Below are 70,399 nucleotides of genomic sequence, written 5' to 3' on the forward strand. Positions count from 1 at the left end.
AGTCGCATTGGAGAGGAGGACTGCAAGCACTCCTGCTCACGTATGTTAATCATAATGATCCTGTATTAGCTGCATTAACAATAGAACATCTTATGGGCACATGTTGATCCGGTAACACAGGCTCAACACTGCCCCCGTGCGGCTCTCGAGGCAATTAGAGAAGAGGCAAAAAAGGCTTTTTTCCAGGTTCCTGATGTACAAAAGCCACAAAAAGCTTTTACTACCATCACTCAGGAGTCTCGAGAACCTTATATGCAGTTTATTGATAGACTAAAACAGGCTTTGGAACGTCAAGTAGATAATGCGGAAGCTCGGGATATATTGCTAACAAAACTAGCTGTTGAAAATGCTAATGCTGATTGTAAAAGGTTATTGAAGTCTCTTCCCAACCCAAACCCCACTCTGGTGGAAATGGTGGAAGCATGTAACCGAATCGGTACGGTTGACCATAAGTTTGAAGCTATGGCTGCTGCTTTTGCAACAATGCGTGGTGTGGGGAATTGCTATGGTTGTGGTAAGCCTGGCCATTTAAAGAGAAATTGTCTTGCGCGGGCTGCGAGGAATAAACAACAACCTCCTGGTCCTGGAGTTTGTCCGACATGTCGGAAAGGGCGTCATTATGCTAATCAGTGTCGATCTAAGTATGATTTCCAGGGACAACCGATACAGGGAAACGGACCGCAGAGCGCGGGGCAGCGACGCGCGCAGACACAAATGCCACAGCTGACATTTCAACAACCTCGGAGAGAAGTACCGACACCTCAAGTCTCTGTCCAGCAACCTCAGGCAGCGCAGGATTGGACCTGGCAACCTCACACACAGTAATGTTGCTCGATTCCTCGGTTCATTTATTATCAACAAATGTCAAAGGACCATTACCCCCTGATACACAGGCTCTATTAATTGGTAGATCTTCCACAACATTGTCTGGTCTATTTGTTTTACCAGGTGTTATTGACTCTGACAGTGTGGACGAAATTAAAATTATGGCATGGACTCCATTTCCACCTTGTACGATACCTCAAGGTAGTAGAATAGCGCAATTGATTTTGATCCCGGCAGGGGTAAGCTCTCTTACCTCTGATCACCCTCCGCAGAGGAAAGGAAGTTTTGGATCTACAGGGTTACCTCACATTTTGTGGGTACAATCCATTTCTCCACAGCGACCTATGTATCAGTGTACCCTTATTTACAATGACCAACAAATAGCACTAAATGGGATCATTGACACTGGAGCTGATGTCACAGTAATTTCTCAAGCCAAATGGCCTCCGCAATGGCCACTGACTAATGTCTCTCAGGCACTGGCTGGGATAGGGGGGACCGGTAATAGTCGTCAGAGTTTGGAACTAATTCAAATTCAAGGACCAGAGGGACATGTGGCTTCTGTTAAACCTTTTGTGCTACCTGTCCCTATGGTTTTGTGGGGACGTGATGTATTGTCACAATGGGGAATGTCTATCCGTACACATTTTTAGATGGGGCCATTGAAGTGCGTGACACCCTAAAAATAACTTGGAAGTCTGATGTTCCTATTTGGGTGGATCAATGGCCCCTTCCTTTGGAAAAACTTCGCGCACTTCAAAACTTAGTCTCAGAACAACTGTCCAAAGGACACATTGTGCCCTCTACCAGCCCATGGAATTCACCAGTTTTTGTTATTAAAAAACAAACTGGCAAGTGGCGCTTGCTCCATGATCTCAGAAAAATTAATGATGCTATGGAAGATATGGGAGCCCTCCAACCCGGGCTCCCGTCTCCAACTATGATCCCTCGACACTGGCATCTAACTGTCATAGATCTTAAAGATTGTTTTTTCAGTATCCCATTGCATCTAGATGATACACCAAAATTTGCCTTTTCCATTCCAAGCATCAACATGCAAGCTCCGTTGCAGAGATATCAGTGGGTTGTACTGCCACAAGGTATGAAAAATAGCCCTACAATGTGTCAATGGTATGTTGCGAAAATACTCAGTCCTGTCCGAAATGCTATGCCTACTGTGTTATTGTATCATTATATGGATGACCTTTTAGTGGCAGCACAACATCACGAAGTCATGGAGAAAGCTGTAGCCCTTGTCACAGATGCCGTGAATTCGGCAGGTCTCTGTATAGCACCAGAAAAGGTCCAAAAGTTTCCCCCTTGGAAATATCTGGGCTGGCGAATAAGAGCACAAACTATTATTCCTCAACCATTGCAGATCAATACCAATGTAAGAAACCTGCATGATGCACAAAAATTACTGGGAACAATAAACTGGGTTCGACCATTATTGGGAATTTCTAATACAGACTTGGGTCCTTTGTTTGACCTACTAAAAGGGGACACTAATCTTTGTTCTCCACGTAATCTTAACCCTGAAGCAGATACATCTTTACAAAAGGTTGCCTCGGCTATCGCTTCTCGACAGGCCCACCGATGGGCCCCTGAATTACCTTTTTACTTGATTATTTTAAACCCTGTACGACAGCCTTATGCCCTGATATTTCAATGGGACCTTCAGAACTCGGACCCCCTGTTAATCATTGAATGGATCTTTTTACCTAACCAGTCTACAAAAACTATTTTGACACAACATGAAATGTTTGCCTCTCTGATTGTTAAAGCTAGATCACGCCTGCTAACCTTATCAGGGAAGGATTTTGTCTGTATTTGTCTACCAATAACAACAGTATACTTAAAATGGCTTTATCAGCAATCAGACACCTTTGTTATGGCACTTGCCGACTATACAGGCCAAATAACTTCTCATCCACCTTCACACAAACTGTTTAACATTGATTTTCGTCTGATGTTAAAACCCAGAAGAAGCGAACAACCCTTACAGGCGCTTACTGTCTTTACAGATAGATCAGGCAAATCACATAAATCTGTTCTTCTGTGGTGGGATGATCAACGGAGACAATGGGACTCGGACATAGAGACAGTCTCCGGTTCACCTCAAATAGTAGAACTGAATGCAGTTGTTCGTGTTTTCCGGAAATGGAACGTACCACTCAACCTTGTTACTGATTCTGCTTATGTTGCAGGTATTGTTACACGAGCTGAAGCTTCTGTGCTGCGGAATGTTTCACATTCACAACTTTTTACCCTGTTACAGGAACTTATTTTCCTTTTGGACTCTCGATCTGCACCTTATTTTGTTATGCATATTAGGTCTCATACCTCACTACCTGGTTTTCTTGCAGAAGGCAATCGACGAGCTGATCTACTGACATTACCAGTTCAAGTACTGCCAGACCGTATTGCACAAGCTAAACTAAGTCACTCTTTTTTCCATCAAAATGCTGGAGCTCTTAAGCGACAGTTTGACCTTACTTCTCAACAGGCATCAAGTATTATTGCTGTCTGTCCTGATTGCCAAAAACACTCTTTCCTATCAATTGCTACAGGAGTTAATCCTAGAGGATTACAAAGCCTACAATTATGGCAAACAGATGTCACACATTATTCTGAATTTGGTAACCTTAAATATATCCACTCTTCCATTGATACATTTTCAGGTGCCTTGTTTGCCTCTTGTCACACAGGAGAAAAGGCACGAGATGTTCGTAGACATTTAATGCGTGCTTTTGCTACTTTGGGTATTCCCTTAAAGATAAAGACAGATAATGGTCCAGCTTATGTTTCAACCACTATCAAAACCTTTTTTGCCCTATGGGGTGTAACTCATATTACTGGCATTCCTCATTCCCCCACCGGTCAATCTCTCATTGAACGGTCTCATCAGTCTCTAAAGCGTTTATTACAACAACAAAAAGGGGGAATGGGAATGGCTATTCCGGAGGAACGGTTACAGAAAGCATTGTATGTTTTTAATTTTTTTAATTGTTCTTTAATAGATAACAATCCACCGATAGTTCGACATTTTACTGCAAATGCCTCCTTCGAGGCACGGGTTAAAGCCCCAGTATTGGTCCGAGATCCAGAAACAGGTAAAATTATGGGACCATATCCTCTTGTTACATGGGGAAAAGGTTATGCTTGTGTCTCTACAGAAAAAGGACCTAGATGGATCCCAGCGAAGAATGTAAGACCTTTCCGTGAACCTTTATTGCAGACAACTGATACCGACACCGACCCTACAGAATGAAATAAAAACTGTGTGAAGATTACTGTTTAGATATAGTTATGTAACTACATGAATGATTTCTGCCCTGAGCCTGGTGGCGCATACAGCTGCGGTTTGTGTCCGGGCTCAGAGATGTAAATAGGGGCTTCTCTGTTATGGTAAAGTGTCTCTCTTTGCATAAAAAAGAGAGGGAATGAAGGGAATGACCCCAGAGGTGTGTTCAAAGAAGGCATGCGATGTTTGATGTTTCGAACTTTTTGATTGAACCAGTTCTTGTTTGGTGTGCCCTTCCATCTATGTATAATGTTAATTTAAAAGAAAGATGATATTGTTTACACTTTGTCGATAATTGTCTTTCTGTAGATGTTAATGTAGTAGGAGGCTATGATAGGAACGTGTATCGCAGCGGTTCTTATCTTACCCAGAGTAACAGTAGGAAAAGCATTAAAGAGTTAAATCACCTTGTTTGGTAGGCAGTTAAGAATGTGAGTCAAAATTGCTACTGCCTTTGTTGTTGGTTCAGGGACATGGCTGTGAGGATTTTGATGGTATGTGCTGCGTGGATTTTAGGCGCCCCACTGCAGCAACATGTTATCAAAATCTGAGAAAATTTCAGCCTTTTTAGCATTCATTCACTCAATTGGCAGTATTGTTTGTTTGCTATTGCCTTGGTTGCTGTCATGTTTGCAAGGGCCCTGCAGAACATGGCAAACCTGGTACTAGCTGTTCAAAAAGCAAAAAGGGGAAATTGTAAAATTGTACGGAACAAGGACAGTGGGTTATTTTGACATTGATATCATGTCTTAGTTGGTTTTTTATTTGTTCTATTACTTGTGCCTTGGTTTTGCTCGGTTTCAGGGGTTCTTTTTGTGCAACAGGAAGGGGGAGATGCAGGAGCAGGCTGGAAACTAGGACCATGCGTGGCAATCAGTTAGCTGAGGGGAATGTGCTCGGGCTTGTCTAGACAACAATCAACATGATGAGCTTGTCTAGACAGCAATTAACATGATGAGGCCTGTTTGCAGAGCACAGGGGAGCGGGAAACGGATGGCGCCAAAGTTGGCGCCAAAGTTGGCGCCAAGGAAAGGCAACATCTTGCTGTTAATTAGCCGCCAATCAGGGATTGCCTAGTATGCAAGGCTTAGCCTCAGGAACCAATTGGTTTAAGACGCGCAGCCTTTGAAAGTGTATATAAAGTTGTGCTCCTGTACAATAAACCGACATTTGCTTGCATCAAGCTGCGTCCCGTCTCCTCATTCGGCACCAGGGAACAATTCCTGCAGCTTGTTCCTGAGCTTGGCTTTGGAATTAGTGCCAGAAGTCCAAACATCGGAACTGAGAAATCCCCCTTTTATTATAGAGATGTGAGACAGGATTCAAAGTTAATTGTCCACCCACGCACATGTACAAGGACACCGGGTCAGACAGGCTGGGTTCCCACGTGCAACGGATTCAGACATTACTAGACAAACAGGATTGTCACAAATAGAAGACTAAACGCACTGGAGTTTCCAGAAATTAATTGGAAATGCCTCGTGAAGGGACATGGATAATTCATTGCTTCTGAGATAAATCTCACTGCATCAGCTTCTTCAGTGCGTCCTTCAGCTCCTGGTTCCTCATGCTGTAGATGAGGGGGTTCAGTGCTGGAGGCACCACCGCGTACAGAACTGCCACCACCAGGTCCAGGGATGGGGAGGAGATAGAGGGGGGCTTCAGGTAGGCAAACGTGGCAGTGCTGAGAAAGACGGAGACCACGGCCAGGTGAGGGAGGCACGTGGAAAAGGCTTTGTGCCGTCCCTGCTCAGAGGGGATCCTCAGCACAGCCCTGAAGATCTGCACGTAGGACAGCACGATGGAAACGAAACACCCAAAGTACAAAAAGGCACTAGCCCAAATAAGCCCCACTTCCCTGAGGTAGGTGTGTGAGCAGGAGAGCTTGAGGATCTGTGGGATTTCACAGAAGACCTGTCCCAGGGCATTGCCGTGGCAGAGCGGCAGTGACAGTGTATTGGCCGTGTGCAGCACAGCATAGAGAAACCCACTGGCCCAGGCAGCTGCTGCCATGTGGACACAAGCTCTGCTGCCCAGCAGGGTCCCGTAGTGCAGGGGCTGGCAGATGGCCACGGAGCGGTCATAGGCCATGACGGTGAGGAGAGAACACTCTGCTGAAAGGAAAAAGAGAATCAGGAAGAGCTGTGCTGCACATCCTGCGTAGGAGATGTCCCTGGTGTCCCAGAGGGAGTTGGCCATTGCTTTGGGGACAGTGGTTGAGATGGAGCCCAGGTCGAGGAGGGAGAGGTTGAGGAGGAAGACGTACATGGGGGTGTGCAGGTGGTGGTTGCACACTACGGTGGTGATGATGAGGCCGTTGGCCATGAGGGCAGCCAGGTAGATGCCCAGGGAGAGCCAGAAGTGCAAGAGCTGCAGCTCCCGCGTGTCTGCCAATGCCAGGAGGAGGAACTGGGTGATGGAGCTGCTGTTGGACATCTGCTGCCTCCAACCATAGGGTCCTCTTCATGAAGCAAACATAGTGACAAGTCAGGAAAGACTTCTGTGAGCCAAGTGAAAACCCTTTCTCCTAGTTGTGCCCCTGGTACCCCATGTCCCCCCCCTCTGCCGTTCCCTGCAGAGCCGTGGCTGGAGCTGTGCTGAGTGCTGGCCGAGTGTGCTGTGAGGAGCAGGGGCTGTGCCCGCTGGCTGCCCAGCAGTGAGCCCTGCTCTGCAGCAGGGGCTTCATGGGAACCCTGGGGGCAGGGGCCAGTCCAGTGCAGACAAGACAATGGCTCATACGTTCCCAAAGGCTCAGCACCCCACTTCTAGGCAGGGACATCCAGGATTTACCTTATACCCTGGAAGCAGCATAGAGGTTGGGTGGACACCCCAGAGGGATGTTTAAGGGTTCCGACCATGTGAACTTCTTGAAGGAGAGTCAGCTCCATCCCCAGCCTCACAGACTGCACTGCCCACAGCTTCACAGATTAGAGGAAACCTGGGACACCTCCTTGCTGTGCTCACATCGGCACAGGAGGACTCACAGGGTCTGTGCCTGAGCCTGAAGCTGAAACTCCCATTCCAACAGAGCCTGTCAGTTTTCCCAAAATCATCTGAGCAAAGCCGGGAGAGAGACAGATGGGCACACTGGAATGCCTTTCCCTTCTCAAGCCCTGCACAGCACCTCCCAGACCAGAGCAGTGCAGGACAGCCACGCTCGACGCCTGCAGCTGTCCCTGCCAGCAGCTCTTTCTCTGGCCCCAGGGCTCTTCCCTGCCAGCGCTCACAGAGCCCAGCTCAGCCCCTGTGTGCCCAGCTCTGCCCTGCAGCCGCTCTCTGTCTGCACAGCTGGAAGAACAGCTCCCCCAAAGCCGGAGGGAAAAGGAGAGCTGATGCTGGTTTCCCCTGCAGCGTGCTGGGGAGGGAAGGCACTTGCTCAGCTTCCTCATCAACCTCCCTGTGATGCTTTCAGCATCTCAGCCCCTGCTCTGACCTACACAGCTGAGTTTCCATTGCCACCAAGCGGAGCCACAGAAAAGGGGCAGCAGAGATTCAGGCAAGCACAGAGCCAAGCCGGAAACCCCGGCCATGAACGTGCTCAAGGAAAGTCTTCATGGAAATGACCTGGAGCTGTGAGCAACCCTGTCACATGCAGCACTTACTCAGAAGAACAGGGACCTTGCCCTGCTGAAGGTTCACTCCTTGCACCCCACTGTCTCCCCGCAGCCGCACGGGAGCCCCCCGGCAGGCTGAGAGCTGCCCCTGGCAGGTGGCAGAGCCCCTGCCCCAGCACACAGCCCCCTGGGCTGCAGGGACCCTGCTGGCAAGGACAGCCCTGGGCACCCCTGCCTGCACAGCCACCTTCACAGCCCTGCAGCCGGCCCTGGCACAAGGCAGCCCACATGCCCTGGCCCTCCCACGCTGCAGCAGGGAAGCCCTGCTCTGCAGCACACTGGCCTCCTCCACAGCACAAGGCTCCCACACGGTCCCACAGGCTGGGGGGGCCCAGCTGCTGCAGACCCGGCTAGGAACTGCAGAGGCATTGCCCTGCAGCCACACACTTACCGGCTCCAGGGCTCTGCAGATTTCTCCAGCAGGGAGCTCTCAGCAGCCTCCCACCAAGGGCTGCTTTTGAGCTCTCCCTGCCTCCCTCCTCTGCCCCTCTGGGCTCCCTCCAGCTGTCTCTGGGGCTGCAGGGGAACCTGCTGGGCAGCAGGATGAGGCAATCCCTCATGGGCCCTGCCTCACCTGGGGGGACACACTTATTTCCAGCAGTGGCAATTCCCTTCCTAGAAAAAAAAGCTTTCAGCATGAGAGTCACCTTTTGTTAACCCTTCAGAAGCCAGCACAGAAGGAAGTTCACAGGAAAGCAGCTCAGATCTCCAGTGTGGGGTTTTGCTGTGTGATGTCTTCAGTTACTCTCACGCAATGTAGGCATGTAACTCGGGGTTTGTGGTCTCAGGGCTCAAGACTCAGCTCTCCCTTGCCCAGGCCATGTCTCTGCTCTGAAGCAAAGCCTTTGCACCCACGGGCTCGGGGACACTTGGTACCAGGGTGCCTTATGGCCAGGCAGAGCTGGGCTGGTGCCACAGCTGGGGGGCTTCAGCCCAGATGTGCAGCAGTGCCCTCAGCCAGGGGCCCACGCAGAGGCAGCTGCAGCCCGTCCTGTTGCAGACAGAGCTGTGACACTGAGGGAACCCAGTGCCAAGGCAGCTGGCAGAGCTCAGCACAGCTGCTCGGCAAGGACAGCAGCCTCCAACAGGTCCAACATTGACAATGGAGTTCATGCTTGTGAGGCAATTCCAGGGCACCCGAAGGAGCGTTCCCTCCTTCGGCACAGGCCACAGCCTGCCAGTGTGTGACCTGGGGCCTGCACTCTGCTGCTCTCCTGCCTCACTCCCCTGGGAGATGAGACTCCACCATTGCTTTGCTCCTAGAACCAAGGTGGACACGAATGATGCAGGGTTTCAGATCCAGGGGAGCATCACAGCTGCTGGCCCATCTGGCAGCTGTGCTAGAATGCCGATGTAAAGAACCTGCAGACACCTAAAGGAGCATTGTCACTGTGCTGCCCTGTGGCTGTCAGCGGGTGGTTACTTGACCACTGGCTTGCAGGATCCCACCAAGCCTCTGTCTCGCTGCTCCCCTCCTTCTTCACTCACCTTGATGTCTGTAGGGTTGTTCTCTCACATCATTCTCACTCCTCTCCCGTTGTGTTTTGTCCTTTCTGCCATAGGGTATCACGGAGGTGCCACTGCGATTGCTTATTGGCTCAGGTTTGGGCAGGGGCTGGTCCATTTTGGAGTCAAATGAAAGTGGCTGTTATGGCCATGGAGTCAGCTCTTGATCTCTTCTCACCTTTGCCAGCCCTACAAACACCTCCAAACCACTCCCAAACCCTTGCCATGTAAACCCACAGGATCTCTAAATTCCCCAATCAGATGTCAGGTTACTGATCCTAAGGTTTCCTCACGCTGCTTAAATAAGACTTTTCCCCTTCCTCTCCCTGATTTAGGTGATTTCAGAGCAGTTACCCTGAACCACACCTGTGTCACCTGGGCCAAGCTCAGACATGTAACAACAAAAATAATAATGGGTACCAAGTGCCCAAGGTCACACACCAGCAAAATGTTTTGTTGCAGAGCATGCTGGGGCGGTGGGCAGAGGTCACTGTGAAGGTGAAATGAGATGTCCCTAAGGAGAGCAATCCATGCTGTCCTTGGGACCAGAGACACGCAGGGCTGGACTGTGCAGTGCTGCAGGAGAAGGCATTGCTGCCAGTGATGCCTCTGCCGCCCGAGAGGACACGTGGTTCTGGTGAAGCTTATATCCAGAAAGGACAAGGTGCTTTTGATTGTGTCCTTGACAATGGACATCCCGTGATGCAGGGACACTTTGAAAATCATTGGTCTGTTTCTCTATTGCCTCACCACAGCGATGACTTTCAACAGTGCTGGCTAACTGGGGAGGCCCAAGAAGGCTGAATGTTAGTCACGTGCTGCCCACCTACAAGAAGGGCAGGAGGGAGGATGGGGATAACTACAGGCCTGTCAACCTGATCTTAGTGCCAGGGAAGGTTGAGGAGCAGATCGGCCCGAGCGCCATCACACAGGAGGTGCAGGAAAACCAGGAGGTCAGGACCAGCCAGCATGGGTTTATGAAAGGCAGGTCCTGCCTGATGAATCTGATCTGCTGCTGGGACAAGGTGACCTGCCCAGTGGATGAGGGAAAGGCTGTGGATGCTGTCTACCTGGACCTTAGGAAAGCCTTTTGGCTCCACCTCCCACTGCATTCTCCTGGAGAACCTGGCTGCTCATGGCTTCGGTGGGTGTTCTCCACGCTGGGTTAAAGCTGGCTGGACACCCAAGCCCCAAGAGGGGTAGTAAATGGAGTGACATCCAAATGACGACGGCCCATAAGGAGTGATCTTTCCCCAGGGCTCAGTGTTGGGGCCAGTCCTGTTTCAGAACTTCATCAATGATCTGGATTGAGTGCACCCTCAGTGAGTTTGCATACAGCACCAAATTGGGTGGCAGTGTTGATCTCCATGAGGGCAGGAAGGCTCTGCAGAGGGATCTGCACAGGTTGGAGTGTTCAGCTGAGTCCAGTTGTATGAAGTTCAACGAGGAGAAGTGCCAGTTCTGTACGTGGGTCCCAACAGCACCACACAAGGCTACAGGCTTGGGCCAGAGTGGCAGGAAGGCTGCCTGGTGGGGAAGTACCCTGAGGGTGCAGGTTGACAGATGGTTGAGCATGAGCCATCCGTGTGCCCGGGTGGCCAAGAAGGCCAATAGCATCGTGTCTGGTATCAGAAACAGTGTGGCCAGCAGGACCAGGGCAGTGATGGACCCCCTGTACTCGGCACTGCTGAAGCCACACCTTGAACACTGTGTTTCCATTTGGGGCCCCTCACTTCAACAGTAATGTTGAGGTGTTTTAGTATGTCCAGGGAAGGGCAACAAAGGTGGTGAAGGGTTTGGAGCCCTGGACTGTTGAAGAGCACCTGAGGGTACTTGGGTTGTACAGTGTGGAGAAGAGGAACCACAGGGCGGATCTTTCTGCCTGAAAGGATGTTGTAGACTTGAAAGGTTAGGTTGTAGACCTGGAAGGTGGGGTAGGTCTCTTCTCCCTGAAATTCAGTGACATGACAAGAGGAAACGGCCTGAAGGTACACCAGGAGAGGTTTCGATTGGATAAGAGGAAAAACATCTTCACTGCAAGGATGGTCAGGCATTGGAACAGGCTGCCCAGGGAGCTGGTAGAATCAGCAGCCCTGGAGGAATTTCAAAAGTACATAGATGCAGTGCTTCGGGACATGATTTAGTGATGGGATTGGCCGTCCTGTGGTAACGGTTGGAGTTGATTATCTTTAAGGTCTTTTCCAACCTAAATGATTCTCTGTTCCTATGCTTCTATGATATTGCAAGCCGAGCTAGACCAGTTGCTGAGCAAGTTGCTCTAGCTGACCCTGCCTCAGTTGGAGGGTTGGATTCGATGATCTCCAGTGGTCAGTCCAACCTGGAAAAAGAAGCCATGTATATGGAAGCTCATATATAAATTGTGTCAACACAACTACGGAAGTTCATGTGAATAATGTTTCTCCACTCAAATGGCTTGTGGGAAATGAATTTGATAAATCTGAACGAAACAAGGCTGCTTTTCTGTGGTCAGGTCATAGAGCAGAAGGAGGGTGATGGAGGGGTATGTTATTAAAAGAGTAACTGGGTCTCAGGAACTCCATGACAGGAGGACGTGCCTGGCTGTGAAGGGGCCTGTGAGGTCAGTTCTGTCTCTGGAGGTGATAGGCCAGCAACAGGAACATGGCTGGGAAAGTCCTTCTGCCAAGCTACAGCACAGGACCTCTCCAGGAAAAGGGCTGGGGTACCGGCTGTCATGTCCATTTTGCCTGTGCACATGACAGAACACCAGCAGGCACAGGGCTTGGTCACGTCTCGGGGAGAAGCTGAAAGGCCAGCAGCAGCCATGTGGTTTAGAAGGCCATGTGGAGGTGATTTCACTTTTTTGAGGGGAAAGACCACTAAAATAGCTATTGAGTTAGGTTCCCTGCTTGGAAGGCGGTTCCTGAGGTGGTAAAGCTTTGCTGGGCAGTGGGAAAAATCTCAAGAGAGGAGAAAATGTGACAAAGGAAAGCTCTGATGGTGGAGAGTGGCTATCGGGAGGAGGAACTGTCACTGCAAGGGTCCTGCTGCGGTGCAAGAGCTCAGCCAGAGGGAGCCTGGATCAGCCCATGGTTTGTGTTTCAAGGAACAGCCGGTGAGAGTGGAGGTACCTCAGCGAAGGTATGGCAATGTTGGGGTGAGAGCAAGGCAGGGCAGCGAGATGGTGCCTACAGCCTGCAGGGAAACAGGGGCAGGGCTCCAACCATGCAGGACAGCCTGTGGTGAAGAGGGCAGAGGGCGCTGGCAAGGCTGGAAGGCACCAGTAGAACCCAGGTCTGTGTCCCCTTGGCTGTGGCAGCTGTCTCTGCCTCGGAGGGCCATGACAAGACATGATGTCCTCACGGCACGGGGGCATCGTTGCCTCCTTGCAGCCCCATGGGGAAGCTGGAAGTTGCTGTGCCATTGCTGTCCTTCACTGGGCATTGGATGCCCACCTTCCATGGTGCCCAGGCAGAGCCCTGAGCCCTGTGTGAGGGACAGCACCCACCTCCCCACAGGCTGCAGGTCACGCCTTGGCCTTCCTGCTTCATCAAGCAAGCCAAGGCTTTGCTCAGCAGCAGAGCTGCCTGCACAGCGCCTTTGCCTTCCTGCACTCACAGCCTCCAAGGATGGGCTCTAACAAGGCCATGGGGAGGCTTTCTCAGCCATGGCCCTCAGTGGGGCCCATTAACGCTTCCAGATGCTGTGGGCTTTGCTCCTGACTTGGTGTTCTTGAGAGGTTTCTTCAGTCTCCTCTGAACACCTGAAGTCCACAACACCACAGACACCCTGGGCTCATGACGAGGGAGAACGCCCTGACGAGCCCTGTCTCTTCCATCAGGGACATCTGGTCTTCAAGGCTTGAACACCTCATAAGTTTCAGAAGTATAGTTAAAGAGGAAGGCAGGTAATGACCACTATGGAGAAGTGATAGAAGACTTTTCCAATGGCAACTGATGCAGCATGCCTCCTGAGGAGTTGTGCAGAGGTGGGAAAAGCAGTCCCTGGAGCTCAACACGGTCTGGACAGCCTCACTTCTCACCTCCCCAGCCCCACTGTTTATCTCCTCAGCCCCATGGCACTTCCATCACTTGACATCAGACTTCTCCAACCAGCTCTGCAGGTGAATATAGGAAGTGCTTGGCAGTAATTATCGGCTGCTTTCCTTTAGAGAAGAGGGTGTAAACAGGAATAAGAGAGGGATTGCTTATCAGGGTGTGTGTTGGGGGAGTGGGTTAAAAATTAATATGTAAAAATAAATTTCTCAGCTATCATATTGTTAGTTCAAGCAAATCCCCATGAGGTCTATTGCCACAACTGAAGAGTTGCCCGTAGGGAATATTAGAGACACTACTGACAGACAGTCCAACTTTTCCACTCTGAACCTTAAAGCAGAAGCTACATAGGTAGAACGGATTGGAGTGATCACAGAGGAAGAGGAGAAAGGCATTTGGAGATAAACTTCTTAACCCAGAGCTGTAAATCAGGAAACCAGGACGTCAGCATATTCCAAATTTCTTCAATTTCATAGCAGGTGTGAACTTCCTGGGACTCATGACAAATATTAGGATGCTTCCAAATTTTTTTTATATCTGTAGAAATTCTCCAACTATGACCTACGTATATGCAACAACTGGTATTCTCTGAGGGTTGCCCTCTGGTGCCAGAGTTCACCCAGAGGGAGCCTGGATTGTCCCATGGCTTTGAGTTGCAAGGAACAAGCAGGGATGAGGGGAGAAACTTCAGAAAAGGCAGAGAAATGCGGGTGTGAGGGCTGGGTAGGAAAGCAAGGAAGAGTCCAACCCCCAGAGTGGAAAGAGGTGCCACATGGACAGTGTAGGGCAACTTGCAGTGGAGATGGCCCAGGGCTGCAGCAGGGCTGAATGGCCCCACAGGGGGCTGAGGCCTCTGTCCCCCTGGCACTGGCAGCTGCCCATGTCACCAAGGCCTGTGACAGGAAACGTGATTTGGAGGGTCTTATGTTCTGCCCTCCAAGAGCCTGGGGGTCAGGGCCGGGTCTTTCTGCTTCAGAAATAATCCAAATGTGTTTTGCAGCATTACAGCCACCGACACAGTACCTTTGCCCACCTGCAGGTCTGGCCTCTAATTAGCTGCTCTAACGAGTCCATGGGGACGCTTTGTCAGCAATGGCCCTCAGCGAGACCCATCAATGTTTGAAGGTATTTTCAGTGCTGCTTCTGACTTAGATTCCTTGAGTGGTTGGTTCAGTCTGCTCTCAGCAGCTCAGGTTCATGGCAGGAGCCCGCAAGGCCCTAATGAGGTATTTGCCGTTTTGTCATTTCCTTCAAGTCTTCAAGACCTGTGCAGCTAATTGAATCTGTTCCATTTGTGCAGATAAGAGAGAGGATTTCAATGTGCACTTCAAAATAATTATTTTTTATTTCATAGGTTGTATTTTGCTACTTTTTAGGTTAGAGACGTGGTTCTAGCAGCAATCTCCAAGTGATAATGATACAGAGGATCTCCTCAGGAGGTCTGGACTGGTAGGAAACACAGTCCCTTGAGGTCTGACACAGGATGGACAACCTTGCTGTGAATGTCCCCAAGACCACCCTTTTTCTCATTGTCCCCTGGGACTCACAGCCCTTCTCCTTACATCAGACTTCTCCCCTCAATTCTGCAGGTGGGTGCTGCAGCTCCTTTGCACCATCCCCCACCTGTTTGCCTTAGAGGACTGGCTGCACACAGGTGCAGAAGAATTATTCAGATCTGCAAGCACTGTGAAGAGTGATCAAGTGTCATAAATAAGCCAACAGCCTCCACAAGCGGATGCCATGTCCAAGCTGTCTCTGATGAGGTGCCTTTCTGCAAGGGACACTCTCATGAGAAACATTTTAGGTGCTAGATACGGAAATATAGATCTAAACACAAGGGAAGGGTTGGGTAAGGAGACAGTTTGGCTGCGGGGAGACATGCAAGCTTTTCCTTCCTGAAGCTAAAAACAGCAGCACAGGTGAGAGGTACCTAAAAGACCAAAGACTAAAGGGAGGAGGAAACTGGTAAATAACTGAAAGAGCCTTTGCTGAGACAGTCTGCTGAAAATACGACTTCAGAAGTCGTCACTGTCCCCTGCTCAGGTGCAAATTTTTTAAAGATGGGAAACTTAAGGACAGGCGGTATAATTGTAGTAATAATGGTGAAGTTCTGGTATAAAATTAATATTTCTTTGAAGTATCGCTTTTGAAAGCTCCATGAATTGGCAGAGGTCACTTGTGAGAAAGGACAAGTAAGTGTTGCAACTGTCTTGGAAGGAGTCCATAAGTGCAGCTCTGTGAGTGGTGTGCCACCAGTTAGAGTCCCCTTGGGTGACATTTCTGGCACCAGAGCGGGTAACTGTCCAGGTGGATTTTCCAAGGGTAACTCCTGCCTCGCCAACCTGACAGCCTGCAGTTGTGCGTGAGGAGCTCCACAGTGGATGTCATTTCCCTCAGCTTCAGCAAAACTGTTGTCATGGTTTTCATCAGCGTTCTTCTGCCCACGTGAGGCCATGACACTCTGGGTGCAAAGAGAAAGAGATGGGTAAAACACCAGCGGGATGGTCAGGCTGAGAGAGCAGTGGGGAAGGGCTCACACCCCACCTGGAGGCCACTGGGACATACTGGGGCAGTGTGGGCTGAAGAGGGTCCCAATCGGAAAGTCAGCCAGGTAACGACAATCACACCAATGTGGCTACATGTCGTCCTACTTTATGTAGCAACTTTGTCATATTTATACTTCTAATGCACTGTTCACGCGGCAGCTGCCTGACAGTCATTGGCTGTCGGTTACGTATTCATGTTACCTGTGCATTGGTTGTCATGCTGCAAGCGCCTAAGAAGGATGTGCTAACCTAGCGGTTTTCATATCTTGCTTGGCACCCGGCCTTGTTCTTGTACAATGCTCATTATTCTTTATTCTGCCTATTCAAGGACAGTACACGATCTTCAAAGGAACTTTGTAATCTGCAGGCCAGGGTTGTCCAACTCCTGCCAGGGGACAGTATGCCCTTGTTCTGCCAAGAATTCCCCTACACATCCCCCTTTTTCTTTTTGGACAACCCAGGCTCTATCAACGATTGATTCCAAATCTTTCTTCACACAGGAGAAAATACAACAAAACATAACAAGCACAGCAAAGATAACAACAAAAATTTAATCCCTTCCATCAATAAGGTTTTCTACCAGCCAGTGTTTTCCCATCCTTTAAGCCACTCGTCATAAGGATTTTCAGTAACACTGAGTTTCTTCATATTATCTTGCAGTTGGGAAAGCTTTTTGTGAATGGACTCAGAATGATCAGCAAGATTCCTACAGCACATTCCCTCAAAATCCTCTCAGCCGTGTCCTTGTGCTAATAACAGAAAATCAATGGCAGCTCGATTTTGTATTAAAGCATGTCGTATACTGTCGACATCAGTGGTGAGTCATCTAATACTCTGGAGGTAATGTTAATTTGTTCTCTGTCCAACAAGCCAACTGTCTCAACTGAGTGAGAGCCTTGGCAGAAGCCACTTGTGGTGTAAAGAGTGATGCTAAAATGACAGATGGACGTTCCCACAACTCAACATCATCTGTACATTCAGGTCCCAACTGGTATACACGACGTCTGATGCGTTTAAACTTGTTACTTATGTTCAGCATTTGATGGATACTAGGGGCAAATAATGTTAGTTTGCCAAAGCAGCATGGTCCTCCCGGTGCCCTTGCAGGTACGGCGGGCCAGGCACCATCTCCACAAACGCGGAATACTCCCCGAGGCAACACCTTTGCTTTTTCATTTGTCTCACCAGACCATGAAAAAGGCCAAGTCCAATCGTTACAGTAGCCGGTGATGTTAGAATGCCAGGGGGACCCAGGGGCAATCCAAGTACTATCATCTCTTGGTTTGTGGATCCTAAAATTACCTGAGTCAATGTCTTTCTTGCAAAACCCCCAAAATAAACAGTAGTTTCCCGGCATAGATCCTAAGATGTCAAGCTCCTGAGGTTCCATGCCGGTAACATTCAGGCCCTGAGCAATTTGGAACGCTTGAGCCCCCGAGGGGTTCCTTGGAATACCAAGTGATTGGCACCAATCGGCTTGCACAGACCCACTGTTGATGGTGCAAAAGTCATTTGCTGCTTGGTCGAGGTAGTCGGAGTATATTTTACCTGTTGTCCAGTGCCCAAACTCCTTCACATGGTTTAAAGGGACCCCAATCAAACAGGTACGAAATGGGTCAGATGGGGTAGCTAACGATAAGCAAAATGAATCTTGCCCTGTCTTGTTGGCCCAGGTAACCCACATGTGCATTTGTGGTTGGACAGGAACCCATGCTGTTCCTTGTGAGGGCATGCTGATGACTCCTATCAGCCCTACAAGCAGATCAAACAATTCCATTATCTCGCAATCTTGTTCCCAACTGACAAAAGAAGCACCACAAGCCAAGAGCTTGTGTTTTCTTTGTAGCTAAAACAACAGTTAGGTTTTTTCTCAAGGCCCACCAAGAGATAGCTTCTATTCTGCTGTCAATACTTTCTGGCATCCATATTGCTGGAAAATGTTGATTTGGCTTGAGGTTCAAACATTCCCTACAAGTATTTTCAAAAGTAATGTTAGCAAAGCTCTTTTGACAATCTAAGTACAAAGCATAATCATTTCGCAAGCGGCTACAACCTAGAACAAAGTTCCGTCTACAGTTACCACAACTTAACATTATTGCTGCTCGTTCCCTATAGTTTCCACAAACAGCATTCTTCCTATTACAAATTTTTTTCAACACAGCATTACAAGCTCGTGACCCAAATGATTGTCTTCTCGCTGCTGTCAACAGCACGTCTTCTCTGGTGGATGGGACTGGCCCAAGTTCTGCACAGAGTTTGTTAAAGACTGGCTGGAGATAAAGCTGTCACCTATATTTTCTCCGTTCCTCTGGAGCTGACATGCAGGGCGGACAAATCTGCTAGGGACCCATAGAGGTCCTTTATCTGTGGAAACACAAAAATATCCTCTACCGATGAACAACCCTGGACTGGGTCCTTCCCAGTTGCCTGTAGTCATGCTCTTAGAATGAACCTGTACCCCAGGCATGGCCTGTGTTTGACTTCCCTGAATAGCCTGATGGTGTATAACAACGGGGGCCCTTCTCTTCCTTCTGTCAGGGACAAATAATTCAATGTAAACAACACCTTGTTTCATCGCTTGGTTACATCAGTCTTTCCTGGCGTCTTCCATGTCACTTAGCTGTTGTCCATGCGGCATCACACTCCATTTGATTGGTCCCAGGGTGGTGCCCACACGCTGCTCCCCCCTTGTGCAGGCATCCTGCTTTCTCTCACCTTTCTGTCCAAGTCTCTTACCTCTCTGCGAATGCAGTTTCTTTGTCTCCCTTGGCCTTGCACATGTCCTTCACAACACCTGCAGCTTGTTAGAGCTGCGGCCTGTTATTACAACCAAGTTATTTGGTCTGGATTGCTCATAATTTGCCAGTGTTCTTCCAGCCACTCCACATTTTTGAGTCGGTTTTGACTTGCATCACCACAATTGGTGACCCCAAGGTGCTGATGTGACCCAGTAAGGGGTATCCTAAGGAGACCCTGAGACTGTGCCGACATGACCCCGGTAAGGGGTGTCAGGAGCAGATCCTGAGATTGTGACCAGCGGGTTGCTGGGGAGATGGGGCCTGGTGAAGCGGAATAGCACAGCGGGGCGGCTGCAAGATCCCGGGAGACCGTGACACCAGAAAGGTGAGCCACCAGGGACAGCATGGGGACTAATTTAAGGAAGATACCATGGTGCTGTCAGTGTGGAAGTTAGTGTTACAGTGCAGGACAAGGCCTCAAGGACAAGAGTCCAAGTACTGATAGCCTGATGAATAGAGACTTGCTAGAACTTGTAGGGCACAAGCCCTGGGAACAAAGGAACAAGCTAACTGCAGACCCCTGAGCCATTACAGTTGAGGAGGCAACCAGACGGACAGAGAAACAAGTACCCAGATAAGGGAACGGATAGCGCCGATATGTAACTTTGTTAATCAAGAAAGCCGCGTAGAAAGAAACCCCCCAGTTTTGGAATAGAAATTGTTGCTATGTCAAGGTAAACTAATAAGTTCCTATTGTTCTACCAGTGTGCCTTAAATATCAGCAAATCAGTGTTTTTTACGCTTAAGATTTAACCAATCAGTGTGTAATATGTAGAAGGTAGAAACGTATATAATTGTAAAAAAACACTAATAAACCGACAACTTGCTTGCATCAAGCCGCGTCCCGTCTCTTCATTCGCCACAAATTGGTGACCCCGACGTGATCCGGTGAAGGATCTGACGTGGAGGGGCTCTCGAATCGCCTAACTGAGTGACATGCAGCGAGTCCCACCGAACTTTGAATGATCCGCCGAAAGGAAGCGGGAGCTGGCCGGCCATAAATCCCTCCGGAGTTGAGAGGTGAGCTGTGGGAAATCCGTAATGGGGAATCAGGTTTCATCCCCAGAAAGAAGCGTATATGAGCTTATGAAAGGTCTCCTTAACAAACATAAGAAAAGTATTTCTGGGCATGACCTTAAAGCAATGCTTAAGTGGGTGCAAGTAAATATGCCTGCAGTGACTGCAACTACAGTTCTCACGCAGGAACTTTGGGACGATACAGGGGTGAAATTGTGGGATTCTGCGACAAAAGGCAATACTGAGTCCCACCGTCTGCTCTCTTCAGGGAGAGTTATTTTTGAGACTCTGAAAGCACAGAAAGAAAAGGCAGAGGAAGGAGAGGAGGAGGAGTCGCAAGCTCCTATAGCCCTTTCCTTACCAGCCTCTAAATCACAGTGCTCTAAACCCCTGGGTGTTAATGCAGTGGAGTATCCGCCAGAAGAAGACCCCTTTGACCCGGGACCGGTAGACCCTGAACAAGAACCTGATTTATACCCTCCTGATCTGCGTGATGTGTGGGCAAAAATAAAGAAACAAGCCTTAAAGGAGGGGGACTTAGAAATGGCTAAAACTATAGTTGCTCCGGTCTTGTATTCTCAGGGTCGGGCAGGGGGAGCACGATGGGAGGCTCTTTCTTTTTCGGTTGTTAAAGAACTGTGCCGCACGGTTACGGAACATGGTATTTCTTCTCCCTATTTTATAAGTCTGTTATCTTCTGTGTTTGATACTTATGTCATGACTCCTCATGATTTGAAATCTTTAGCACGATTGCTACTAACCCCGACTCAGTACACGTTATGGGAGTCGCACTGGAGAGGGGACTGCAAGCACTCCTGCTCACGTATGTCAATCATAATGATGCTGCATTAGCTGCACTGACAATAGAGCATCGTACGGGCACCGGGGCACGTGCTGATCCTGTAGCGCGGGCTCAACACTGCCCCCGTGCGGCTCTCGAGGCAATTAGAGAACAGGCGAAAAAGGCTTTTTTCCAGGTTCCTGACGTACAAAAGCCACAAAAAGGTTTTACTACCATCACTCAGGAGTCTCGAGAACCTTATATGCAGTTTATTGATAGACTAAAACAGGCTTTGGAACGTCAAGTAGATAATGCGGAAGCTCGGGATATTATTGCTAACAAAACTAGCTGTTGAAAATGCTGATGTTGATTGTAAAAGGCTACTCTAGTCTCTTCCCAACCCGAATCCCACTCTGGTGGAAATGGTGGAAGCATGTAACCGAATCGGTACGGTTGACCACAAGTTTGAAGCTATGGCTGCTGCTTTTGCAGCGATGCGTGGTGTGGGGAATTGCTATACTTGTGGTAAGCCTGGTCATTTAAAGAGAAATTGTCTTGCTCGGGCTGCAGGGAATAGACAACAACCTCCTGGTCCTGGAGTTTGTCCGAAATGTCGGAAAGGGCGTCATTATGCTAATCAATGTCGATCTAAGCATGACTTCCAGGGACAACCGATACAGGGAAACCGACCGCGGAGCGCGGGGCAGCGACGCGCGCAGACACAAGTGCCACAGCTGACATTTCAACAACCTCGGAGAGAAGCACGACACCTCAAGTCCCTGTCCAGCAACCTCAGGCAGCGCCGGATTGGACCTGGCAACCTCACACACAGTAACACTGCTCGATTCCTCGGTTCAGTTATTATCAACAAATGTCAAAGGATCATTACCCCCCGATACACAAGCTCTGTTAATTGGTAGATCTTCCACAACATTGTCTGGTCTCTTTGTTTTACCAGGTGTTTGTTGCCTTCACAGGCACGCGGTGACCTGGCTCAGGAACGGCACGGCGGCCGACCCCTGGCCGCACGGTCCATCAGCTCACAGACACCAATGTGCTGGATGGCAAATGGCGTTTATTGCTGAGCGGCGCGACACTATATAGCCTAGGTTTACAGTGTCACTTCCGTCTGCTGACGTCATAAGCTACAAGCTGTTGGCTACCTGGAGGGGGGCCCTATGTTTCCGTACAGCGCGACATCTTCTGGCTGCCAGGCCCTACCTAGCAACGTTTCCCCTCTCCCTATGCCTAACTAAACAGGCTAAAATAGTAATAGTAAAAATATTTCTAAAAAAGAGTACAAAGATAAGGCACACTGGGCAAGTGGCACTTGGGGGGTGACTGGGGGTAATGGAGTGTAGCTTGGCATACCTGGGGATACCCTGGGGGAAAATACTGACCAAGTACATTTTTAGAGCAGTTGTTGGTGTTCTACAAACATGATGTTGACCTTTTCTAGCCGGCTCTTGACAAAGGACGCGAGCCTGTTTAATGTACAGGGTCCGAAGATCAGTGTCAGCAGGATCATTGCAATCGGTCCTACCAAGGTGGGTATCAGGGTGGTTAGCCGTGGTGATTGGTTAAACCATGATTCAAACCACCCTTGCTGGGCTTCCCTGTCTCTTTTTCTTTGAGCCAATCTCTCTCTCAATTTGGCCATCAAGTCTCTAACCACTCGGGTGTGGTCAGCATAGAAGCAACATTCCTCTTTCAGGGCAGCACAAAGGCCTCCTTGTTGCATAAACAGGAGGTCTAATCCCCGTCGATTCTGCAAAACAACCTCTGAAAGCGAGGAGAGGGATCGCTCCCAAAAGGTCATGGATTTCTTGATTTTTTGTAGGACTTCATCGATGGCGGCTTGCAGTTGAGACAGGCCTCGTTGCTGGGTCACCAGGAAGGTCACTCCCGTGGCCGTGCCGGCTGCTCCCAAACCAAGCAGCGTCACTATAGTTACAGCTGTCAGTACTTCTCTTTTTTGAAGTCTGCTATCAGCTTCTCCCCAATAACGGTACATTTCTTCTTCTGGATGGTATAGGATCCTAGGAACAATCAGAATTTGTACACAAAAGTCAGCAAAATCGTCAAAAGTTTTGAGGGACACACAGGGGGTTACTCCTGATTGATGGCAGATCCACATTCCGGGTGCAGACGGGATCGCCAATTACGGGTCTTGTCAACAGCAACGGTTTTTGCGCAGACAGCACTATCCCAGCTTGCTAGGGCGGCATTACCGATACATACGCCCAGGCCCCTGACTTGGTTCAAGGTAACTCCTTTCCATGGTGTGTCCCACCTACACTGGGTTGGACTGCTGTCTGATGAGTAGTCAAAGGAAGCACTGAGGACAATGCCCTCGTAGAAGGGAGGGTACACGACATAACATAGCTAACAAGAATTCATGAGATCTGGGTTTGACTGATTCAGCGACCGGAAGGTGGCATCTAACACGCTAAAAAATGGCTTGTCGGGTAAATGGTGAGAGTTCACGTTTGGTTGGCTTGAGGGAACTATTTGCTTGGTTGGTAAGGGATCGGTTGGGACGGGGGTGGCAGTCTGCAAGCTTTCTTTTCTTTGATGGTTATCGCTTTTGGTCACGACGTTGGGGCCAATCGCTGTACTGCTTTTTACTTCCTGTTTTTTAATAAAAAACAGTCCCCCCCCTATCTGTGCCGGGTAGCCAGTATCTGTTTCCCCAAGTTTTGCCGATGGTCCATCCCAGGTCGTTTTCATTGGTGACGTTTAAGAAGATGTATTGGCAGTCACCTATTTTATTGAACCCCTTGCCGTGGCACACTGGCCCTCCCATCCCGTCTACTGTCCAAGGGGTACAGCCTGTTGGCCCCCAACTGGTCTGAAGAAACGGGTCTGGTTTCGCTACCTTCCAGCCAGACGCGATGGTTTCACAGCCCCAGCGAGAACAGTAATACTGATAAGGGACGTTACAGTAAGATTTGCCGGGGTTAGAGCTGGGACACATATAATACATTACAGTGTTCAAACAGGGGGGTGAGAGGATTAGGTCACAGAGATATACTTGGAAGCCGGGGGGCCCCGGGGTAACAATCTTTTGTAGTATCTTCTGGTCCTCCCATCTCGCCAGTACCCATTCCCACGGCTGATGTTCATATAAGCCGCTAGACGGCGTTATGAACCCCAAGATTGAAATCACACAAAAACATCGCAGCCCCCCCCCCCCCATGGGGGCTGTTTCGCCGTTGTCTGGACTCCGCCGGTGCAGAGCTCTCAGATGCAGACAGGCCACCTGCCGACTCGTCATCTTCTCTTGTCACCAGGGTATATGGGTTACGGGGGTGTCCGATGATCCGGTCCTGCAGACAAAAACTCACCGTTTTCATTAGTTTTATTCCGAAGGTCTGGCTTGATAGACTTAAGTGGACACCATTTGATTCTGTTATCTTTTGTGACCGCAGCATACCCTCGCCCTGTCAGAACTAATTTCCACCCCTGTTCTCAATCTCCTAGCTCATTTCTGATCATGACCGACGGGCCTTCTTCTAGCGCTCGAGTGGCCCAGTGCTTCTGGGCAGGGCTATTCACCTCGTCTCCCCTGGGGAACTGGTTTAGTGCTAATAGGGCTGTTGCTAATAAGCGTGCCTGGTCCCCTGAGGGAATGGCGTTGGTAAAACCTTCTGGGTTTGCTAATACCTCTAATTTAGATTTCAGAGTTTGATTTGCTGTATCATATTGGTACTCTAGTGGGGTTGACTCCACTAGACCACAATGGTGCTTTTTGACAGTGGGGACATGCAGCTACTGCATGTTTCGCGTCAGTGGCCGAAATCCCACATCTCTTTGCTAGTGCTTTAGCTCCAATGTGGAGGGACTCATGTAATTGGCGGGCATCTCTTAGTGTCCACAACCCTTTTGCAGCGGCATCTGCTTTGTTGTTGCCAATTTGGAAGGACCCTTTGATTGGGTTATGGCTGTTGACGTGGATAACCGATATAGTGCCCTTTCGGGAAAAAAGTGCTTCTTCTAGCATCAGAGCTATTGTGGATGTTGACACGCCGGGCCCCGACATGGCTAAGCAAAGCTTGGCCACGAACATTGAATCAGTTACTATGTTGAGATGTTCTGTCGGGAACAGTCGGCACGGCAACACAACTGTCGCTTCCAGCTGTTGGACGGAGATCGCATGATCGGTCATTTTGACACAGTGCCATTCTCCTCCCGACTGCCATACTGCTGCCACAGTTGAGGTCGCTGAGGATGCGTCTGTGAAGACCGTTGGTCCCTGTTGGGGCCGGTCCATGATTTTCCGTGGGAGGTCGACGTCGACAATAGCTAGCACTTGAGTCCAGGGGGGCTTTGTGGCATACCGGACTTCCCCCCCAAATCCGGCGAGGGCTATAGCTAGATATTCTGACATTGCCACTGATTGTGTTGGGAGCTGTTTGCGAAAGGGCAGGTATATTCTGGCTGGCTCAATGCCCAGATGATGCCTTAGGGCGAGTTTTCTGCCTTTCATGCTGAGGTTGCCGAGGCACTCGACTCCCGGAGAGAAAGCCCGTGACGTTTTCCCCAGGACTACCCATTGTATTGGCTGAGCTTTTTCAGGAGGGCCTTGGGCCAGCGCTCCTACTCCCCCCCTTTCCGTGAAATGCACATACACATCAAGTGGTATTACGGGTTCCACCTGGCGAGCGTGTTTGATGACACCTGTTGTTCGATAAAGTTGAGAGAGCTTATTGCTTCTGTCGTCAGAGTTTTTTGTTCCCATGGGTGTTTCCCTTTCAAAAGATCGTACAAGGGGGCCACGATTTCGGGAGGGATCAGGACAACATTGCGGAGCCATTGCAAAGACCCCACTAACTGCTGCATGTCATGGAGTGTTTTAACGGTTCCACGGATTTTTACTTGAGGGGGTGTTATATAAGCACTTGTGATCCCCATTCCCCAAAAACTTACACAGGGTCCTCTTTTAATTTTTGCACTCGCGATTTCAAACCCGTTTGTCTTGAGGGTTTCTGAAATTATTGTCACCAGGTGGTCCACCTCATGTCCTGACGGTGCAGCAATCAGAATATCATCCATATATTGAATGATAGTTGCAGTCGGGTCACTGCACCGAACCGGTGCCAGTGCCCGATCCACTGTGATTTGACAGATAGTGGGTGAATTTGTCATTCCTTGGGGCAGCACTTTCCACTGGAAGCGCAAGTTGGGGCATTGGCTGTTTGGGAACACTACAGAAAAAGCAAACCGCTCCTTGTCCGCCTCATGCAGAGGTATTGAGAAAAAACAGTCTTTAATATCAAGGACAGCACAAGGTTGTCCTTCCGGTATCATGGAGTTTATGGGCAACAATGTTTGAACAGGACCCATTGGCTGGATTTTTTTGTTTACCTCGCACAGGTCGTGGAGGAGACGAAACCCCTCGCCTGCTCGTTTGGGTATTACAAAGACTGGGGTGTTCCGTGGGCTAGTGGAAGGTTCTATATGGCCTCGTTGTAGTTCGCGGTCAACTAACTCGAGAAGGGCATCCATTCGAGGCTTTGGCAGGGGCCACTGCTCGACCCACACTGGGTCAGATGATTTCCATGTCAGTCTGATCGGCGGGAGTGGGTGTGCGGCAGTGGCCCTTCCTGTAAATTTGTCACTCTGGCTTTTAATAAGGCTAGGGCGTCCCTTCCCAACAGGGGTGGGACTCCTGACATGACGTATGGGAAGAGGGTAATGGTCTTTTTTGGTCCCTTTTCTGTGTGAAGCGTGATTGCTACCAAGTGAGCACTCTTCCGAGCTCAGGTTAATCCCCCGATTCCGCCCACCATGGGGGCGTCTTCCAATTTCCAACGTGGGGGCCAGCTCATTTCAGGAATGACTGTAACATCTGCTCCAGTATCAATCAAAAAGGGGATGCTGATGGTGGTACCATTTAGGGAATTATGGAGAGAACAAACCCCCATACCACTGGCGGGTTGTCACACCTTACTGCCAGGGCCACCCAGGGGTCTCGCCCCCAAAGGGTGGTCCCTGCTGTCCCTGGGATGGAGGCCAGGTTTGTGGGGTCGTTGGCTGGGCCATAAGGTTGGTTGCTTCCCTCGGGGACAACGGGTTCGGGAGTGACCCCCCCTGTCTGGGGTTGGTGTAATGGGGCCGCCTGACATCTCTAGTAGGAGAGGGCTGTGTGCGGCCTGGGGGCCCCCTCCCTTTCCCGTTTCCCTGCTTTTTAAGTCTGCATTCCTTCGCGAAGTGCCCTCTCTTTCCACAGGCCCAACACGGTCCTGTAGATCGGTTTTGCGGGGGGAGCGCCGTTGGCAGGTCTCCCGACTGGGGGCAATTGGTCATCGCATGGCCTGGTTGGCCACATTTGGGGCATGTCATCACGCTAGCCAGTGCACGAACGGCCACTTGGATTGGGGCCAGGTGTTTCTCGCTCACGACATGTTTAATCATGTCCGCGAGACTTGACCCAGGTGGCAGCGATCGCAGGATTGCCTTGGTTTTTAGATTAGACTGTTGCCGCAAACAGTCTGCGACAACTGGGCCTTTTGCCTCTGAGGGCAGGGCCGAGGAATCGACTGCTGCTTGGAGGCGATCTACAAACTGTGTAAAACTCTCACTTTCTTTTTGTTTTATTGTGGACCGTGGCGATGGCTTGGCAATAACTCTAGAGGCTGTGCGAATGGCTTCTCTAGCTGCATGAGTGGTTGCCATAACTTCATGGGCCCGCAGGCCCTGGGCTTGCGCTTGGGGGGTAATCATTGTTGGGTCTGTACCCATCAGCCGCTGTAGGCTGGAGCCGTGTAGCGGATGATCCGCTCCGGTTACTCGGGCTAACTGCCTCGCACAGTTCTCCTCCCATTCCTGTTTAAACACAATCATCCCTGCCCCATCAAAAATCAACCTACAAGTCTGTTTTATATCGAACGGGAGCAAATCATCCCCCCCAAAAACCCCATCTATGAGGGTGGAGACCATGGCAGAATCGAGTCCTTTGTCCGCGATTGCTTTAGCAATCGCTTGTATATCCTTAGGGCTTAAGGGCGAATGGACCCTCTGGCCCCCGTCCGTCACTCGGACCGGGAATGCTAGTGTGTCTGGTGGGGCCCAATCGGCACATGCAATTTGTATTTTTCTCCAATCTGTGAGAGGAATTTCTGTCCCCTTACGTCTTCCTTTCCCCGTGAGTGGTGATAATTTGGTCTTTGTATTTGCAAGCCAAGTCTCCCACGCAGAGTCTGAGTCGGAGTCAGAGCCCGACTGACCGCGCACTGCCGGGCGCTGGTGGTATGTGGTCGGGCTTCGGCCTCTCCCTTGTCTTGCGTAATCGGGCGGGTCTTTCCCTTTTTGCCCGCCCCGCCCCCCGCTTGGGGCGGCGCCTGCCTTATAAGGGCAGTTCTGGGGAGAGTCATTCTGATTGGCTCTCTGCCCCTCGCTCCTGATCTTTCCCTTTTTTGGTCATGCCAATCACTCTTCTCCTTCCCATTCCCCTCCCCCTCCCCTCTGTGTGCGCCTGTTAGCGCTGGCGCTCCCCCCTGCTCCCGCCGGGGGCGGTCTCGCCCCGCCCTTCTTCTTGCTGCTCGGCGCCACCTTGGGGCGCACAGGGCGGTGGTTCAGCCCGTGTATTTTCGGCCTCGGCTTTCGCCTCAGCGCCCCTGGCCTCTGCAGCCAGCTTGCCCCAAAAGGAGTCCGCCGAGGGTCCTGTGGGTGTGTTGGAGATGGAAGAGTCTTTCGGACGCTGAGTGGGCGCGTCACCTTTCTATCGGCTTTGAGGGTCGGCGGAACCCTCCTCAACCGGGGGGCGCGAGGTTTGCGTAGCCGCCCCATTTCCCACCCGCGGGGTGGTTAACAGACAATCCCTTGCAGCTTTCCAGGTCTCCTGCTCGTGTCTAGCTTTTTTGAGAGCCTGGACGACTTTCCCCCACGCTTTCAGATTTTTCCCACTACCAGTAGACATCGTTTCGTCACATAAAGCGCAGGAACATTTGTCCCACGCATCTGGGTGGAGTATATCCACCGGCTGGTCAATGACCCCAAGCTCCAAAAGTCTTGCAACTGTGAGAGTAAATACCCCACTGCTCATGCAGCTGTAATACGACCTTCGCAAGAGCTTCCATCCTCTTGGTTGGTCCGGGAGCGTCCTCCTTGCCGGGCTGGTCCTGCCGCTCTGGCTGCCGTTTACCCGAATCCAGGTGGATGTTCCCGGGTTTCGGCAACACTTGTTGCCTTCACAGGCTCACGGTGACCTGGTTCAGGAACGGCACGGCGGCTGACTCCTGGCCGCACGGTCCATCAGCTCGCAGACACCAATGTGGTGGATGGCAAATGGCGTTTATTGCTGAACGACGCGACACTATATAGCCTAGGTTTACAGTGTCACTTCCGTCTGCTGACATCATAAGCTACAAGCTGTTGGCTACCTGGAGGGGGGCCCTATGTTTCCGTACAGCGCAAGATCTATCTAGCAACTATCTAGCCCTATCTAGCAACATTAGATCAAAGTGGGAGAATTTCTACTGATATATGTGTAAAAAAAAAAAAAAAATTGAACACATCCCAATATTTCTCATGAGTTACAGAAATTCACACCTTATATGGAATTGAAGACATTTGGAATATGCTGATGTCCTGGTTTCCTGATTTACAACTATGGGTTAAGAAGTTCATCCCCAGATGCCTTTCTCCTCTTTCTCTGTGATCACTCCAATCCATTCTACCTATGTAGCTTCTGCTTTAAGGTTCAGAGTGGAAAAATTGGACTGTCTGTCAGTAGTGTCTCTAATATTCCCTACGGGCAACTCTTCAGTTGTGGCGATAGACCTCATGGGGATTTCCTTGAACTAACAATTATACAGCTGATAAAAGTATTTTTTATTTATTAATTTCTAACCCACTCCCCCCCACACACACACGATAATTAATCCCTCTTTTATTCCTGTTTACACCCTGTTCTCTAAAGGAAAGCAGCTGATAATTACTGCCAAGATTTTGCTATATTCACCTGCAGAGCTGGTTGAAGAAGTCTGATGTCAAGTGATGTAAGTCTCAAGGAGCTGAAGACAAAAGTAGTGGGGCTGGAGAGCTGAGGAGCAAGGCTGTCCACGCAGTGATTAGCTCCAGGGACTGCTTTTCCCACCTCTGCACAACTCCTCAGGAGGCATGCTGCATCAGTTGCCATTGGAAAAGTCTTCTATCACTTCTCCATAGTGGTCATTACCTGCCTTCCTCTTTAACTACACTTCTGAAACTTATGAGGTGTTCAAGCCTTGAAGACCAGATGTCCCTGATGGAAGAGACAGGGCTCGTCAGGGCGTTCTCCCTCGTCATGAGCCCAGGGTGTCTTCGCTGCTGTGGACTTCAGGGGTTCAGAGGAGCCTGAAGAAACCTCTCAAGAACACCAAGTCAGGAGCAAAGCCCACAGCATCTGGAAGCGTTAATGGGCCCCACTGAGGGCCATGGCTGAGAAAGCCTCCCCATGGCCTTGTTAGAGCCCATCCTTGGAGGCTGTGAGTGCAGGAAGGCAAAGGCGCTGTGCAGGCAGCTCTGCTGCTGAGCAAAGCCTTGGCTTGCTTGATGAAGCAGAAAGGCCAAGGCGTGACCTGCAGCCTGTGGGGAGGTGGGTGCTGTCCCTCACACAGGGCTCAGGGCTCTTCCTGGGCGCCATGGAAGGTGGGCATCCAATGCCCAGTGAAGGACAGCAATGGCACAGCAACTTCCAGCTTCCCCATGGGGCTGCAAGGAGGCAACGATGCCCCCGTGCCGGAGGACATCATGTCTTGTCATGGCCCTCCGAGGCAGAGACAGCTGCCACAGCCAAGGGGACACCGACCTGGGTTCTACTGGTGTCTTCCAGTCTTGCCAGTGCCCTCTGCCTTCTTCACCACAGGCTGTCCTGCATGGTTGGAGCCCTGCCCCTGTTTCCCTGCAGGCTGTAGGCACCATCTCGCTGCCCTGCCTTGCTCTCACCCCAACATTGCCATACCTTCGCTGAGGTACCTCCACTCTCACCGGCTGTTCCTTGAAACACAAACCATGGGCTGATCCAGGCTCCCTCTGGCTGAGCTCTTGCACCGCAGCAGGACCCTTGCAGTGACAGTTCCTCCTCCCGATAGCCACTCTCCGTTTGCAACATTACACTTTGGGAAAACTTTTCCTCTCTCCTCTTATTTCCCACTACCCAGGAAAGCTTTACCACCGCAGGAACTGCCCTCCAGGCAGGGAACCTAACTCAATAGCTATTTTTTGGTGGTCTTTCGCCTCAAAAAAGTGAAATCACCTCCACATGGTCTTCTGAACCACATGGCTGCTGCTGGCCTTTCAGCTTCTCCCAGAGACATGACCAAGCCACATGCCTGCTGCTGTCCTGTCATGTCCACAGGCAAAACGGACATGACAGCCGGTACCCCAGACCTTTTCCTGGAGAGGTCCTGTGCTGTAGCTTGGCAGAAGGACTTTCCCAGCCATGTTCCTGTTGCTGGCCTATCACCTCCAGAGACAGAACTGACCTCACAGGCCCCTTCACAGCCAGGCACGTCCTCCTGTCATGGAGTTCCTGAGAGTCAGCTGTCCCCCTCATAGCACATCTCCATCACCCTCCTTCTGCTCCATGACCTGACCACAGAAAAGCAGCCTTGTTTCGTTCAGATTTATCAAATTCATTTCCCACAAGCCATTTGAGTGGAGAAACATTATTCACATGAACTTCCGTAGTTGTGTTGACACAATTTATATATGAGCTTCCATATACATGGCTTCTTTTTCCAGGTTGGACTGACCTGTGGAGATCATCGAATCCAACCCTCCAACTGAGGCAGGGTCAGCTAGAGCAACTTGCTCAGCAACTGGTCTAGCTCGGCTTGCAATATCATAGAAGCATAGGAACAGAGAATCATTTAGGCTGAAAAAGACCTTAAAGATAATCAAATCCAACCGTTACCACAGGACGGCCAATCCCATCACTAAATCATGTCCCGAAGCACTGCATCTATGTACTTTTGAAATTCCTCCAGGGCTGCTGATTCCACCAGCTCCCTGGGCAGCCTGTTCCAATGCCTGACCATCCTTGCAGTGAAGATGTTTTTACTCATATCCAATCTAAACCCCTCCTGGTGTAAATTGAGGCATATTCCTCTTGTTCTGTCACTTGTTATCTGGGAGAAGAGACCTACCCCACCTTCCAGGTCTACAACCTAACCTTTCAAGTCTACAACATCCTTTCAGGCAGAAAGATCCGCCCTGTGGTTCCTCTTCTCCACACTGTACAACCCAAGTACCCTCAGGTGCTCTTCAACTGACCAGGGCTCCAGACCCTTCACCACCTTTGTTGCCCTTCCCTGGACATACTAAAACACCTCAACATTACTGTTGAAGTGAGGGGCCCCAAATGGAAACACAGTGTTCAAGGTGTGGCTTCAGCAGTGCCAAGTACAGGGGGTCCATCACTGCCCTGGTCCTGCTGGCCACACTGTTTCTGATACCAGACACGATGCTATTGGCCTTCTTGGCCACCCGGGCACACTGCTGGCTCATGCTCAACCATCTGTCAACCGGCACTCTCAGGGTACTTCCCCACCAGGCAGCCTTCCAGCCACTCTGGCCCAAGCCTGTAGCCTTGTGTGGGGTTGTTGTGACCCAAGTGCAGAACCTGCACTTCTCCTGGTTGAACCTTATACAATTGGACTCACTTGAAAGGCCCAACCCGTGCAGATGCCTCTGCAGAGCCTTCCTGCCCTCAAGGACATCAGCACTTCCACGCAACTTGATGTTGTATGCAAACTCACTGAGGGTGCACTCAATCCAGATCGATGATGAAGTTCTGAGACAGGACTGGCCCCAACACTGAGCCCTGGGGAACGCCACTCCTTATGGGCCATCGTCACCTGGATGTCACTCCATTTACTGCACCTCTTGGGGCTTGGGTGTCCAGCCAGCTCAAACCCAGTGTGGAGAACACCCACCGAAGCCATGAGCAGCCAGGTTCTCCAGGAGAATGCAGTGGGAGGTGGAGCCAAAAGGCTTTCCTAAGGTCCAGGTAGACAGCATCCACAGCCTTTCCCTCATCCACTGGGCAGGTCACCTTGTCCCAGCAGCAGATCAGATTCATCAGGCAGGACCTGCCTTTCATAAACCCATGCTGGCTGGTCCTGACCCCCTGGTTTTCCTGCACCTCCTGTGTGATGGCGCTCGGGCCGATCTGCTCCTCAACCTTCCCTGGCACTAAGATCAGGTTGACAGGCCTGTAGTTATCCCCATCCTCCCTCCTGCCCTTCTTGTAGGTGGGCAGCACGTGACTAACATTCAGCCTTCTTGGGCCTCCCCAGTTAGCCAGCACTGTTGAAAGTCATCGCTGTGGTGAGGCAATAGAGAAACAGACCAATGATTTTCAAAGTGTCCCTGCATCACGGGATGTCCATTGTCAAGGACACAATCAAAAGCACCTTGTCCTTTCTGGATATAAGCTTCACCAGAACCACGTGTCCTCTCGGGCGGCAGAGGCATCACTGGCAGCAATGCCTTCTCCTGCAGCACTGCACAGTCCAGCCCTGCGTGTCTCTGGTCCCAAGGACAGCATGGATTGCTCTCCTTAGGGACATCTCATTTCACCGTCACAGTGACCTCTGCCCACCGCCCCAGCATGCTCTGCAGCAAAATATTTTGCTGGTGTGTGACCTTGGACACTTGGTACCCATTATTATTTTTGTTGTTACATGTCTGAGCTTGGCCCAGGTGACACAGGTGTGGTTCAGGGTAACTCTGCTCTGAAATAACCTAAATCAGGGAGAGGAAGGGGAAAAGTCTTATTCAAGCAGCGTGAGGAAGCCTTAGGATCAGTAACCTGACATCTGATTGGGGAATTTAGAGATCCTGTGGGTTGACATGGCAAGGGTTTGGGAGTGGTTTGGAGGTGTTTGTAGGGCTGGCAGAGGTGAGAAGAGATCAAGAGCTGACTCCGTGGCCATAACAGCCACTTTCATTTGACTCCAAAATGGACCAGCCCCTGCCCAAACCTGAGCCAATAAGCAATCGCAGTGGCACCTCCGTGATACCCTATGGCAGAAAGGACAAAACACAATGGGAGAGGAGTGAGAATGATGTGAGAGAACAACCCTACAGACATCAAGGTGAGGGAAGAAGGAGGGGAGCAGCGAGACAGAGGCTTGGTGGGATCCTGCAAGCCAGTGGTCAAGTAACCACCCGCTGACAGTCACAGGGCAGCACAGTGACAATGCTCCTTTAGGTGTCTGCAGGTTCTTTGCATCGGCATTCTAGCACAGCTGCCAGATGGGCCAACAGCTGTGATGCTCCCCTGGATCTGAAACCCTGCATCATTCGTGTCCACCTTGGTTCTAGGAGCAAAGCAATGGTGGAGTCTCATCTCCCAGGGGAGTGAGGCAGGAGAGCATCAGAGTGCAGGCCCCAGGTCACACACACTGGCAGGCTGTGGCCTGTGCAGAAGGAGGGAACACTCCTTCGGGTGCCCTGGAATTGCCGCACAAGCATGAACTCCATTGTCAATGTTGGACCTGTTGGAGGCTGCTGTCCTCGCCGAGCAGCTGTGCTGAGCTCTGCCACCTGCCTTGGCACTTGGTTCCCTCAGGGTCACAGCTCTGTCTGCAACAGGACGGGCTGCAGCTGCCTCTGCGTGGGCCCCTGGCTGAGGGCACTGCTGCACATCTGGGCTGAAGCCCCCCAGCTGTGGCACCAGCCCAGCTCTGCCTGGCCATAAGGCACCCTGGTACCAAGTGTCCCCGAGCCCGTGGGTGCAAAGGCTTTGCTTCAGAGCAGAGACATGGCCTGGGCAAGGGAGAGCTGAGTCTTGAGCCCTCGGACTGTGCAATGAAGTGCTGAAATGGGCTCTGCAGGGCTTACTGAAGCACTGAAGACATCCTCCCCGCCCCTGCCTGTACAACCACCAGACACACACATACACACACGCTCCTTTAGGAGTACTTGGATCCTTTGCTGCAGTCTTCCTGGTGTCCTGTCTAGTAATGGATTAACAAAAGTTGATAGTCATACAATAAACTTTTTCTAGTAAGGGAATTGCCACTGCTGGAAATAAGTGCGTCCCCCCAGGTGAGGCAGGGCCCATGAGGGATTGCCTCATCCTGCTGCCCAGCAGGTTCCCCTGCAGCCCCAGGGACAGCTGGAGGGAGCCCAGAGGGGCAGAGGAGGGAGGCAGGGAGAGCTCAAAAGCAGCCCTTGGTGGGAGGCTGCTGAGAGCTCCCTGCTGGAGAAATCTGCAGAGCCCTGGAGCCGGTAAGTGTGTGGCTGCAGGGCAATGCCTCTGCAGTTCCTAGCCGGGTCTGCAGCAGCTGGGCCCCCCCCAGCCTGTGGGACCGTGTGGGAGCCTTGTGCTGTGGAGGAGGCCAGTGTGCTGCAGAGCAGGGCTTCCCTGCTGCAGCGTGGGAGGGCCAGGGCATGTGGGCTGCCTTGTGCCAGGGCCGGCTGCAGGGCTGTGAAGGTGGCTGTGCAGGCAGGGGTGCCCAGGGCTGTCCTTGCCAGCAGGGTCCCTGCAGCCCAGGGGGCTGTGTGCTGGGGCAGGGGCTCTGCCGCCTGCCAGGGGCAGCTCTCAGCCTGCCGGGGGGCTCCCCACAGCTCTGGGGGCGTATGGACTGAGCCCCCATAGGGAAGGATCTCTCTGCTGTGCAGAGTGTGCTGCACGGTTGAGCGCTGTTTACAAGTATAGGTTACCCTCAGAATATGTCTGGATGAGACTTTTCGTATCGAAGGTCAGCGCAGGGATGTCTATGATAAATCCAGGGCTCTCCTCAATCTGTGTTTTCAGTTTTCTGTTGTTGGGGGCAGGAGAGGGGAGGCAGAAATGTTAATGGAGATCTCGAGTTTGAAGATGTCCCTGAGACTGCCAGCTGTAACTCTGAGTGATGAGGAGGTCTGCCAGGAGCCTCCTGAAGTGCCCTCAGCCACTCCTCCGCCTATGAACAGCAGCAGCAGCACCTTTGCTGGAGCCATCAGGGTCGTTCTGAGCTGCCCTTTTCCCCCTGCGGGCAGGACCCTGCGCCCAGCCAGTGCCCTGCAGACAGGCACGTTTGTGCGGGGCCAGAGCACAGAGGTTGTGATGGGATCTGTGAGCGCTGACAGGGAAAGACCTGGCACAGGGAGATACCTCCCACAAGGAAAATCTCCTGGCAGAAGCGATATGATCAGGGAATGAAAGGAAACTTCAGACAGAATTGTTGAAAGGAGCATCAGCGAGCTCTCTCTGACCATGTGCAGCGCAGACCCCTTTCTCTGAGGCATCCCCCTGGCTGCTCTCCCCGCAGCAAAGCCTCTGTCCTCAGGGCTGGGGGTCCCGAGGTGTGAGCCTCCCCCTCTGCAGCCAGAGCTCCAGCAGAGCCGCGGTGCAGCTCTGCAGCCACGTGCCCCGGTCCCTCTGCAGAGCACAGGGGCTGAGAGCAGCTGCCGGGCAGTGTTGGTGTGTGGGAGGTGGCGAGCAGAGCTGGGCAAGGGCAACGCTGCCCTCAGTGCCTGGCACGCTCGCCCTGGACACTCTTACCTCGACCATCAGTGCAATTTTACTTCTTTCTCTGCCGTTTTGGGTTAGTTTTATTCTCTAGCTCTTGCTGTCAGGCTCTCTGGGGATGGGTGTTTCAGCTGCAGAGTCACACTCTGACCTTGTGGGTCCTCTCCTGCAGGTGTGTCCATGGGAACAAGTGTCCCAGCTTTCCTCTCACCTGTGGGGCTGTGGGCAATGCCCTATGTGGGGCTGGGCAAGGAGCTGGTTCTCCCTGAACCTGATGCTCTTGTTAGGGCACTTGGCTACCTCCTTGAAGTTCCCTTCCAAGCAGTGAGTTGCCCTCCAGAATGGAAACCTGTCCCCTCGCACCCATGAGTGACCTGAAAGCCCCACATAGAGGCGCAGAGTTTCTGTGATGGAGAAAACACTGCTGGGGTGGGTGAAATGAGCTGTGTATCCTTTGCTGTGGGTGGGATGCTGAGTTCTGATGAAAGTCTACACCCTTTACTGGTCTGTGGTGGGTCAGTCTGTTCTCAGCAGTGCCTTGTGGTACTTCAGGGTAACATGGGAGTGTGGCCACCATTCATCTCAGGAAGGTGCAAGCCCATAGAAACTGGGAACCAGCAGGACAGACCACCTCCCCTCACTGGGCACTCACCCACAGGCAATCCTCTTGCCTCACAGACCTCACTCTGTTACCCCGGAGGGCAGCAAAAATGCTCTGCTTTTCTGACATCCGAGAATACGCAACAGGAGAGATGGCAGGGAGCAGTGAAAAAACCTAAAACTCCCTTAAAATGCCTTCACCCTTCCCGTTCCTTAGCACTGGCGCTGCAGACGCTGACCAGCCCTTCTGCGTTGGCACTGGTTTCACAGGACAAAGTTGAACACCAGGACTGGTCCCTGCCCCCACCCACTGCTGCAGAGTGGGGCTGGCTGGTCAAGAGCCCGTGGGCAGATGCCCTGCTCTTCATCACCTACACGGCCAGCACCAAGCAGGGCTGCAGCCACACAGCTGCAGGAAGATCTCCAAGAAAAGAGAGGGATGTCTGTGTGTGACGGGGGGATGGTCTGTGGGAAACGGCTTTGATTGTGCTTGCAGAAGTCTCCCCTAAATTATCACTGTCTTTTCCTCCTGTGACAGGACCATATGCCCAGAGGCAGCAGATGTCCAACAGCAGCTCCATCACCCAGTTCCTCCTCCTGGCATTGGCAGACACGCGGGAGCTGCAGCTCTTGCACTTCTGGCTCTCCCTGGGCATCTACCTGGCTGCCCTCATGGCCAACGGCCTCATCATCACCACCGTAGTGTGCAACCACCACCTGCACACCACCATGTACGTCTTCCTCCTCAACCTCTCCCTCCTCGGCCTGGGCTCCATCTCAACCACTGTCCCCAAAGCAATGGCCAACTCCCTCTGGGACACCAGGGACATCTCCTACGCAGGATGTGCTGCACAGCTCTTCCTGATTGTCTTTTTCCTTTCAGCAGAGTATTTTCTCCTCACCGTCATGGCCTATGACCGCTCCGTGGCCATCTGCCAGCCCCTGCACTACGGGACCCTGCTGGGCAGCAGAGCTTGTGTCCACATGGCAGCAGCTGCCTGGGCCAGTGGGTTTCTCCATGCTGTGCTGCACACGGCCAATACACTGTCACTGCCGCTCTGCCACGGCAATGCCCTGGGACAGGTCTTCTGTGAAATCCCACAGATCCTCAAGCTCTCCTGCTCACACACCTACCTCAGGGAAGTGGGGCTTATTTGGGCTAGTGCCTTTTTGTACTTTGGGTGTTTCGTTTCCATCGTGCTGTCCTACGTGCAGATCTTCAGGGCTGTGCTGAGGATCCCCTCTGAGCAGGGACGGCACAAAGCCTTTTCCACGTGCCTCCCTCACCTGGCCGTGGTCTCCCTCTTTCTCAGCACTGCCACGTTTGCCTACCTGAAGCCCCCCTCCATCTCCTCCCCATCCCTGGACCTGGTGGTGGCAGTCCTGTACTCGGTGGTGCCTCCAGCAGTGAACCCCCTCATCTACAGCATGAGGAACCAGGAGCTGAAGGACGCACTGAAGAAGCTGATGCAGTGAGATTTATCTCAGAAGCAATGAATTATCCATGTCCCTTCACAAGGCATTTCCAATTCATGTCTGGAAACTCCAGTGCGTTTAGCATTCTATTTGTGACAATCCTGTTTGTCTAGTAATGTCTGAATCCGTTGCACGTGGGAACCCAGCCTGTCTGACCCGGTGTCCTTGTACATGTGCGTGGGTGGACAATTAACCTTGACTCCTGTCTCACATCTCTGTAATAAAAGGAGGATTTCTCAGTTCCGATGTTTGGACTTCTGGCACTAATTCCAAAGCCAAGCTCAGGAACAAGCTGCAGGAATTTTTCCCTGAACAACATCTGTGTGCTTTGGTTCCCCATGGCTCATGGGAGGAGGGCATGGGGCAACGTGTTAGGGCATGGGCCTGTGTTGAGCCTTGGCGTGTGGGTGCCCAGTGCCCATGGGAATGGTGGGTGACCAAGAGGGATGTGCCTGGGACCATCTCCCTGGGCTTTCAGGCACCGCTGCCCTGCACAGCAGCACCGCCTGCTCAGGGCCATGCCTGAGACCACATCCCTGGGCAAGAGCAGGTGTCTCTGTGGGTGCCCCAGCTGGGGCAGGCTGCTGTGTCCCTGGTGCCGCAGGAGGTGCCTGGGGAGCCCCCAGGCCAGCAGCCTGGTGCTGGGGACAGGGACTGGCACCGAGGGGCTGCCGGGAGTGGGCAATCAGGGTCCCTGTGAGAGAGGAGCAGCAGAGAGAGGGAGGCAAAGGCCTCTGTGTCCTCATGCCATGGCTGGTGCCAGCCCTGGGGCTGACTGGCAGGAGGAGACCCCTCTCTGCCCACCAGCATCTCCTGTGCCCTTGTGATGGTCTATGGCCATGGGGTGAGTGCCCAGAGCTCTGCAGCCCCCTTTGGGTGGGCACTTGCATGGGGCCAGCCCCGCGTGGGCTGCTGTGTCTGCCTGGGCTGGGGAGAGGGCAGGGGAGGGGGGCAGAGCTGTGGGGGGCTGGGCTGGGAAGGGCCAGGGAGAGGGAAACCCCAGTGAGAGCTCAGCTGTGTGGGTGTGCAGCGTGGGGGGCACACAGCAGGGTGGTCCTGGTGCAGATCTGGGGGTCATGGTGAAGCAAGCAAGGCACCAAAGGAGCGGGACTGAGGGGCCAGATCTGTGCCGTGTTCCCTGCACACCCTCAGAAAGCTGCCACAGGGAAATTTCATCCATGAATTCCCAAACACTGCTCATTTCCATGTCTGGTCTTATACCCCAGCCCTCATTAGGGACCACTGCTGCATGGTCACCTCTGTCCTCCTCCGTTGCCCAGAGGTAGCCAGCTCCATCAGCATTGCTAAATATAAAGGGAGCCACTTTCCTGCTGACACTTGTTACCCACAAGTCCCATAGCCCTTGCCACAGTTGGTCTCTCAGTGAAGGCCATAGTCGGACACCTCCAACAAGATCATGTTCTCATGGCATGGTGTTCTAACAAATATTGATAGAGATCCCACCAGCTGGCCTGGGTCCAGCGCTCCAGTCTTTCACTCAGAACCATTTCTCAAATAATACTCTTACTCTCTCACAGACAGAATGTTCCAAACACACCCATGCACAACTCCACCGGGGAAGGTGCCAGAAAGGCGTTCTGTTGGTAGTTTTTACACTACCCCGGTAGGCAGCTGAAAGGCACCACAAAAGTAGGGCTACCTGCTTTCGGGGCTGAGATGGGGAATCGCTGAATTTTGGTTTCTGCTGGTGACAACATGTTCCAAACACACCCCATGCACAACTCCACCAGGGAAGGTGCCAGAAAGGAGTTCTTTTGGTAGTTCTCACACTACCCCGGAAGCCAGCTGAAAGGCACCATTAAACTTCTTCTACCTGCTTTCGGGGCTGAGATGGGGAACCGCTGACTTTTGTACTCGGCTGGTGACAGAATGTTCCAAACACACCCCTTGCACAACTCCACCGGGGAAGGTGCTAGAAAGGAGTTCTGTGGGTAGTTTTTACACTACCTTGGTAGGCAGCTGAAAGGCACCACAAAATTTGTTCTACCTGCTTCCTGGGCTGAGATGGGGAACTGCTGACTTTTGGACTCGGCTGGAGACAAAATGTTCCAAACCCACCCCTTGCACAACTCCACCGGGGAAGGTGCCAGAAAGGCGTTCTTTTGGTATTTTTTACACTACCCCGGAAGCCAGCTGAAAGGCACCATTAAACTTGTTCTACCTGCTTTCGGGGCTGAGATGGGGAACTGCTGAATTTTGGTCTCGGCTGGTGACAAAATGTTCCAAACCCCGAGCACAACTCCACCGGGGAAGGTGCCAGAAAGGAGTTCTCTAGGTAGTTCTCACACTGCCCCGGTAGGCAGCTGAAAGGCACCACAAAAGTAGGGCTACCTGCTTTCTGGGCTGAGATGGGGAACTGATGAATTTTGGACTCGGCTGGTGACAACATGTTCCAAACATAGCCCATGCACAACTCCAACGGGGAAGGTGCCAGAAAGGATTTCTCTTGGTAGTTTTTACACTACGCTGGAAGGCAGCAGAAAGGCACCAGAAAATTTGTTCTACCTGCTTCCTCGGCTGAGATGGGGAACTGCTGAATTTTGGTCTCGGCTGGTGACAAAATGTTCCAAACCCACCCCTTGCACAACTCCACCGGGGAAGGTGCCAGAAAGGCGTTCTGTTGGTAGTTTTTACACTACACCGGAAGCCAGCAGAAAGGCACCAGTAAAATTTGTTCTACCTGCTTTCTCGGCTGAGATGGGGAACCGCTGACTTTTGGACTCGGCTGATGACAACATGTTCCAAAAATACCCCGTGCACAACTGCACCGGGGAAGTTTCCAGAAACGAGTTCTCTTGGTAGTTTTTACACTACGCCGGAAGGCAGCAGAAAGGCACCAGAAAACTTGTTCTACCTGCTTTCGGGGCTGAGATGGGGAACTGCTGAATTTTGGACTCGACTGGTGACAGAATGTTCCAAAAACTACCCATGCACAACTGCACCGGGGAAGGTGCCAGAAAGGAGTTCTCTTGTTAGTTCTCACACTACCCCCGGGAGGCAGCTGAAAGGCACCACAAAAGTAGGGCTACCTGCTTTCTGGGATGAGATGGGGAATCGCTGAATTTTGGTTTCTGCTGGTGACAACATGTTCCAAACACACCCCGTGCACAACTCCACCGGGGAAGGTGCCAGAAAGGAGTTCTGTTGGTAGTTTTTACAATACCCCGGTAGGCAGCTGAAAGTCACCAGAAAACTTGTTCTACCTGCTTTCGGGGCTGAGATGGGGAACCGCTGAATTTTGGTCTCGGCTGGTGACAAAATGTTCCAAACCCACCCCGTGCACAACTCCACCGGGGAAGGTGCCAGAAAGGCGTTCTGTTGGTAGTTTTTACACTACACCGGAAGCCAGCTGAAAGGCACCATTAAACTTGTTCTACCTGCTTTCGGGGCTGAGATGGGGAACCGCTGACTTTTGGACTCGGCTGATGACAACATGTTCCAAAAATACCCCGTGCACAACTGCACCGGGGAAGTTTCCAGAAACTAGTTCTCTTGGTAGTTTTTACACTACCCCGGTAGGCAGCAGAAAGGCACCAGAAAACTTGTTCTACCTGCTTTCGGGGCTGAGATGGGGAACTGCTGAATTTTGGACTCGGCTGGTGACAGAATGTTCCAAACACTCCCCATGCACAACTGCACCGGAGAAGGTGCCAGAAAGGCGTTCGCATGCTAGTTCTCAGACTGCCCCGTAGGAAGCAGAAAGGCACCAGTAAAATTTGTTCTACCTGCTTTCTGGGCTGAGATGGGGAACCGCTGTCTTTTGGACTAGGCTGGAGACAAACATTCCCAACGCCTACTCCATGCACAACTCCACCGGAGAAGGTGCCAGAAAGGAGTTCTGTTGGTAGTTCTCACACTGCCCCGGTAGGCAGCTGAAAGACACCACAAACTTTGTTCTACCTGCTTTCTGGGCTGAGATGGGGAAATATTCTATAGGGCATATGTCTTAAGAATAGGACTTACGGTTAAATCTTAAGGTTTAAGTCTTAGGGATAAGTCTTAGGGTTAAGTTTTTGTGTTAAATCTCAGGGTTAAGTTTTAAGGTTAAGACAGGGTTAAGTCTTAGAGTTATGTCTTAATGTTAACGTCTTAAGATTAAATCTCAGTGTTAAGTGTTATGGTAAAGTCTCAAGTATAAGGCTCAATGTTAAGCCTCAGGGGTATGTCTTAAGGTTCAGTCTTAGAGTTAAGTCTCTAAGGTTAAGACTTAGGGTCAAGATTCAGGGTTATCTCTTAGGGTTAAGTCTTAGGGATATGTATTAAGGTTAAGTCTTATGGTTCAGGCTTAGGTTTAAATTTATGGTGAAGTCTTAGGGTTAAGTTTTAAGGTTAATTCCTAGGGTTAAGTCTTATGGTTAAAGTTTTAAGATTAAATCTCCGGGTTAAGTCTTAAGTTAAAGTCTTAAGTCTTATGGTCAAGTCTTATGGTTTAGTCTCATGTTTAAGTCTCAAGGTTAATCTCAGTGTTAAGACTTAAGGTTGAATCTTAAGGTTGAGTCAGTGTTAAGTCTTAAAGGCTAAGTCTGTAGTTTAAGTCTGAAGGGTTAAGTCTTGGGGATATGGCTTAGGGTTAAGTCTCAGGGTTAAGTTTCAAGGCTAAGTTTCAATGTTAAGTCTCAGGGTTATGACTTAGGGTTAAGCATTAAGGTTAAGTCTTAGGTTTCAGTCTCAGGGTTATGTCTTAGGATTAAGTCTTAGGGTTAAGTCTTAGGGTTAAGTATTAAATTTAAGTCTTAGGGTTAATTCTTAGGGTTATGTCCTAAAGATCACGTCTTAAGGTTAAATCTTAGGGTTAGGTCTTAAGGTTAAGACTTAAGATTAAGTCTTAGAGTTATGTCTTAGGGTTAAGTCTTAAGGTTAAGACTTAGAGTTAAGTATTTAAGGTTACGTCTTAGGTTTATTGTCTTAGGGTTAAGTCTTAGGGTGTTGTCTTAAGGTTAAGTATTAATATTAAGTCTTAGGGTTAAAGTCATAAGATTTAATCTCAGGGTTAACTCTTATGGCTATGTTATAAGTTTAAGTCTTAATTTTAAGTCTTGGGGATAAATCCTTGGGTTAAGTCTCACGGTTAATCTCAGGGTTAAGACTTAGGGTTAAGTCTTAAGGTTAAGTCTTAGGGTTTAGTCTTAGGGTTCAGTCGTAGGGTTAAGTCTCAGGGTTATGCCTTAGGGTTAAGTCTTATGTTTAAGTTAAGTCTTAGGTTTAAATCATAGGGTTAAGTCTTAGGGTTAAGTTTTAAGTTTAAGTCTTAGGGTTAAGTCTCAGGTTTAGTTTTTAAGGTTAAGTCACAAGGTTAAGTCTTAATTATAAGTGTTAGGGTTAAGTCTTAAGGTTAAGTCTAAGGGTTAAGTCTCTAAGATTAAGTATTAGGTTTAAGTCTCAGGGTTAAGTCTTAGGGATAAGTCTTAAGGTTAAGTCTTAAATTCAAGTCCTAGGGTTAAGTTTTAAGGTTAAGTCTTAAGGTTAAGTCTCAGGGTTATGTCTTAGGGTTAAGTCTTAGGTTTAAGTCTCAGGTTTAAGTCTTAGGGTTAACTGTTAAGGTTAAGACCTAAATTTAAGTCTTAGGGTTAAGCCTTAAGGATAAGACGTAAATTTGAGTCTTAGCGTTAAATCTTAAGGTTATGTCTTACGGTTAAGTGTTAAGGTTAAGTCTTAGATTTAAGTGTTATGGTTATGTCTTAAGGTTAAGTCTTAGTGTTAAGTCTTAGGATTAAGTCTTAAGGTTAACTCATAAATCTAAATCTTAGGGTTAAATCTTTGTGTTAAGTCTTAAGGTAAAATCTTAAGTCCTAGGGTTTGAGTCTTAGGTTTAAGTCTTAAATTTAAGTCTTTGGGATACGTCTTAGGGTTAAGTGTCAGGGTTAAGATTTATGTTTAATTCTTAAGTTTACGTCTTAGGGTTAAGTCTAAAAGTTTAGTCTTAAATTTAAGTCTTAGTGTTGTCTTCGGTTAAGTTATAGTGTTAAGTCTTAGGGTTACATCCTAAGGTTCAGTCTTATATTAAATTCTCAGGGTTAAGTCTTAGGGATAAGTCTTAAGGTTAAGCCTTAGTATTATGTCTTAAGATTCAGTCTTAAATTTAAATCTTAATAATAAGTCTTAAGGTTAAGGTTTGGGGATAAGTCTTAGGGTTAAGTCTCAGGGATAAGTCTTAGGGTTAAGTCTCAGGGATAAGTCTTAGGGTTAAGTCTTAAGGTTAAATCTTAGGGTTAAGTCTTAAGGTTAAGTCTCAGGGTTAAGTCTTAGGTTAAGTATTAGTATTAAGTCTTAGGGTTAAGTCTTGTGGTTAAGTCCTAAATTTAAGTCTTAGGGTTATGTCTTAGGGATAAGTCTTAGGGTTAAGTCTTATGGTTAAGTCGTAAATTTAAGTCTTAGGGTTATGTCTTAGGGATAAGTCTTAAGGTGAAGTCTTAGGATCAAGTCTTAAGGTGAAGTCATTATGTTTAATCCTTAGGGTTAAGTTTTAGGATTGTTTCTTAGGGTTAAGTCTTAATGTTAAGTGTCAGGTTAAGTCTTACAGTTAAGTCTTATGGTTACCTCTTAATGTTATGTCTTAGGGTTAAGTTATAAGGTTAAGTCTAAGGGTTAACTCCTAAGGTTAAGTGTTAAGTTTGAATATTAAAGTTAGGTCTTAAGGTTAAGACTTAGGGTTAAGTCTTATAGTTAAGTCTTTAGGGTTAAGTCTTAGGGTTAAGTTTTTGGCTTACGTCTTAGGGTAAAGTATTAAGGTTAAGTCTTAAACTTAAGTCTTAACGTCAAGTCTTAAGGTTGAGCCTTAAGGTTAAGTTTTAGGGTTAAGTCTTAGGCTTAATTTTTATGGTTAAGTCTTAAGGTTAAGTTTTAGGGTTAAGTCTTCTAGTTAAGTCTTAGGGTTAAGTCTCAGGTTTATGTCTTACGGTTAAGTCTTAAGGTTATGTTTTAAGGTTTAGTCTTGTAGTTAAGACTTAACGGTAAATCTGAAGGTTAAGTCTCATGGTTAAGTCTTAGGGATAAGTCTCAGGGTTAAGGCTCAAGGTAAGGTCTCAAGGTTAAGTCCCAGGGTTAAGTCGTAAGGTTCTGTCTTAAGGCTGAGACTTAGGGTTAAGTCTTAAGGTTAAGTCTTATGGATTGAGTCTTAGGTTTACGTCTTAGAGTTAAGTCTTGGGGATATGGCTTAGGGTTAAGTCTCAGGGTTAAGTTTCAAGGCTAAGTTTCAATGTTAAGTCTCAGGGTTATGACTTAGGGTTAAGCATTAAGGTTAAGTCTTAGGTTTCAGTCTCAGGGTTATGTCTTAGGATTAAGTCTTAGGGTTAAGTCTTAGGGTTAAGTATTAAATTTAAGTCTTAGGGTTAATTCTTAGGGTTATGTCCTAAAGATCACGTCTTAAGGTTAAATCTTAGGGTTAGGTCTTAAGGTTAAGACTTAAGATTAAGTCTTAGAGTTATGTCTTAGGGTTAAGTCTTAAGGTTAAGACTTAGAGTTAAGTATTTAAGGTTACGTCTTAGGTTTATTGTCTTAGGGTTAAGTCTTAGGGTGTTGTCTTAAGGTTAAGTATTAATATTAAGTCTTAGGGTTAAAGTCATAAGATTTAATCTCAGGGTTAACTCTTATGGTTATGTCATAAGTTTAAGTCTTAATTTTAAGTCTTGGGGATAAATCCTTGGGTTAAGTCTCACGGTTAATCTCAGGGTTAAGACTTAGGGTTAAGTCTTAAGGTTAAGTCTTAGGGTTTAGTCTTAGGGTTCAGTCGTAGGGTTAAGTCTCAGGGTTATGCCTTAGGGTTAAGTCTTATGTTTAAGTTAAGTCTTAGGTTTAAATCATAGGGTTAAGTCTTAGGGTTAAGTTTTAAGTTTAAGTCTTAGGGTTAAGTCTCAGGTTTAGTTTTTAAGGTTAAGTCACAAGGTTAAGTCTTAAGGTTAAGTCTTAATTATAAGTGTTAGGGTTAAGTCTTAAGGTTAAGTCTAAGGGTTAAGTCTCTAAGATTAAGTATTAGGTTTAAGTCTCAGGGTTAAGTCTTAGGGATAAGTCTTAAGGTTAAGTCTTAAATTCAAGTCCTAGGGTTAAGTTTTAAGGTTAAGTCTTAAGGTTAAGTCTCAGGGTTATGTCTTAGGGTTAAGTCTTAGGTTTAAGTCTCAGGGTTAAGTCTTAGGGTTAACTGTTAAGGTTAAGACCTAAATTTAAGTCTTAGGGTTAAGCCTTAAGGATAAGACGTAAATTTGAGTCTTAGCGTTAAATCTTAAGGTTATGTCTTACGGTTAAGTGTTAAGGTTAAGTCTTAGATTTAAGTGTTATGGTTATGTCTTAAGGTTAAGTCTTAGTGTTAAGTCTTAGGATTAAGTCTTAAGGTTAACTCATAAATCTAAATCTTAGGGTTAAATCTTTGTGTTAAGTCTTAAGGTTAAATCTTAAGTCCTAGGGTTTGAGTCTTAGGTTTAAGTCTTAAATTTAAGTCTTTGGGATACGTCTTAGGGTTAAGTGTCAGGGTTAAGATTTATGTTTAATTCTTAAGTTTACGTCTTAGGGTTAAGTCTAAAAGTTTAGTCTTAAATTTAAGTCTTAGTGTTGTCTTCGGTTAAGTTATAGTGTTAAGTCTTAGGGTTACATCCTAAGGTTCAGTCTTATATTAAATTCTCAGGGTTAAGTCTTAGGGATAAGTCTTAAGGTTAAGCCTTAGTATTATGTCTTAAGATTCAGTCTTAAATTTAAATCTTAATAATAAGTCTTAAGGTTAAGGTTTGGGGATAAGTCTTAGGGTTAAGTCTCAGGGATAAGTCTTAGGGTTAAGTCTCAGGGATAAGTCTTAGGGTTAAGTCTTAAGGTTAAATCTTAGGGTTAAGTCTTAAGGTTAAGTCTCAGGGTTAAGTCTTAGGTTAAGTATTAGTATTAAGTCTTAGGGTTAAGTCTTGTGGTTAAGTCCTAAATTTAAGTCTTAGGGTTATGTCTTAGGGATAAGTCTTAGGGTTAAGTCTTATGGTTAAGTCGTAAATTTAAGTCTTAGGGTTATGTCTTAGGGATAAGTCTTAAGGTGAAGTCTTAGGATCAAGTCTTAAGGTGAAGTCATTATGTTTAATCCTTAGGGTTAAGTTTTAGGATTGTTTCTTAGGGTTAAGTCTTAATGTTAAGTGTCAGGTTAAGTCTTACAGTTAAGTCTTATGGTTACCTCTTAATGTTATGTCTTAGGGTTAAGTTATAAGGTTAAGTCTAAGGGTTAACTCCTAAGGTTAAGTGTTAAGTTTGAATATTAAAGTTAGGTCTTAAGGTTAAGACTTAGGGTTAAGTCTTATAGTTAAGTCTTTAGGGTTAAGTCTTAGGGTTAAGTTTTTGGCTTACGTCTTAGGGTAAAGTATTAAGGTTAAGTCTTAAACTTAAGTCTTAACGTCAAGTCTTAAGGTTGAGCCTTAAGGTTAAGTTTTAGGGTTAAGTCTTAGGCTTAATTTTTATGGTTAAGTCTTAAGGTTAAGTTTTAGGGTTAAGTCTTCTAGTTAAGTCTTAGGGTTAAGTCTCAGGTTTATGTCTTACGGTTAAGTCTTAAGGTTATGTTTTAAGGTTTAGTCTTGTAGTTAAGACTTAACGGTAAATCTGAAGGTTAAGTCTCATGGTTAAGTCTTAGGGATAGGTCTCAGGGTTAAGGCTCAAGGTAAGGTCTCAAGGTTAAGTCCCAGGGTTAAGTCGTAAGGTTCTGTCTTAAGGCTGAGACTTAGGGTTAAGTCTTAAGGTTAAGTCTTATGGATTGAGTCTTAGGTTTACGTCTTAGAGTTAAGTCTTGGGGATATGGCTTAGGGTTAAGTCTCAGGGTTAAGTTTCAAGGCTAAGTTTCAATGTTAAGTCTCAGGGTTATGACTTAGGGTTAAGCATTAAGGTTAAGTCTTAGGTTTCAGTCTCAGGGTTATGTCTTAGGATTAAGTCTTAGGGTTAAGTCTTAGGGTTAAGTATTAAATTTAAGTCTTAGGGTTAATTCTTAGGGTTATGTCCTAAAGATCACGTCTTAAGGTTAAATCTTAGGGTTAGGTCTTAAGGTTAAGACTTAAGATTAAGTCTTAGAGTTATGTCTTAGGGTTAAGTCTTAAGGTTAAGACTTAGAGTTAAGTATTTAAGGTTACGTCTTAGGTTTATTGTCTTAGGGTTAAGTCTTAGGGTGTTGTCTTAAGGTTAAGTATTAATATTAAGTCTTAGGGTTAAAGTCATAAGATTTAATCTCAGGGTTAACTCTTATGGTTATGTCATAAGTTTAAGTCTTAATTTTAAGTCTTGGGGATAAATCCTTGGGTTAAGTCTCACGGTTAATCTCAGGGTTAAGACTTAGGGTTAAGTCTTAAGGTTAAGTCTTAGGGTTTAGTCTTAGGGTTCAGTCGTAGGGTTAAGTCTCAGGGTTATGCCTTAGGGTTAAGTCTTATGTTTAAGTTAAGTCTTAGGTTTAAATCATAGGGTTAAGTCTTAGGGTTAAGTTTTAAGTTTAAGTCTTAGGGTTAAGTCTCAGGTTTAGTTTTTAAGGTTAAGTCACAAGGTTAAGTCTTAAGGTTAAGTCTTAATTATAAGTGTTAGGGTTAAGTCTTAAGGTTAAGTCTAAGGGTTAAGTCTCTAAGATTAAGTATTAGGTTTAAGTCTCAGGGTTAAGCCTTAGGGATAAGTCTTAAGGTTAAGTCTTAAATTCAAGTCCTAGGGTTAAGTTTTAAGGTTAAGTCTTAAGGTTAAGTCTCAGGGTTATGTCTTAGGGTTAAGTCTTAGGTTTAAGTCTCAGGGTTAAGTCTTAGGGTTAACTGTTAAGGTTAAGACCTAAATTTAAGTCTTAGGGTTAAGCCTTAAGGATAAGACGTAAATTTGAGTCTTAGCGTTAAATCTTAAGGTTATGTCTTACGGTTAAGTGTTAAGGTTAAGTCTTAGATTTAAGTGTTATGGTTATGTCTTAAGGTTAAGTCTTAGTGTTAAGTCTTAGGATTAAGTCTTAAGGTTAACTCATAAATCTAAATCTTAGGGTTAAATCTTTGTGTTAAGTCTTAAGGTTAAATCTTAAGTCCTAGGGTTTGAGTCTTAGGTTTAAGTCTTAAATTTAAGTCTTTGGGATACGTCTTAGGGTTAAGTGTCAGGGTTAAGATTTATGTTTAATTCTTAAGTTTACGTCTTAGGGTTAAGTCTAAAAGTTTAGTCTTAAATTTAAGTCTTAGTGTTGTCTTCGGTTAAGTTATAGTGTTAAGTCTTAGGGTTACATCCTAAGGTTCAGTCTTATATTAAATTCTCAGGGTTAAGTCTTAGGGATAAGTCTTAAGGTTAAGCCTTAGTATTATGTCTTAAGATTCAGTCTTAAATTTAAATCTTAATAATAAGTCTTAAGGTTAAGGTTTGGGGATAAGTCTTAGGGTTAAGTCTCAGGGATAAGTCTTAGGGTTAAGTCTCAGGGATAAGTCTTAGGGTTAAGTCTTAAGGTTAAATCTTAGGGTTAAGTCTTAAGGTTAAGTCTCAGGGTTAAGTCTTAGGTTAAGTATTAGTATTAAGTCTTAGGGTTAAGTCTTGTGGTTAAGTCCTAAATTTAAGTCTTAGGGTTATGTCTTAGGGATAAGTCTTAGGGTTAAGTCTTATGGTTAAGTCGTAAATTTAAGTCTTAGGGTTATGTCTTAGGGATAAGTCTTAAGGTGAAGTCTTAGGATCAAGTCTTAAGGTGAAGTCATTATGTTTAATCCTTAGGGTTAAGTTTTAGGATTGTTTCTTAGGGTTAAGTCTTAATGTTAAGTGTCAGGTTAAGTCTTACAGTTAAGTCTTATGGTTACCTCTTAATGTTATGTCTTAGGGTTAAGTTATAAGGTTAAGTCTAAGGGTTAACTCCTAAGGTTAAGTGTTAAGTTTGAATATTAAAGTTAGGTCTTAAGGTTAAGACTTAGGGTTAAGTCTTATAGTTAAGTCTTTAGGGTTAAGTCTTAGGGTTAAGTTTTTGGCTTACGTCTTAGGGTAAAGTATTAAGGTTAAGTCTTAAACTTAAGTCTTAACGTCAAGTCTTAAGGTTGAGCCTTAAGGTTAAGTTTTAGGGTTAAGTCTTAGGCTTAATTTTTATGGTTAAGTCTTAAGGTTAAGTTTTAGGGTTAAGTCTTCTAGTTAAGTCTTAGGGTTATGTCTCAGGTTTATGTCTTACGGTTAAGTCTTAAGGTTATGTTTTAAGGTTTAGTCTTGTAGTTAAGACTTAACGGTAAATCTGAAGGTTAAGTCTCATGGTTAAGTCTTAGGGATAAGTCTCAGGGTTAAGGCTCAAGGTAAGGTCTCAAGGTTAAGTCCCAGGGTTAAGTCGTAAGGTTCTGTCTTAAGGCTGAGACTTAGGGTTAAGTCTTAAGGTTAAGTCTTATGGATTGAGTCTTAGGTTTACGTCTTAGAGTTAAGTCTTGGGGATATGGCTTAGGGTTAAGTCTCAGGGTTAAGTTTCAAGGCTAAGTTTCAATGTTAAGTCTCAGGGTTATGACTTAGGGTTAAGCATTAAGGTTAAGTCTTAGGTTTCAGTCTCAGGGTTAAGTCTCAGGGAAAAGTCTTAGGGTTAAGTTTTAGCGTTAAGTTTTAGGGTTAAGTGTTAAGGTTATGTCTTAGGGTTAAGTCTTAGGGTTAAATCTTAAAATAAAGTCTTAGGGTTAAGTCTCAGGGTTAAGTCTTAGCGTTAAGTCTTATGGTTAAGTCTCAATGTTAAGTCTTAGCATTCCGTCTTCTGGTTAGGTCATTATTTTAGGTCTTTGTGTTAAGTCTTAGGGTTAAGTCTTAATGTTGAGTCGTAGGGTTAAGTCTTAGGGTCAATTTTAGGGTTAAGTCTTAAGGTTAAGTGTAGGGTTAAGTTTTAGGGCTAAGTCTTACGGTTAGGTCTTATAATTCAGTCTTAAGTTTAAGTCTTATGGTTAAGTCTTTAGGTTAAGTCTTAGGGTTCAGTCTTACGGTTAGGTCATTAGGCTAGGTATTAGGGTTAGGTCTTAGGGATAGATTCTAAGGGTTAAGTTTTAAGGTTGAGTCTTAGGGTTAAGACTTAAAGTTCAGTCTCTAGGGTTAGGTCTTTAGGTTAGTTCTTAGGGTTAGGTATTAGGATTAAGTCTTAGGGTTAAGTCTTAGCTTAAGTCTTAAATTTAGGTGTTAGGGTTATGTCTTAAGATTTAGTCTTAGGGTTAAGTCTTTTGGGATAAGTCTATAGAGTTCAGTCTTAGAATTAATTCTTAGGCTTAAGTCTTAGAGTTAGGCCTTATGGTTAGGTCTTAGGATTATGTCTTCTGGCTGTTTTAAGATTAAATCTTAAGGTTAAGTCCTAGCGTTAAGTCTTAAGGATAAATCTTAGAGTTAAGTCTTATGGTTAGTTCTTAGGTTTAGAGTCTTAGGGATAGGTCTAATGGTTAAGTTTTAGGTTAATTCTTAAGGTTAAGTCTTATGGTTAAGTCTTAGGACTGAGTCAGGATAAAGTCTTAGGGTTAAGTCTTTGATTTAAGGCTTAGGGTTAAGTCTGAGGGCTACGTCTTAGGGTTAGTTCTTAGGGTTAAGTCTTAGCGTTAAGTCTATAGGGTTAAGTCTTAGGGTTATGTCTTAAGGTTGAGTCTTTAGGGTTCAGTCTTATGGTTCATTCTTAAGGTTATGTATTAAGGTTATGTCTTCGGGTTAAGTCTTTAGGTTCGGTCTTAGGGTTAAGTCTTAGGTTTAAGTGTTAAGGTTAAGTCTTAGGGTTAAGTCTTAAGAGTTCAGTCTCTAGGGTTAGGTCTTTAGGTTAGGTCTTAGGTTTAAGTCTTAGTTAACCCTTAAGACCATATGGGTCTTAAGTCCCTCCCCCCCCTCGGTCCGTCCCTAAAGTCCCTCCCCCAACCACAACACCCCCCCCCCCCCCCCCGTCCTTCCCTAAAGGCCTTCATCAACCCCCCCGTCCGTCCCTAAAACCCTTCCCCCAGACTCCCCACTCTGTTGTCTAAATAACACACACAGCCTCAACACCTCCCCCCACCGTGTATCAATACACACCCCTCTCCATACCCCCACCTCCCCCACTCCCCCACCCCACCTCCACCACCCCCCACCCGCCATACACCCACTCCCACAAACACACATTCTTGCCCCACCCCCCCACCCCCCGCCCTCACACACCCCGGTCCATCCCTAAACACCTTCATCGATAATTACCTGTCCGTCCCTAAACCCCTTCCCCCCGCCCCCTCCCCTGCTCCGGTCCCTCTGTCCCTGGCATGGCCCAACTGCCCAGCACCACCAGACCACATTGGCCCAAACACCATAAGGCAATGGTTCCCACCTAACAATAGCAAGTCGGGGAACTTTTTTTTTTCCTAAATAGAGAGCGTTTTACTTCGTATGCTGCCAACTATGCCGAATTATGTTTTGCTGACTGACTGGATACACAGCAAAGATGAATTCCACATCAAATATGATCAAATCTACCAATTATATCAAATAATGGAATATATCAAATGCAGTTTCTTAAATTACAATAAAAGAAAATAGCATGCAATATGATATAAGGCACCAGTAGCAGTCATTGTGAGCGATATGATAAAAGAGCAATAGGAGCGAAGCATCCATTTGTTATCCCAAAGTGTTAACGTGACTAAGGAAAGGAGACATCACCAATTAACACCCCAACAACACCCAGGCCCACCCTTCGGCTGGGAGCCCCCTTGCAGCCAGTGCCAGGAGTCTCTCGGGAACTGGGAAATTCCCCTGGAGAAGGTACCAGGAAGGAATTCTCTTGCTGCTTCCCACCGTGCATGGTAGCCATGTGAGGCACAGCACAAGAGTTCTGCTCCCTGCTTTCTGTGGTGAGAAAATTGACACAGCACTCTTGAACTCATACAGAACCAAAAAGCATGGCTTGGGAAAGTGCAGCGCTGCTCCCCTGGAGAGGGTTCCAGGAAGGAATTCTATTGCTGCTTCTCACCCTGCCCTGGCAGCCATGTCAGGCACAGCACAAAAGTTCTGCTCCCTGCTTTCTGTGGTGAGCAAAATTAACCCTTCAGAGTTGCAGTCGTTAAGAGCCCAAAAAAGTCACTTTGGGAAAGTACAGCACTCCTCCCATAAAGAAGGTACCAGGAAAAAAATCTGTTGCTGTTCTCACCCTGCCCTGGCAGCCATGTGAGGCACAACACAAAATTTCTGCTCCCTGATTTCTGTGGTGAGAAAATGGACCTCTCACATTTGCAATCACGCAGAGCCAAAAAAAACCCTCACTGTGGGTAAGTGCAGCACGGCTCCCCTGGAGAAGGTTCCAGGAAGGAATTCTCTTGCTGTTTCTCACTCTGTCCTTGCAGCCATGTGAGGCACAGCACAAATGTTCTGCTCCCTAATATCTGTGTTCTGAAAACTAACCCCTCACATTTGCAATTGTATAGAGCCAAAAACACCCTCACCTTGACAAGTGCAGCACTGCTCCCCTGGAGAAGGTGCCAGGAAGGAATTCTGTTGCTGTTCCTCACCATGCCCTGGCAGCCATGTGAGGCACAGCAGAAAAATACTGCTCCCTGCTTTCTAAAGTTAGCAAAATTGACTGTTCACAGTTGCACTCATGTAGAGACAAGACTTTCTTACTCAAAAGCAAAACCCAAAAAGCCACGTAGCCTTGGGAAACCCCTTGTCCTTCCATGTGGCTGGTGACTTCCCATGGCTCTTCCACAAGGCAGGACAAATAACCATGAATTTGGAAGCCCACGTAAATTCAAGTACACTTAGTCCTCTGATAGTCACTACTTGTGGGCCAGCAGTCCTCTCACCCCTCCACAGGACTGCCTGTTAGTCCTCTAGCAGTCATTCCCCATGGAGGGACCACAAGTCCTCCATACCTACCTACCAGCTCACCAGAAATGAATCAGACCACATCAGAAGTGACACTGCCTGACCTGCAGGAGATATATTAGGCCTGTAACGATGGTTTCAAGACAGAAAAAACCACCATCATCCACCAGCACAGCAGAAAAACAACCAGAAGAAACATTGTACACAAAGCAAAGGTACCCATCCAAACCCCACCAAGGCAAAAGAGCTGAAAAAAGGCACTCTCCACAAAAAAACCCACCACACAGTTCACAAGATAAGATAAAAATGCCATGACCCTAGGAACGCAGGGCCAACAAACACAGATTCTGTCCATAACAATAACACACTTTGACACTAACTCGCTGGACCTCTGGCATACCATAACCTTGTTGCCCCCATACTCCAGCACATTGTAGCCCTAAGGCAACACAAAATGGAACACAAAGTCCCTGGAGATCTCTGCCAAGGCCTTCAGGTGGTCCCTGACCTCAGGCATCACAACCTTGAAGTGGGAGACAGATGGAGGCACCAGGACATCACTGGCATCCATCTTCACACCCTGAAACATGTCTGGGATAAACGCTCTTGGGGACAGAGGCTGATGCACCTGGAGGCTTTGAACCAGCCAGCCACCATCACAGGGCTTCAGCTCATCATTTCTGTGTCAGAGCCACCAGGAAGGTGGCCGCATCCTCCCAGAGAGACCCCTCAGGGCACCTGTACGCAGCTCCAGGGGGCTGGATGCATAGCCTCGGATCCATGGGGGGAGGGGTGCTTTAATCCTGGGAGCAGGATTTCTGACAGTGCCCTTGAGGAGGAAAGCCTCCTCAGGCCTGGAAGCCTGAGAGACATCCCTGCGCTGCTCCACATGTCACCAAAAGCAGGGGCTGAGGAAGGCTGCTTTGGGGCCCGTCGAGGGAACCAGCTCCCCTGGGCTGCTCTGCGGCCACCGGCTGCCGTTGCTGTCAAGCAGGTCTCAGTGCTGCTCTGCAGTCGGCCGTCACCTCCCTGCGCGACACTCTCCAGCGCAGCACACGTCTGCACTGGCTCTCCCTTGGGACAAAGATCACAAGCGAGGGACGGGCTTGGCTTTGCCCCCAGTCCCAGGCTGCCACCAGAGAGACCTGCCACCCCCGCCCCAGCTGTGCGATGTGGGCACCACGTGCAGCTGCAGACGTGGGTCAGGGCAGCTGTGGGCAGGGGGCAAGCCCCGTGGCGGTGCCCCCGGCGCTGGCAGCAGGCAGAGCTGGGGAGAGCGAGGGGCAGCCCAGGGCAGCCGGCAGCTGGCGGCGGGGCCCGGCAGGGTGCAGCACCCTCAGCAATGCCCGGCTCCTTGCGCCTCGGCCCCAGGGCTGCAGTGCAGGGCTGGCCCCAGCCGGGGCTGGGCTGGGAACAGCCAGGCAGGGCCCCCTGGCAGCCCCGGCACGCACCTGCTCCCTGCATGGGGCAGCCTGGTCCTTTGCAATCGACCCCGTGGCACCCAGAGAAGAGCCCTGCGGGCCCTGCCCTGGGCCTGAGCCATCGCTGCAGGGATGAGGCCTTCCTCGGCGTCCGTCCCTCAAATCACTCCCTCCGGCCCCCACGGTCCCTCCCTAAAACACTTCCCCTCGCCCCCAGTCCCTGCGAGTGGGGAATCTGCCTCCCCAGCTGCGGGCCCAGGCAGCGCAAGCCCCCCCAGGGCTCACCCTGCCATCCATGTGGTTCCTGGAATAATAATTCTAATGAGCACCACTCAGAGAGGCCAAAAACTGAAGTGCAGGGTTGATGCCAGCATTACAGCCGGCTGCAAGCGAAAGGCACTCAATGGACATGGGCGCTGCTGGGAGGGAAAGCGCCACGTCAGGACGGTCGGGAATATCGGCTGGCTGGGAGGGAGCTCCATCGAGCGCTCAGAGTCGAGGCTTGAGATCCTTGCAGCCACGGAGGTTTTTGCACGGAGAGCTGCGCTAAGCAAGGCTGGTTTATCACTTTGGCTGCAACACGAGGGTGCTGCACCCACGCATGTGTGCTTCCCCTGAGCCGACAGAGAACTTTCTCTCCTGGGCTTTGTTCCCTCTGGGACAGCGGCTGTGAGCGAGGCAGGGCTGTCAGATATGCACAGCAGGGGTCGAGGGGCTCAGAACGGATAAACCCCCCGGCCTGTGCCCGGACCTGTCCCTCTCTTACAGCCTCCATGGCAGTTCCCCTGCAGCTGAATAGAACCATCAACGCTCTGTCTTCAGTGCCGTTTCTTGTACATAGAAAAAGGGGACAGCACAAAGCGTGAAGCAAAGCCGAGAAGGTGGCACCTGATTTTAAAAAAAGAATACATTTAGTCCATCAAAAAAAATGTGGTGGAACTCACTCTTCCAATTGTTATTAGGCAGGAGGAAAATGGATTTGGAAAGCAAGAAAAATCGCTCACCTCAAGCTATAAGGTGGCTACGAAACACAGACTCTCCCGTGCATGTCCTGCTCATTAGTTCCACGCTTCGGACATGCCTGCGGCTTCCCTGAAGCACCCTCTCTGGGTTACTCTTCCAAAGGGGTTCCTGGGACATCTGCATAGGGAAGCTTCCTGAAGGAATCACCGTTTGTTATCCTGTCAGGTTTCAGCCAGGGCAGATAGCCTGTGCATGCAGGGACTACAAACTGCAGGCATTGCAACTTGTGGATCCTAAGAAAAAGGAGGTACACAATACGAATTTACAGTACAAGGCTGTCACTGAAACAAGCCATGTGAAGTGGAATATAGTACTTGTAGCACCAGTGAAATAGTGTACATTAAAAAAGTAATCATCTATATACAAAAAAGTAATGAAAACTTATTTTCAGGACATCAGCGCTTTGCTACTGTTTGCCTGGAGTTTACATGGGAATTAAGAGATCCGTTTCTCTAGAGCAGCTCTGATGAGAGTCATGTATCAAATTCTGGAGAAGTGAATGATCTGATCTGGTAACCTAAAGCCCATTTCCGTTACATACCCTAATCAAAAGTGATTGCTAGTCTGTTAGAGTAGACCTTACGCCCTGCTGTTCCTTGCCTTTTTAATAATGTTAGTGCGTTCCATCCTAGGGATTTTAAAAGAATGGCTTTTAAAGCAGCTTTTCCCAGCAAGCCAGACGTTGCATGAGTCACACTGGAATAAGGGGAGGGGAGTCTGCGGTGTATCGCTGTGGCACATCACTTTAAATTAGTGCAGTGCACTCTAGGGCAAATAAAAAGAATAGTAAATCAGGAGAGTTCAGGTGTCGTGGCGATTTATTCTACAACGGGCAACCTGGCCACCTGCATGGGGCCAAACCTCCTCAGCCCACCCGAGGGGCACACGCTCCCCCTGGACATCCTGGGGCAGGTGATGGGGAAGCTACGCTCTGTTTACCAGCCAGCTACAGCCTTCCATCCCCACCGGAGCGTTGCTGCCCAGAGGTACCTGGCTGCCGCCTCTCCTGAGCAAACGTTCGTGGGGGAGCTGCTGGGCAGAGCAGCCCCACAGCTGCAGCTTTCTGCACAGAAGCGAGGGTCCGGAGTGCGAAAGACTGTGCTCGAGCCACTTTTCAGCCACCTAGGTGGAAACCAGCAGTGGTTGCTTGTGTGCAGGTGACACAGCTGGTGGAGTTCCTCATAGAGCACCACGAGGAACTCTTTGGAGAGGATGTGGCTGGTCTGGCCAACACATCAGCTGAGGAGTTGCCAGCCTCGGGGCAGAAGCAGAAACCGCTATGTGAGGTCCATAAACAGCGTGCTGACAAAGGCCTCCACCTGATGAAGGTGGCCCTGCTGCCGCAGGGATGAGCAAGGTCATCCACCTTGCCCAAGTGCAGAGTAAGGCTGATGTGGGTTGGCTGTGGCACTTTGTGTGGGGATCCAGCCAGAACTGGCTCAGCTGACTGAGCAAACCCATCCAAGGGACCTGCCTTTCAGAGCTAAGGTAGCCATTGGGCAGGTTGGTCCTTGCCACCTGTTCACATTTCCACTGCAGGTGCCTCCAGTCACTCCAGACTGCAAACACCTGAAGAGCTCCTCTGAGGAGAGAAGGGAAGATGAGCTAGCTTTGATTAAGTGCGGAGCTGGTTCAAGTTCATTGGGGCTTTACCTGTCTAACAATACTCTTGAATGGAAAGGTTACCAGGCTCTTCACGAGAAAACAGAAAGCAAAAACGCGGCTCTGAAGAGGGGAGGGGCGGGCAGCCAGGCAGGAAAAGGATAAAGTTGGAGAAAGAGCTCTCAGGGGTGGGCAACTGAGGAAATCCAAGTAGGCAAGAAGAACGAGGAGCCCAGGTGTGTAGCGCAGCCTGTTGTCCATCTTTCAAATGTTCAAATGTTTCAAATCACCAGGATGCTGGGCAATGAATGGAGTAAACTGCCTCCTGTGGAGCAGCGGGTACTGTTAAACCTAGGCTTTATGCTACTCTTTTCCAATAGCCATGATGTTTTGTTTGCCTCTCAGATGGGAAAAGTGTGTGCTTGTAGAATGGTAGTGCATTTTTGTCCGTGGGGCACAAAAACAAGGGCTTATTGGAACCCTGCAGTTACGGGTCTGAACATTAAAGCTTGATCTAAAAAAAAAAAAAAAAAAGAGTTAACAGAACAGTGATTTGAATTTAAAAACAACCCGGGGTGGTGGTGGTGGGGAGACATGGACACGACAGACACCAGAATACAGTAATATTATCCAGAAATCCTGTGTCTTTGCATCTCATGTACATTCTCATTGTTTCTTCGCTCCTTTCCTGTTTGCATAGGTTAAATGGATCAGCACTTCATCGGGCAAGTTGTTTTTCTTCCCTTCCTCCTGAAGGGGAGGCAACTCCCTGGTACTCTTGGACTTCTTTGTTTCAGCAATACCTTGATGGAGCAGATAGAGATAAGGAGCATTAGATGCAGGAGCTGGAGCAGTATCAGAAAACTGAAGCCTATAAAGTCTTTAGCAGGAGAGCACAAGACAGACAAAAAGGCAAATCACACAGACAAGGTATCGAATGGGACAAAAAGATGTGCCTGGAACAACACAAGATTCCCAGCTGGTTGGGCAGACTGACGCTCGTTTACAGCCTTTGATGTAAAGGCTTGTTAAAACGTGGATGCCTATCTCAGGGAGCTCATCTGTGGGTGTGAAATAGAACATTTTTCTTCCGGCAAATCCTAGTTTCATAAATATGACATACAGCAACCTACACCAGAAATAATAATTGTCATTATTTTGTCACAGCAGTGACCAAACCATTGTTAATTGTTCTCCATTGTTCTGGTATTGCTTGTTAAAGAAAATGTGTGTTGAATTCAGAAATTTAAAGTGCTAAAGCAGCTAAAATGGCAGAACCAGGCCCTGTCCCTAGTGTAGCCCTATTCCAAGCCTGGTTTAAAACCCAGTCCAGTTGATCAGTGGGAGAACAGAGAAACAACAGATGATCAACTGTGCACAAAGGTGCTCGCAGAAACACAGGTGTTTTGAGAAAAAAAATCAGTATATGTGAATAGGAGTTGCTTGTTCAAAGACTAAGTGTGCTTGAAGGAGTGTGTGAGTTAAAGCAGGCAGAAAGATCACGATCCGAGGAGGAGCTTGGAACCAAGGCAGAGACTGGAAGCAAATAGATGAATCAACAGGGACAGGGTCAGGTGATGGATTTGCAGAACGGACAAGACCAAAGGAAACTTCTAAAAACCTCGGGCATTGACAAAATAATGATTTGATAAGCGTATATAAGCTGTGCTGTATCCCTTTGCTCTCTGCCACTCGCTGGGGCGGTGGCCCAGCTCTGAGTGGCGATTAAAGCAAACCTAGTGGTACCCACGTCTGTGTAAATTTCTCCTTTAACTCTATATGTGAAGCATATGATGAAGTGCTGGTAATCCACCGGTGTTGTGACTGTTGACTGATGTCCCATGTTAGAATAAATACATCTACAATGGCTAACAGGCCTCAAAGGCATGAAGAACATGAGAACGGTGGTGCTGGGTCAATGGGTCTGTGCTTTTCTTTAGCGCTCTCCTTGCTACCACCTAGCACTCAGCTGGCATATTCATGGGCACAGCCAGGACCAGCCCAGCCTCTTGTTTTCCAGGGAGCCGATCACCACACATATGGGAAACAGACAGTAGACAAGACGTAGTTTTCATATTCTTTCCATTGTTTTGCTAGAGAACCTAAAGTTTGATATACCTTATTTTGTTTATATTTACATTGGCACTTCAGTGGGTCCAGACTAAATGGCAACTCTCTACCTGACTGCTGCAAAAATTGGTTTGAGCCTTCGGTTAGTAACCAGCCGTTGGTTAACTTTGTCTTTGAAATACAGCAACCTATGGTGGAATAGGAAACTGAGACAGTCAGGGACATCGGTTGTATTTACTCGAAGGAGGTGGAAAATTTTCTAGGGAAATTTTTTAATAATGTTAGCATAAAAATCCTGTATGTGGCACATGAGCGACTGCTCTAGGCAAATGGCTTTTTAGAATTAGAAGCCACCCCTGCCTTAAGTGACACATTTGGAAAAAGTCTCTACGTGAATAATAAGCTCACACAGAAAAGCTGCAGCTACCTGGTAGCACAGTATTTTTCCTGGTTTGGAGGATTTATTTATTCATCTAAAACTTTCCAATGGTCGTCACTGCTAGTTTACTCCCTGTATGACAAATAAGTAGTAAATGAAGGTGTTTTCATACAATGGAACAATCTGCGTGTTTGCATATTTTTAACAGCTGTTGCAAAGATGTACTTGAAACCCTGAAGAGCTTTTGCTTTTTATACTACTGAAAACCACGCTACACAGCTTTTTGCAAATATCCAGTTTGGAGAATCGCACAGTAATTGTTGGTTTGCTTCCGTGAAAGAAAAAAAAAACACTACGTCTTCCTTTAGAGGCAATATTTTGCTGCAGAATTTAGTTCTATCTTTTCTATTTCATCTATCTCTTCTCCAGCTCAGAAAGGTCTACTTCTTTAGAAATTCTTCTCGTTTGATATGTTAGAATATCTCTGTGTAGTAGTCAAAAAGGAACTGGACCTGCGCTTTGTCTCACTAAATTCTCATTTCCATAATACATGCAGTTTTCCTTTACTTATTAAAGAAAATTACCAAATCCCATACAGCTGCCTGGGATCATGGATCAATCTGAATATGCGTGGCCCAGCATTACTTTTTGCAACTGATCTAAAATTCTGTGCCAAATCCTATCATAACCCAGGAATGGAAATAATAGAGATGACGTACTTTGCATATCTTCTCTGCAGGTTGTTATGACCCACTGCAAGTAAATAAGAAAAAATACAGGTAGTGGACATTTCTAAATAAACCTCTGACATCTGAAGAAGTCATTTTAATATCAGATTTATTCTCACCATACTTTCTGCATGGAAGACCAGAAGAATCTATGCTTTTAATACAATTTGTGCAGGAAAGCATTGGCAAAAATACTAGAGTACTTGTAATGTTTGTTCCTACATCAAATATGCCGAGGTGAGGCTTAAAAGCCCACCAGTGAATTCACATTTGCCGCAGTGCTGTTAGTAAAAGCTGTAATTATCCGTATTTTTTTGAGAATGCTTAAAATGAAAACACAACCTAACTCTCAGTTATAGAACAGTGTAGCACAGCAAAGACGTTATCATCTAATTTTTTCATTATAAGATGTGGGTGCATAACCAGGAAGAACACTAACAATTATTTCTTAGTAAACCTTTACAGCATAAAACCATTTAGTGGGGCAGTGCAAATCAGAACATACTCCGACTTTAACACGAAAGAACACTTCTGCTGTATAGGTAGACAAAAAAATTGACTTAGTGGGATATTTTCATTCTCACAGTGCTGTTTCCTCTCCTTTCATTGTCAGTAACCTAGCTACCCAGTGATCTTTGTGGGACACTAGGGTTAGCATAGATGTTAGGTTACCTTTAGATGCTTTACATGTTAGAGATGCATTCCTCGTGATTCTGCTCCATGCACAAGAAAAAGCCCGGTTTGCCTTTGCCTGGAGTGGGACTCAGTATGTCTTCAAACAGTTTTCTGCAAGGATACAAACACTGCCCCACTATCGCTCACAATGCTCTGGCCACAGCCTTAGCACAGATCACCATTCCACCTGGCCCCACAGTGTATCCATACATTGATGATGCGCATCCTCAGCGGGGCAGAAGGGCCAGAAAGCATTACAGGTGCAATGAAAAACATTTGGGCAACACTAATCAAGTTGGGACTGGAAGTCCCAGAGTCAAAGTGCCAAGGGCCAGCACAAGAAGTTAAATTCCAAGGAGTCTGGTGGGTTGCAGGAGCTGCCTCTCTTCCACCAGACTCACTGGAAAAGAAAGAATCTGGGCACAACCCATCCAGTACGCTGGAACTACAAGTTCAAGGGACTGTGAAGTACTGGCGTAACCACATTCCTGCCTTTTCTGTCATCGCTCGTCCCTAGTAGAATTTGTTATAAAAGGGAAAATCATGGCAGTGGACATCTCATGAGCTCTGTGGTACCGTCCAGTTCCCCTTCCTGCAGGAGCATAACAGAGCCTGGCCGCGGGGCCTCCACTCCGCTCCAGCCTCCGTTACTCCTGTCAGCACGTGCTGAGGTTGCAGGCTGCGCTGCTTAGGGAGCCGTGGCAGCACACATTTAGGATGGTGAATGCCAGCCATCCTGAAAGCGATAGCTGTCTTTTACCCTAAAAAGCTTCCTGTGATACTACGCTTCTCTGAGGTCCCAGTTTTCTCGAATTGCCCCCACCCCAAAGCAATTTCCCCACAGGGTCCCTAAGCAAGGCAGTAGAGGAGTGGCTCATCAAACTCCCTCCCAGCCCTGCCCTGGCTGAAAGAAGGCAGAAAGAAGCCTTCAAATGAGGGAAGTTCTGGCTGCAAGAGAATACAAGCTGACCAGGTCTTGGGATCCACTGACATCAACAGAAATTAAGGTGAAAACTCCCTTCTCACATGAAACTCAACTCCCCAAACAAAAACCAGTTGTGATGGGAAACTATGGTGGGGGTGGGAAATCAGCGCTGAGGGCAGGAAAGCATCAGCAGGATGGGAAACCATTGAGATGGGAAGTTGTTCTGTCATTAAAAGTCAAACTGTCACAACGCTGGCTGACCCAGGTGCTGGCATAATGATCGCCATGGAGATGGAACCCCAGAACACTGTTTGCCCCAACAAACGCCACGCTGTCCAACTGCCACGGCATAGAGCAGCATGCTCCTTGTGGTGCTCCTGCCCTCCGGGTAACCCCCAACCAGCTCTGCCAGCCAGCACCTCACCCCATCACCCCCCTTCGCTTCTGCCAACAGAGAGGTTCCCCCTCCAGCTGCCGACGGCATCAGAGGTGCCCGGCACAAGCTTCACCACCCTGACCATGCCGCCACCGGTAACTGCTGGTGTGCTGCCCTCTGTCCCGGGGCTGCTGATCACCATTCGGCCTTCCCAGCTCCACACCATCACCCACCAACCCGCCCAGGCAACCTGGCAGGGGGTGCAGGGGCCCCTGGGGGACTCGGGGCAGGTTGTGCAGCTGCCACACCTGCTGCAGCTCCCCAGCGGTGTGCAGCTGCCCCCTCTGCCTGCTCCTTGTCCCCCTGCCTATGGCCGGGGACAGCAAGTGGTGATGGGGACACTTGTGCCCTACCAGCCAGTGGGGCTGGGCCCATGGGACGTGGGCCAGGGGCAGCCCCTCTACCCTACGGGCTAAACTGTGCTGAAGGTCCCTGGACATGCTGGGCCCCTGCCACCCCAACACCCTGCGGCTCAGCATTGCGTGCATGTCCCCCCTGTGCTCTGCACCCATCCTGGCAGTGCCCAGAAGCTGTTGGAGGCCTTTAACAATGACGTGGTGGCCAGTGAGGATGGCGTCCCTGCTGCCACCCCCTGCCAGCCCGCCCTGGATATGCTCTCTGGCAGAAGCAGGACCAAGCACCAAGGTGAGGTCTGCAGGGTGGCAGAGCCCATAGGGGGTGACCTGCACCAAGGAAGGCTTGCATCACCCTGGGGGTGGCTTGGCTTCGTTTGCTTTTTCAGAAGTGGTGACCACCCTGGCAAGCCCAGAGAACCTCCTGGACCTGCCCGAGCTGGGGCCAGATGCCTTCAACAAGGCCTTTCCTGAGCTGGCAGAGGACAATCTGCAGTTTCAGGATGAGCATTCGTCCACCATGGACAGCAGTGACCCACTCGCCTGGCTCGACAGCATCCTGGAGCTCTCTGAAGTTCTCAGCGGCTCCTGCTCGACCACCCTCCTCAACAAGGTCCCGGAGCTCTCACAGTACGTGGCAAAGGGTGGCTGCTCTAAGGAGCAATCGCTGGCAGCAGGGCTGAGGGACAGCAAGGACACCAACCATGGTGTCCCTGATGTCCCTGTCTTGACCACCACCCTCAACAGGATCCCTGACCTCTTAGAGTGCATGATGGAGGGCAACTGTCCCAAGGACCAAGTGGTGGTTACAATGCCGGAGGACACCAACCCCTCCTGGCAGAGGGTGGCAACATCCCCCTTGCTGGACACCACGGGCAGGCAGGGTGGGCTGGCAGCGGTCTTCCCCACCCGGCTGCCAGAGAGTCCCATGGAGCCCTCTCAGGAGGACTCTTCAGAGAGAGAGCCCCTTGAAGGGATGCTCAGAGGGTCCCCACCAGGGTCTCCCAGAGAGTCCTCAGCAGATCCTGCTGAAGAGTCCCCTGGCCAGCCCCCCGACTGCACCCCAGCATCATCCACCCTGCATGGACCAACTGGTGGAGCAGGTGCTGCGGAGGCAGCCCCGGGTCATTTTGACCCACTTGCCACCACCACCGGGCATCTCCTCCTGCCGGGTGGTGCCCAGATTGTTACCGAAATCTTGGAATGAAGAACTTATCAACACCAATGTGATGTAGATAAGCAGACACTTCTTTATTAACGGCCGGGTGCGTGAGCGAGTCCTCTCACGATCAATGCACACCAGGTCCCAAAATCAGACACCATATATAGAACTTATTCATACATATTCATTAAATATTCATGCATAACCATGATATTTCCCGTAAATCATTAACATACTCTCCTCCTATATCCGATTCTGCGCAGTAAAGCTTAGAAAGGTCTAGAAATGGGTCTGGGGTACAATTTGGGTAGGTGGTATGAGTCGGTGGTCGCGATCTCCCCCTGCCGGAATTACCTTTTACTGAAGTTCATGATTTCTTGGCAGGCATCTACAAGCTGTTCCAGTCGACTCTCCCCAGTTCCCATTCATCTCATATTCTGACATTTCAGTGCACCTCTACATACAGAAGACTGGTCAAATACAAAGAAACCTTTCAAACCCTAAAGTTATTACCTAAGTTTTAACAATGGTTCCAGCCCCTTCTTCTAGCCTTGGTACAAGACGTACAGAAGATCTCATAGCAGCTTTTACTGTGGAACTATAAGTTTCATTAAAATATTTCTTATCCTTCTATTTTTCAATTTTATAAAATTATTTTATAAAATCAATTAATCAATCAAATAAAGTCAATCAATCTTAACTTATTAACAAATCGATAACAAGATCAGGCAAGGCTGCTGGCAAATAGGCCAAGTGCCCCACCTTGGCTGACACCCTCAGAATGCCAGAGACGTCCCCACGGGGCAACATGCTACCCAAGAAGAGGAAGAAGATGGTGGTGTGCCCGGTGGCAAAAAGCTCCAAAACCCTCTGGGAGGGGAAGCCGGACAGGGATGCCATGGCGGTGGGCTGTAGTGGGGAGCAGGGGGGCAGCAGCAAGCAGAGGGCATCCAATAGCAACTATGTGCCCACCAAGCTAGCCAGAACCCTGAGGAACAGCAGGAGACAAAGTGCTCCACACTGCCCCAGTCACCGTTGATATACTGATAGAGAAGGTGTGGAGCACAGATCCCTCTGACGTGTGACCTGCACCTGCCCACTGCAGCCCCAGCCCTCTACCAGATCTGTCTTTCTTAATTCATTAAAGGCTTGATGTTCCTTGCACAGTGCCTCTGCCTGCGGTCATTCACGCAGCAGGAGTAGGGTTAATGCAGCCCCTGCCACATGCAGAGATCGGACCCTCCACCTTCCCCTCTGTTGAGGTGACACCTCCACCAAGCTGACCCACTCTCGAAAGTATTTACAAATGAAGGGACTTCTCATCAAGGGAGGCAGCCTTGGCAGAATGAGAAACCAAGAGCAGGTAGTGAAAAGAGCACCGTTATCTAAATTGTGCAGGAAGAAGACTTCCAATGAGGAAAGTTCTGGCTGCAAGAGAACACAAGCTGATCAGGTCTTGGGATCCACTGACATCAACAGAAAATGAGTTTAAAATAGGACAAAGATAATTGCGGCAGTGGGAGATGGTGACCTCTAACTGAAATAGTTCTGCCCCAAAGAGGCCAAAATCCCACTTGGGGAGCATGCGTGTTTCGTAAAACACTTCAGCAGTGCTACTGAGGATGCGTACGTGTTTGCATTAGAAGCGAGAAACCAGCCACCAAATCTGTGTATGACACATGACTATGCAACGTGTGGCGCTCTGAGAAAGGCCCCGAACCCCTTCTCAGTGTTCCAATTGGACCTAAAAACTTTGCATGTACTTTTTAATCGCTGCCCCCAAAGTGATTTCCCCACAGGGTCAGTAAGCAAGGCGGTGGCGGAGTGGCTCTCTCAGACCCCCTGCCAGCCCTGCCCTGGGTGCCGGTGCCTCCGGCCCTGCCCCAGCAGACGTTGCTGTGCTGATGGAGGGGCTCACTCCCTCTCCACTGCATTTGCAAAGGGAATGGCTGGCTCACCCTTTGCTGCCCACGCAGCCAGCCCTCACCTTTAGCAGCTGTCATTCCCAGGGGTGCCGGCTCTCTCCCAGCACCCTCACACCTTCTCCCTGCAACACTGCGAGAGAAGCGTTCGCCAGGCACACAGGTGCCGTCACTGCCCTGCGCAGCTGGGCACCCCCAGACTGGCCCTGCCTGACTGCCTCCCTCACCAAGCACCTCCACCTCCACAGTCTCAAGCTCCATCCCTTTAGACGGAAAGGGGGTCGCTTTATTGAGAAGTAACCGTTCCTCATGAGGAACACAGTCTCTCCAGGAGGCAAAATACTTTAATAGCACTTAGAAACAAAGCTGGGGCATCTGGGGGGCCACCTCATCACTACTCCAAACGATGTGTCCTTTGTGGAGAAAAACTGAAGAGCTAGACAGTTTCCAGAGGACAGTAAACCTGACCTGCTGAGAGCTTAGGACAGTGCACGTCATGTTCTTCTTCACACTTGGTGCACATTTGACAAGCTGCGAGATGATGGTTAATTACTTCCTTCAGAGAGGACTGCAAGACACTGTTGCCAAGTCAGCTTAGGTTTTTTTGTTTTTTTCTGGTTGGCCAAGCAAAGAAACGGAGGCAGTTTCGAAGTGTGCAGAAGCACAGCTGCAGACATAATTCCTGCTGTCACGCAGGCAGGAGGAGTGAACTTCATCCCTTTGGGTCCTTTTGAGAACACCAAGCACCCAGATGGTGCTGAAGGATGTTTTTTTACATAGGGGACCCTCGGAGAGAATCAGACATGTCCAGTTTTATTCCCTGGGAAAATGCCCTGACACTGTCCTGCCCCTCAGGTGGCATATGACAATTAAACGTATTAGTAAGCATGGGCTGATTCCTGGCCCACCATGATTCGAACAGCAGCCCACAAACCCCTCAACTAGTTTTGTTCTGCCTGTACTTACAACAGTTACATTGCTCCATGTTGTGGGGGAAAGCAGATCACACAGCTTGCCCCTTTGATGCGCAGGGCTGTGTTTCAAAGGACTATGACAAGCCCAGAAGAGCACAGCACACTACGGCTTACGAATCAAGTAAATATTGCAACACAAACCATAATGCATGTGTCTGTCTGAGAAAACGGGGTTTATGTAGGCACGTGGGAAGTGGGTCTCTTGCTCAAACCCCAGCAAATCCTGTTTAGAAAAGTTCATATACTGAAACAATAAGGCAACATACTTCTGGATTTGTCTCTAAATCCCCACGGAGATGTAATTCCCTCACTGCCATCTGAAATCGTACAGCTTGAGGCACTTTTCATGTAAAGCCAAGAAAGCTCAGCTCAGAAGGCAAAGATCCTTCTTAAGGGAACGGACCACCTGTAACTACAAGACACCTTCCCGCCCACTGAAACATAGCAACAGAGTTAAAAGCAGTTTTTAAATTCCAAGTGGAGACATTCAAAGTTTGAAAACTACAGGACATTCTCTTCCTAGCACAAAATAATCAACTGTTTCCCACTTCTCTGCAAACCTTAACCCCAGTGCTTTGTATTTTTCACGCTACAGCACAGAAAGCCAGTACCCACAGTTGCACAAGGACTTCCACTGCCAGTGTGCAAAGCATTGAGGAGTCTGGGCTCAGTCTTGGCAGTACAGGAGTGATCCACCTCAAATGCACTGCACAGCCTGCATCTGGGGTATCACAGGTCAATAGCTAATCACTGCTTTTCCTCCCAGTAACAATAAAAAGAGAAAAAAATAAAATCTCCTTACTTCCACAGCTCTTCTTTACAGGCTAGAGGTTTATGGAAGCGATGACCCATTTCACCCAACACACCAAGACACCTTTTGAACAATTTTCAGAGCTGTCCAAAACCCCCCAGATCTTATACAACAATCAGTCCAAAGAAAGTACAGAGGTCTCAGCGCTACTGGACACATGCAGGAACACTTGTGTTTACTGGACTTTTTTAAAGGGAAAAGGCATTACACCAGCGTACCAGACCCTTGCCCAAAAGACTTTTCAAACCACCTGTTTGTTGACGCAGTCACTGCACTTCAACCCTTCCACCCATGACAACATCCTCTCAGGGGGCAGACTTGCCTGCTCTTGATCACAGAACCAGTCAGCAGAGGTCAGATTGAACCAAGCTAAAAACCGGGCCCAATCTCTACGTTCACGCTTGGGATACATGGCTCCTATCACAGGGCACACACGGCGGTCCCACTTGAGTTACGTATCTGAAGTTGCATTTCCCACGGGTCAAATATTCCTCTTCAGATCTGCCTTGAAACTGAGGGCTCATGGTCAGTGAGAAGAAGAGAGTTCCTTGCCTCCTGTGCAGTCAGGTCATGTTCCCCTGCTAAAAGCAGCCTGCTCAGGCCTCCCATTTGTGTACAATCTGTTAAAAGAATAAAACCAAGTCTGAAGGTTATTCATTTGCTTCCTTAAACATCCTACCATTTGCAGCATCCAGCCCTCAGAAGACGACTTCTGACATAGCAACTTCTCCAAGCAACCTGCTATAAAAGGCAGTTCAACAGAATCACCAACAGCCAGGTCTGTACCCTCGGGGAGACACTTTCAAAGCCCTTTGGAGGATTGCACTGGATCTGTGTGCTTTAGACCCCACTGCGTGGATTTACTATTTTACTGGCAAAGTTTTTATGTACCACATGTGAACATCTTCAAAACACCTACTGTAATGATCTCATGCATAAACAGACACAATGATTCTCTAATATCACACAGGAAGAACTCAATGGATGCTCCTACCAAGGCAGTGGCTCCCTTCTGTAGCCACTGAACAAGCAAAAGGATGGATCAGAATGACATTATCAAGCTCTGAAGCAAACTGTCTGTCTTCCTTTAGCTGTAATTTAGAGCTTCATTGAGTGCTGAAGAGTGTCAGCCTGACAGCTCTGAAGCGTGAAGCGCTTGATCCTCTGTGCCAGAACCGCACCGGCACTGGCCACACAAGCTGCCTGCGTACTCGCAGGGTCAGGGTCAGGGTCCGGGTCAGGGTCCGGGTCAGGATCAGGGTCTTTACTGCCCTGCCACCGTAACATAGAAGTGAGGAAAGTAAAATGGAGATAGAAGTGTTCTTTCTCCACATAGTTGATGCTGGCAGCTTCTTGCCTCCAGCATTCCTGCACCTCAGGAGCTTGGGAAATGACAACAAACGTGAAACTTCCTGAAAATAATTTGCCTGACACACCACAGCGTAGCACTTTCGTATGCCCACACGACACTTCTGGCTCCCAGCTGCTCTCCTGCGCTTCCCTGTAGCTACCTGGGAGGCACCTTTTCCATCTCCTCAGATCTGGCCAGCTGAAGAACACCCAACTCATGGCTCTAACATTCTTCCCCTTCCTCTCAACATCTTCCTGGTGGTCTCAGCTTTCTGCCCTCCAGATTAGGGGTGTATCATGACAGGACAAGGACAGCACTGTTGGTTTTTGGGTTTTTTTTCTGTAAGGAAGCCAAATACTTAAAACTCTTTATTAAAATATAAAAATTAAGAGGAAGGGAAAAGCCAAAATGACAGCCAAGTGGAAGTTTCATTTGGTGCTCAAACTACCTGAATACTTATGCTGCAGCCGAGAGCTGGCCCTTAGATGGCTGATCAGGATAAAGCCCCAAATCCTGCCACTAAGGTTTCAAATTACAAAATAACATCATCTAAGGGAAGGCAATATGGATAAACACAAACATTGCCGTATGTTTACAGGGCCTTCACAGCACAATGGTTCTCTTATGGCACCGAGAACTTAGCAGTAGGAAGAATTACAAAGGTCAAGTGCTATTTATAAGCAATGTACCCTTAAATCAACACTAGTGACAAAAGAGCCAAGCACTTGACTTGCAGAACAGCAGATGATTCGTGACTTTCTCCACAGCTTCTACTACTGATGAAGTTTACAACCACCTCACCATTTGGGAACGACATCCGTTGCTAGTGTTGCTCTGGGTGGAAACTCAGCCAGAAGGAATTTGTCATTACAGGAATTCT

General features: G+C 48.6%; 2 protein-coding genes and 1 long non-coding RNA gene across 3 annotated transcripts in view; 1 reads left to right on the forward strand and 2 right to left on the reverse strand.

Annotated features, from left to right (window-relative positions):
- LOC129783329 (olfactory receptor 14J1-like) overlaps nucleotides 1–6,184 on the reverse strand; it is a gene marked incomplete at its 5' end in the record, with an annotated part of 8,851 nt that extends 2,667 nt beyond the window's left edge. The window contains one exon of the mRNA XM_055793316.1: nucleotides 5,723–6,184. Within this exon, the coding sequence (XP_055649291.1) occupies nucleotides 5,723–6,184 (462 nt within the window). The remainder of the gene's footprint in view (nucleotides 1–5,722) is intronic.
- Nucleotides 6,185–33,374: 27,190 nt separating this feature from the next.
- On the forward strand, nucleotides 33,375–57,483 carry LOC101910432 (olfactory receptor 14C36-like). The gene is made up of 3 exons (XM_055793317.1): nucleotides 33,375–33,510; nucleotides 37,012–37,945; nucleotides 57,258–57,483. The coding sequence occupies exons 1-3, from the start codon at nucleotides 33,375–33,377 to the stop codon at nucleotides 57,481–57,483; spliced, it is 1,296 nt and encodes a 431-aa protein (XP_055649292.1).
- Nucleotides 57,484–68,373: 10,890 nt separating this feature from the next.
- The window catches only part of LOC129783334 (uncharacterized), a 4,623-nt gene continuing 2,597 nt past the window's right edge, over nucleotides 68,374–70,399 (reverse strand). The window contains exon 3 of the long non-coding RNA XR_008745247.1: nucleotides 68,374–68,788. This is a non-coding gene — a long non-coding RNA (uncharacterized LOC129783334). The remainder of the gene's footprint in view (nucleotides 68,789–70,399) is intronic.

Source organism: Falco peregrinus, unplaced genomic scaffold, assembly GCF_023634155.1.
Source record: "Falco peregrinus isolate bFalPer1 unplaced genomic scaffold, bFalPer1.pri scaffold_29, whole genome shotgun sequence".
NCBI lineage: Eukaryota > Metazoa > Chordata > Aves > Falconiformes > Falconidae > Falco > Falco peregrinus.

What these genes read in the sequence shown, in the direction of transcription:
- LOC101910432 (XM_055793317.1), top strand. Translation starts at nt 33,375, where the DNA reads ATGGACCAGCCCCTGCCCAAACCTGAGCCAATAAGCAATCGCAGTGGC. An exon ending in ACAACCCTACAGACATCAAG is followed by an intron (nt 33,511 to 37,011) that starts GTGAGGGAAGAA and finishes CTCCTGTGACAG; the next exon opens with GACCATATGCCCAGAGGCAG. An exon ending in GCACTGAAGAAGCTGATGCA is followed by an intron (nt 37,946 to 57,257) that starts GTGAGATTTATC and finishes TCAGCCACCTAG; the next exon opens with GTGGAAACCAGCAGTGGTTG.